Genomic DNA, 70534 nt, shown 5'->3' on the forward strand with positions numbered 1-70534 from the left:
GAACACTGCCACACTGGGGTGGCTGGAGAACCAGGCACGGGCCGGTGGCGAGCCGGGAGGGAGCCCCAGCCTGTGCCCGGTGGCCCAGGGACCTCATCCATAGCCAGGGGATGTGAGCAGGGAGTGGCAGCCGCTATGTGACCCGAGGTTCTGAGATCAGAGTCCCCACCCTGGGCCCCGTTTTGAGGCCTGAAACTTCCATGGTTGGATGGTGATGGGGAGCCCTCCTTCAGGGAAAAAGATAAGATTACAAATTTTAAAGTATGAAGATAAATCTAAATACAGAAACATTAAAAAACCACCACATCACAAAGTTTAAAAAGCTGAAAAACACAGTAACACAATATTCGGTGACAGTTTTATTGGTGAGCTGCCTGTGATTAATAAACAATTAACTCATGCCATTTTCCCCACTGCGTGTTCGCCTCTTCACGTGCCTTTGTAGAATACCAGCTTTCTCCCGGCAGGGCTGCCCGGGATTTGTTTTCTAACCTTGGCACCTGGAGGGCAGCCTCCCCATCACAGCTCGCTGCCATGAGAATGGTCATGGGCCCGGCTGCAGGACCGGCATTGCCTACCACATCCGGCCTCCCACTGCCAGCTCTGTTTCTCTTGCAGTCCCCACACCTCCCGGTTGGGAGTACATGTCCCCCTCACCAGGTGACCGCTGGCCCTGGCCATCCTGTCCCGACACTCCCTGCTGCTCCTACAGGTAGAGACGACATGACTGGGAACCCCGAAACGTCTCCCAGCAGATCGAGCCAAGTGCGTGTCCAGTTCAGCCTCCCCTCCGCGGGCCCCACACACCCACAGGGCCCTCAGTGCCCCTCAAGGCGAAAGGAGCGTAACGGATGAACCCTGAGTGGAAGGGGCCGATGGTCCCAAACACGGACGGCTGAGTTTTCTGCAAGTTTTACGAACTGATAAAACTTTGTGAACGCACTCGCAGGGCCGCAGAGCTCAGCCTTCCTGTGGTTGTGGCACATTTCCGCTGCCTGGGTAACCCAGAGTCCATGGGCCACAATGCCCAATCACATGGGCTGATGCTCGGCTTGGGAGCCCCCTCTCCTGTGAGATCCCAGACGCAGAGGCGGTTGCCGGCTGCCCCGGGCCTCCCAGACAGGCCCCTGAGGACCCCGGCCTCCTCCTGCTTGGGGTTCAGCCCAAGAGCAGAGCTTCTCAGGCTGTCGATTACCGCAGATGGAGCAGGCTTTCCTGGAGGAAGGATGAGCTCTGTCTGGAATTCTCCGTCTTTCATGAGGGAGTCTGGGCTGATGGCTGGGGGCCCAGAGGGGTCCATGTTTCAACACAGGCAAGAGGGAACCAGCCCCACCCTGCCCAGGGCCACCCTGTCACTGCTCCAGACCAACTGCCCCCAGGAGCAGGGTCTGCCACCTCCCACACCCCACCCAGCAGGCAGAGCTGCGCCCTCAGACCCAGACCCCCGTGGCAGCAATGCAGGTTCCAGGGCCCAGCGAGACCCACAGAAGCAGACGCAGTGGGGGGCCGAGAAATGCAGCCTGAACAAGCCCTCTGGGTGGTTCTTGCGAGTCTGGACCTGCCAGCTTGACTGCTGACCTGACCCCGGCCACAGCACCGGCCACCCCAGACGGGGTCATGCGAGGCTGTGATGCTGGAGGTCCTTGGCCTGCTCCTCGGGGGTCCACAGGGACTGGGACAGGTGGGTTTCTTTTCCTCTCCACTGACAGGGTAAGACAGGGATTGGGGACTTTACCCTGTGCCCCCCCCCCCCACCTGCCTGCCTCATGCCACCTGGAGGCTACAAGCCCCCCTGTACACAGAGGCCTTTGTCCATTTGCAGGTCACCCCCAGCCCTGCCCCCTACCCTCCTTCTTAGGAAACATCCCTGTGCCTACCAGTCGGTGTCCATTTTCCTGGAAAATAGCTGTGTTGCCTAAAAGACCTCTGATCTCAATCTGTGCAAAAGGAAAGGTTGGCTTTCCCGACTTCCCGCAGCCCCGCTCTCTGCTGCTTTCTGTCTGGGAAGGAGCCCCCTCCCAGGCTGGCCTTCTGCTTCCAGCTCCGCTCCTGCCCCTCCAGGTGTGGGTGACGTGGAAGGGGGCTGTGGGGAGGGGCGGTGAGCAAGGCTGAGGCTCAAGCCTCAGGGGAGTCTGCCCCAGCCCTGGCTGGGTGTGTCTGAGCTGGTAGCCCACATGGGCTTCATGTGGCCTGCCCGGCCGTCCCCTCTTGGGCAAGTCTCAGGGCAGCGGGCCTCTAATTGTCCTCTCCACGTACCCTGAACACCAGAGATTAGAGTCTTCAGAGCAGCCCTACCCGGTAGTTAACAGGCATCTGGCATAATTCTCCATGTCTGTCCACAAGGCCCAGAGGAAGGACAGAAATAGGAATCCCCAGTGGGGCCAGAGCGGTTTCTAGGGTCAGCCAGGGGCCATGGCTGCCTCGCCTCTGCCAGGACACAAGGCGCTGGGCCAGCTGCATTGTGACGTTTCCACAAGTTAGGGGTGGGCTGGCCCGGCCTTTGCTGTCCCTGGGGTCTATAGCGTGTGGCGAAGGTGACTGGCAGGGGAAGCCTGGACATGGGGAGTGTGCACGTGTGGATGTGTGCGTGTGTGCACATGTGGATGTGTGCGTGTGTGTGCATGTATGTGTGTGCATGCATGTGGATGTGTGCGTGTGTGTGCATGTGTGGATGTGTGCATGTGTGCATGTGTGTGTGTAGGTCTTGGCTCAGACCCTGCTTCATGGTGGACACCGCCTGCTGTATCTCCCCAACACTGGGGTGTGCCTTCCCTCACGGTCCACAGGACTGGGCTCTTGCTTTCAAGTTTCTTCAAAGGAAGAAGACAGTCATTGCCCCGGACCGGGACAAATCAATCATCTTGTACTAATGGGAATGGCTTTGGGAAGTGCCCACATGCTCACATCTGAGCCAGCACTAGGCGCCCCTCTCCTGTTTGACAGGAATTGTGGGCGGTCTTGTCCTCGGCAGCACTGGGGCTCGTGGCCATCTACAGAATGCAGCCTTCCGTGGCTGATGCCCCTGAGTGAGTTACAGCCGGCGTCTCACCAGCCCCCCAGGCAGGCTGGTCCTGGTTCAAGCAGGAGGCATCTGCTCGGGTTCTTTATTACACGTGCCTGGGGCACACACATGATTCCCTTTCACAGAAAGGAGAGGGTCCCCCTGGATGGACCCGTCAAAGAGGCGGCCTCAATGCACGCAGGCCTACACCAGGCCATGGGGCTCAAGCTCATGCTTGTCTCCAGTGAGCTGGAGGGTGGTGTGGCCTGGTCTTCACCACACACAGCCAGTGAAGGGGGCAGTGGTGTTCAGGGCATAGGGCTGAACCACTGTGGCCTATCAGTGCTCTGGGATGGGCCTAAGACTAGCAGGGATGCAGGGGCCGTTCCTCTAAACGCAGAGGACAGCAGGTTTGCACGTGTGCAGGGTGTTGTGCAGGGCGAGGAGCCCTGGGGAGACCCTACCCTGGTGGCCTTCCAGAGCCCACGGAACCAAGGTTGCATTACCCGTGGAGCCCACCGGATCAGAGCAGGTGCCACGCACAGCCAGTACCCCACTCTCCATCTGTCACCGAAGCCTCGCCCCTCTACCAGCTGGGCTGCACCAGCCCCACCCCAGCCAGGGCAATGGCTTAAGGAAGCCACCTGTGAGCAGAGCAGGTCCTGACACCTCATGGCTGAGATGGGAGCAGAGTTGGCTTCAGCTCCGGGGCAGTGGGGTCTTTGGAAGCCCTGGCTTGGAAGGGAAAGCACAGCCATTGACTGTGGATGGTGGAGGAGGGTCTCTGGCTGGATCTCAGGTGACAGAGCTGGGCTTGCACCGCAAGAGGGGCCTCTGTCTGGCAGGGCCAGTGCTTGCAAACAGGAGTTGCAGAGAGGGGTTCAGGTCTAGGAGGAGCCTGGGACCTGCACAGTGATGACGACCATGAACTCTGGCTCGGGAGCTCTGGCAGCCTGTGCCCATTGGGACAGTCTCTCGGGGAGCTGGCAGTGTGCGAAACTACAGAGCTCTCTCTCCAGGGTCTGGGCCCAGCTATGTCACCTTCTCTCCCAGATTAGGATGGGTGACAGGCTGCCTCAGGGGCCAACACCAAGGCTCTCTGGACACTCGACAGCCAGACCTTGAACCTGCTCCCTGGAGACCCTGAGGGAAGGAGCTCCCGGGTGCACCGCAGACAGGCATGAGGTGCAGGACCTGTTTGTCACCTCCCAGGTTGATGTCAGAGCCAGCTCCACACCTCTTACAGGTGAACCTGTGACGTGTGCTGGCTGCAGAGGTGCGGGCAGCATCTGGCGGGCAGGAAGGGCCGAGGACCACGTGGCAGTGGAGTGGACAGGGGCTGAGCCTGGCGGTGCAGACGGCACTGCTGGGTGGGTGGTGCCTACACCACAAACTCCTGTGGTGGGGCCTCTCCGAACAGGTCCAGGGCGAGGCAGTTGCTGGACCTCTTGCTGGGGAGAGTGGCCCTGGTCTCGCAGGGGCCCGCCAGCCTGCAGTCCAGGGCGCAGTGGAAGGTATGGCTGAGCGAGGCGGGTGCTGGGTGCAGGGCCAGCTGGTGCAGACGCATGTCGTCCAGGCTGCGGCTGTGCTGCTCCTCACTGACCCCGGCTTTCGTTTCCTGGATCTGCAGGGAGAGGCCATGGGGTGAGGCCTGCCGCCCCCTCTCGCTCCCGCCATCGCAGACGGCAGCCACGCTGCTTGTGGCCACAGAGCCGCACTCCCTGCCAGTGCCCACCCTGCGCCGCTGTGCACAGCCAGCCTGCCCCTGGATGGGCTCCCCCAGCACACACCTCTGCGAGAGAGGCTTCGCATCTTCTTTTGATGCATTTCGGGGGGCCCCCTCCTTGCCCAGCTTCTTTCCTGGGGCTGTTTTCTGCCTTTTAACTCAGTGGACCTGGACTCTTAGCGTTTGGTGTAATTTAGGATCAGGTCTGAGTGTGGGCCTTGAATACCAGCTCTGGAAGCACCTCAGACGTCAAGAATGGCCTCCTATTTTACAAGGTAGGAAACTGTCTGGGTTCAGAGCTGACTGTCCAAGGTCCCGTCCAGGTGGGCGTCCAGCGGGCAGAGTCATCGCCCTTAAGTGACGCCTCCAGCCCGAGCTTCTCGGGCTGCTGTGGCCCCTCAGATCTGCCTTGGACCACTGTGCTCCCAGGAGGCAGATGAGGCCCCTGGTGGCAGGCGGCAGGGGCAGGCGGCAGGCCACACCGAAGGTTGCCCAGTGCCAGGGTCTGACTTGCCCTTCTACGCGTGTTTCCTTGTTTTTAATCAATACGTCTTTCAAGAGTGACAGTCCCTGGCCCAGAGCTCAGGCGGCTTTGGGCAGCCATCTCCTCCACTGAGTGGGCTGACCTGGGTTTGGGATCGCCCCATTGGGATGGGCCCGTGCCTGCCAGGACTTGCAGCCTCCCCTCCCTCCTCCCGTACCCAGCCCTGTTCTCTCTCCATCCAGCCTCCCGTGCCCAGCCCTCTCTCTCCATCAGCCTCCTGTGCCCAGCCCACTTCTCTCTCTATCCAGCCTCCCATCCCCAGCCCTGTTCTTTCTCCATCCAGCATCACGATAACTAATCAGCCACAACCGATTTTCTCTGTCTTTCCAGGGGGATTCTGGACAGGGCTGACCAGAGGGGGCCTCACCCTCCTGTGGTGGAGCCGGGGGCGGGGGTTGGGGGGTGGGGAGGGCAACTTGGAGCCTGGCTGGGAACCCTGAGCCCACCTGTTCCCCACCTGGGCATCCAGGAACCACTGGCTCTGCCTCTACTCTAGCTCCTCTGGGGGATCCTAAGGCTCAGGGGCTCTACAGGAAGTAGGGGAAGCCCTGGAGCACCCCTGCACACACAGGACCAGGCCCTGGGGGGAGGAGGTGGACGAAGGGGATGGGGCAGCCAGTCTGCTGCACGGCAGGTCGCAGGGCCCAGGTGTCCGGGTTCTGCCTACAGTGGCCCGGTGACACTCAGGGCCCAGCCACCCCAGCCCCAGGCAGGACCCCTCCCTCCCCACAGCGAGCCGGCTCACTCGGCCCTGAGGCCGAGGCCTCCACACACGTTCACCTGCCCCAGTGCCCGAGAGCCTTGCTGCTCCCTGACTTGCCCACTGCGTCTCTGGGGGTGGCAGTCGAGGGATCCTCTGATAGGCCTAGGAAGGTCCCCAGGGCCCCTGACGGGGCCTAGGAGAAGGGGGCAGAGGAGCAGGGCCCAGGCTTCTGGCCCGTGGCGGGGACTCTACCTGGTGCATGGCCTCGGCACTCTGGCCTCTGGTCCTGACCTTGGCACAGGGCTCCTGGCGAGCGGCTGTGGGAGAAGGCAGCCGTGAGCACAGGTGTCTGGGTTCTGCCTGACATGGCTCCTCCCCAGGGCAGTTCCCTGCACTTCTGGGGCCCTGGTCTTGGGCCCAGCATCTCCTGAGGCTCACACCACCCCCTTGCTCTCAGTGCGGTGACTGCTTTTGCTCCATTCCCTGACCTCTGATAAAACGGCCCCTTGCTGTGCAGATGCGGGATTAGCACGGTGATTCCCGCTGGGTTACAAGCCACAGAGCTTGCATAAAACCTCAGAGACAGAGGCCAACCATCCCTTACTGGTGGACCAGACACTCCAAGGGCAACAGTGGACACAGTGGGTTAGTGACAGGAATGCCTGGCCCTGGGAGGCCCTGGGTGATGTTTTGTGACCCTGGATGGCCCTGGGTGACTGGAGGTGATGCTGGGCAGTCCTGGGTGACTGAGCCCTGGGGCTGGTCCCACCTGATCTCATCACATCCACCGTCAGGGCCGTGGGGACACTCAGAGACCAGCAGAGCTGAGGTCCCCTTTCTGGGGCAATGAGGAAGCTCTTCAGGGCCTCATACACAGGGACTGGGCAGGATGCATCCCTCAGGACAGGGTGCTGCGTCCTGGGCCAGGTGGACACATGGTCCTACACACAGGGACCGGGCAGGAAGCATCCCTCAGGACAGGGTGCTGCGTCCTGGGCCAGGTGGACACATGGTCCTAGAACACTCTGAATGGCTTTGTCTTCTCACTCCTACTCAACTGAGTGTAAAAAGACACGCGTCTAACCCAGGCTTTCTGATGGGAGGGAAGCTGGTAGGACAGGGCTTCCTAGGAGTAGGGGGGTTCCTAGGAGCGGGGGGCTTCCTAGGAGTCAGAAGGCTTCCAAAGAGTTGGGGGGGTTCCTAGGAGTCCATGGGGTTTCTTAGGGGTGGGGGGCTTCCTAAGAGTTGGGGGAGTCTCTAGGAGTCCAGGGGGCTTCCTAGGAGTGAGGGGACTTCTTAGGAATGGGGGGCTTCCTAGAAGTGGCGGGTCTTCCTAGGAATGGGGGGCTTCCTATGTGTGGAGATGGGGTACCTGGGAGGGGGAGGGGCTCCCTGGAAGGGGAGCTTCCTAGGAGTTTTGTGGGGGGGCTTCCTGGTAGGGGGAGCATTCCTTGGGAGGGGGGTCTTCCTAGGAGTTGGGGGGTGCTTCCTAGGGGCCGGGGGGGCTTCTTAGGAGTGGGAGGGGCTCCTGAGATGGGCTTCCAAGAAAGCTAAAGGACCTGGACTCATCTGCAACCCCAAGAGGACCCCACCTCTCCTGTCTCTGATCCCAGCCTGCGGCTGCCCATTGGCGAGAACAGGAGACTCGGGCACCGCAGGCTACAGGCAGCTCCTCCCCGCTATCTCTGTTCTTCCGGCATGTTCTGGCACATTTCCCGGGACTCAGGTCACAGGCAGCCCAGCCCCTCATGTCTGGCCACTGGAGGGCAGGCCAGGGCTTTGCTGCCTCGGTGTCCAGGGTCAGCCAAGCTGGGGCTGGCTGGACTGCACTCAGTCCCTGGGGCCTGGGCATCTCCCTCAGGCCCACCTTGGCTGTCACCATGTGTGCTGGGGTGGCTGCGGCTGGTCCTGGGGCTGGAGGACGGCTCCTTCTCATGGAGCCCGTGGACCTCCAAGGGCACGTCCACAGACATCTCTCTGGATTCCCTGAGCCAGGAGTCGGCCTTGATGCCTGACGTGTAGGAACTGCTGTGGCTGTCGGCGGAGTGGCGTGAGAGGCAGTGGGGGCAGTGCTGGCTGCTGACCCCACTGCCCGGGGAGCTCCTGCTGGCCAGGTCCAGCTCCAGCCCATCGCTGATATAGGACTCCCGGTAGCGCTGCTTCTCTGTGGGGAGTGGGGAGCACAGTGAGGGCGAGCTGGAGAGGGACCAGCCTTGCTGATGCAGGAGGAAGAGCCTGGGACACAGAAATGCACACCCACAGCCCAGATGAGGACGTGGAACAGAGAGGGAGACCAGGCCTGCGGGTAAACGCTGAGGCCAGGCCTTGTGCTCAGGTGAGGACGTGGAACAGAGAGGGAGACCAGGCCTGCGGGTAAACGCTGAGGCCAGGCCTTGTGCTCAGGTGAGGACGTGGAACAGGGAGGGAGACCAGGCCTGCGGGTAAACGCTGAGGCCTTGTCGGAACGTGCGTTTCTTGCTCTTAGTGGGCACATCATGGGAGGAGAAGTGGGAAACAGAGCAGGAAACTGAGAAGTGGAAACCTCAGGCGGCTTCTCAAGCTCCCAGCTTCCCCCAGCCCCATCTATAGAATTCCACTCCAGGTAGAGCTGGGGGGCCACCACCTCACCCTTCGACCTGAGTATCTGGGGGACACGGGAGTCAGGAGGCAACAACAATGAGAGACAGAAGGCACAGTCCAGCCACAGAGCCCAGTGTGCCCAGCCCAGCCCAGAAGGCGCAGTCCGGCTGCGGAGCCCAGCGTGCCCAGCCCAGCCCCACCTTCTGCCTCCTCCCGCTGCCGCAGCTGTTGCAGAGTGGGCCGCACACGGAGGTGGAGCTGGTGGCTGGCGCGCAGCAGGTGCAGCAGGTGCCTGGAGCGCCAGGTGCAGCCCGTGTAGTAAACCAGCTTCTGTGCTGCAGGCAGCCCGTCCAGCTGGATCTCCAGCTTCTTCCCCTGAACAAACAGGAGAGAAGTTGCCACTCCACAGGTGGAAAACCACGCTAGCAACAGGAAAGGATGATTTTAAATGTCAGCCATGGCCCCCAGGGGACGAGGCCCAGGTTTTCACTTTGCAGTGCAGATGGCTGTTCGCGGACACTGTGCCCAGGGCATGCTCTGCTCTGCCCTTGCTTGAGAGGACACAGCCCTCCTGGCTAGAAAGTGCCCGCAGCAGTGTGAGGGGAGCGGAGGTCTGGGGTGGGACAAGAAGACCTCAGTCTGGCTGTCCAGAGCAAGCCTGCTGCCCAGCAGCCCCCACAGTCACTGCCCTTCTATCCTTGGCACCCGGGCTGTGGGGTGACCTGGGTGACAGCTCTGGGGCCGGGACGAGAGGAACAGAGGCCACACAGGTGCGTTTCTATGACCTGCTCTTTTCTCCCTTGATTTTCTCAACTGGGAGCCAGAAGTTTTCAAGCAATAACAACTACTAGACCTCACCGGGCAGCTAAACACCCAGTGCCTGCAGGGCCGGGACCAGGCACAGCCAAACACCCAGCGCCTGCAGGGCCGGGACCAGGCACAGCTAAACACCCAGCGCCTGCAGGGTCGGGACCAGGCGCAGCTAAACACCCAGCGCCTGCAGGGCCGGGGCCAGGCGCAGCTAAACACCCAGCGCCTGCAGGGCCGGGGCCAGGTGCAGAGCCCATGAGGCCAGGACGGCCCTGATGTCCCTGACACCGGGCAGCTAAACACCCAATGTCTGCAGGGCCAGGGCCAGGCGCAGAGCCTGTGAGGCCAGGACGGCCCTGATACCCCCGAGAGGCCGGCAGGAAGGGACCTGCACCTCGTCGGGTGCAGAAATGCCCAGAAAATGCCCCGAGGATGAAGCTGCATCTGCCCAGGCTCTCCAGGGCACGGGGACCCCCCAGACACCCACCAGAAATGCCAGCTTCCCAACGTGGGGCCAGGGGAGGTCGTACAGCAGCTGCGGAGCACGGTCCACCTCCTGTGGGACAGCAGAGGCAGGGCGCGTCCAGACGGGGCCAGCCAGCACCCATGACTGCTGCAGGGATGCTACACAGCCCAGACCCCAGCGGGGAAGGGAGGAGGGGGTGGGGGCAGGATGAGGGGCTCTGTGAGGCTGGAGCCCCTTCGGTCACCTGGTAGATGTGCACTCCCCTGAGGGCCAGTCCCAGGATCACGGTGGGGCGACCTTCCTTCTTATCCTAGAGGACACAGGTCAGAGGTCAAGTTGCGGGCCTGGGGGTGCTGGGCCTCACTGATGGCAGAGTACGGTCAGTCTGGCTAGGGGCTGAGGCCTCCGTGGACCAGGCTGAGCTCTGGGGCCCATTTACAGACAGTCTCATTCACTCCAGCATCAGATCAAAGGCATAGTTGTCATAGCACAAGCATGCCTTTCATCATGCTAAATAAACATCAGCCACGACCTAAGAGAGCCCTGGCCATGCCGGCCCCAGGGTCCTGGTGACACTGCCAGCTTGGGGGGCTCTGGCGATGCCTGTCCTGGGGTCCTGGTCCCACTGTTAGCCATGGGGGCTCCGTGCATCCCTGGCCTGGAGTCAGTCCAGCCCGTCACTGGCCGCCCTGGGCTCGACCTTGTGCAGCCTGAAGAAGTGCACGGGTACGTCCTCCAGCCGGCAGGCCTCCTGGATGAAGCACAGCACGGCCTCCTTGGGGCTTAGGCCCTGGCGCTCACGGTGCAGGGCGGGCACGTGCCGGAGGATGTAGTCAATCCCCCTCTTGGTGATGATCTGAGGACAGAGCCGGGAGGTCAGCTCAGACCCCTGCTGGTCCCCTCTTCCTCCTTGCCGGCCCCCTGCTCCGAGAAGCCTCCCCAGACTCCCGCAGCTGGTGCCGACCTCGGTGGGCAGGGCCGGGGCCTGGCTGCTGAGCCCAGACCCAGAGATGAAATCTTGGTGACCGCTCTGGCCCAGGGCCCTGTCCGATTTCCTGTCTCCCTCGGGTCTTCCCGAAGGGGAATGGCAGCAGCCAGCCCTCCTCAGATGTCTGCAGGTGGGGACTCCACTCCCAACGAGCCCTGGCTCTTGGGAACCTGCCCAGTGAGGACCGGCTGGGGCCCCCACCAGGACTGGGGAAAGAACCGCAGGGACACGGAATCACTGAGGGTGGAAAAGTGCTCAGAGGCCAAGGGCACATGTGGCGTCCACAGCGCTGGGAGGAAGCCTGGCTGGGCCCCACCCTGACCTCAGCGACTGCCTCAGAGCAAAGGTGAGAAGGCCCCAAGGTGCACAGGATAGAGAGGTCCACAGGGATGAGCGGCCAAGGAGAGAAACCTAAAAGTTCACCTGGAACAGGGCCTGCATCCCCGGGGTGACAGCCATCAACCCGCGCGGCCATCAGGCCAGACAGAGCCTGGGACTGGGCACAGAGCGGCACAGCCCACACCTCTCCATGGCCCTCCTCCCAGGGGGACGGCACTTCTTCCCTTACAGGTGAGGAAGCTGAGGCTCAGAGGCTCCTACGGGTCCCAGGATACTTAGAGAGAAGTGGGAAGGTTCGCAGCCACAAGGCCCGTGTGGGTCACATTCCACAGCCAGGCAGCTGAGGGGCTCAGAGAGGTGAGGCCAGTGAGCAAGGCCACACAGCTGGCCAGGTGCGTCAGGAGCACAGGCACCCGGACCTGCCTGCTCAGGGCCACTCCTCCCACACCGCCTGCCTTTGGGGGTGGTAAGGACCCTTGGGCCTTCAGGAGAAAAGGACAGATGATTGCCCTGTTTCCATCCCTGACCCTTCCTCCAGCAGCCCCTGCCAGGGCCCCAGCCCCCTGCTCCCACGGACGGCACCCAGTGGAGGTGGACAGGCGCCAGGCTAGCGGTGCTGGGAGGAGGTGGGCCTCGACCTTACCCACTGTGGAAAGTAGGAGTGTGGCTCGAAGTACCTCCCGGCATGGGCTGGCTCCCGGTGCTCACCCAGGTCGGCCTGCAGCGCACAGGCGGCCAGCAGGAAGTAGGCCTCCTCCTGGTGGGCGCACTGTGACCTCAGCACGCGCTCCTTCAAATGGCAGTAGTACAGGTGCCGTGCTCTGTGGTCGCTGGAAGTTGGCACGGAGTGAGTTCCAGGACGACCGGCGTGGGGACTGCCGGCCCCTCTGGCCCTGTCTTGTCCCTCCCCACGCCAGCTCCCAGGGCTGTCCTGAGCCCCTGGTACCTAGTTCCTGTCTTGTTATACCCACAGCTGTGTCCCTGCAGGGCCGGCACCGCACAGGCCCGCACTCTTCCTGGAGCGGGACGCAGGTGACTTGCTGCTACCAAGGAGCCACTAGATGAGGCTCCACCTGCCGAGGTCCCACTCCTTCCCCAGTGAGCTTGGCCTTCACCAAACCAGGCCCCAGTGCAGGAGAGGTGCACAGAGCCTGGGCGACTCAAACCCCTGGAGGTGCACAGGGCCTGGGCGACTTGAATCCCTGGATGTGGACAGACCTGGCTCCCAGAGCTCACCGCCCAGCACGGGGCCTGGCCATGGCTGATATTCATTAATCACAGAGGTCGGCCGGAGGCTCGCCCAAGATGCAGGTGCAAGATCTTCTCATATAATTCCCCTGAACTGGCCCCACAGCACCAGGTAGCTCCATCCATCAACCCAACACCTTCCGGACCTTCCCTCCAAGGCTATCCAGAACCTTCCACATATTCACACACCCCTCACTCTCCAGAACCTGCCACACAACCACACACCAGTGTCTCCAGGACTCTCCACACAACCACACACCTTTCACTCTCCAGAACCCTCCCACACAACCACATGCCCCTCACTCCCTAGAACCTTCCACACAACTGCACACATCCCTTTTGGAACTGGCGAGGATTGTGCCTACTTAGGGAATTCCTGGGAAACCCCCTTAGGTTTTCCCCCAGGGAAAACCCTGTTCACGCACCCCTGAAGCTCTGTTCTGGAAGTAAGTCTCAGGATCCTCCTGAGGGACGTCTTGGTTACCCTAGAAGCTCTAAGGCAGCTCTGGAAGAAGCAGCCCCTGTTGGTTTAGAGTGCAGCCCACCAGATGTACAACTTACCCACTCCTGTCAGGGAAAGCTTCCCACTAGACACCTGCAGAGTGGGCAGTGAACAGTGAGAACCGCCATGCAGAAAGCGCAGCAGCCCTTAGCCCAGCAACCTCCAGAAGCCTCACCCACCCCTGGATGGTATACCCACCCTAGAGAGTACTAGTCCTGGCATTTGAGGAAGTACCACTTTAGGCCGGGCGCGGTGGCTCACACCTGTAATCCCAGCACTTTGGGAGGCCGAGGCGGGTGGATCACCTGAGGTCGGGAGTTTGAGACCAGCTTGACCAACACGGAGAAAGCCCGTCTCTACTGAAAATACAAAATTAGCTAGGTGTGGTGGCGCCCGCCTGTAATCCCAGCTACTCTGGAGACTAAGGCAGGAGAATCGCTTGAACCCAGGAGGTGGAGGTTGCAGTGAGCCGAGATTGTGCCATAGCACTCCAGCCTGGGTGATAAGAGTGAAACTCCATCTCAAAACAAAACAAAACAAAACAAAAAAGAAAAAGAAAAAGAAAAAGAAAAAGAAAAAGAAGAAGTACCAATTTATGGCACCGTCTGTATACCTTTGAATTAAATAGAATTCCTGTGTTAACCCCAAAGCAAACAGCTGATATAGTGGAGTTTTTTTGTTGTTTTTTTTGTTTTGTTTTGTTTTTAGAATAAACTCAAATGTAATGTGCGGCCTTCACAGGACTTCCATGTCATGTGGCAGATTTTCAATATTCCAGGAAACACCCCTTACAGTCAGCATCCGTTACCTTATGACCCTTCCGTTTTCCACGTAGTGCTGCACTCGGAGGAAGGCCACGAAGGGGGCTCTGGGTTTCTCATTTCCCTGGTAGGGAAAATGCAAGAAAGAGCAAATCAGCCGCAGGGAGGTGCCCCCGGCTGTCCTGTCTTCCCCGTGGGGGGGCCTGGATTGCTTCACACTCAGCTCAAAGTCGAAGCTCAGGTGTCTGCAGCCATAGCTGACAACTCGACTCATGGTATTTTCTACCGGGAAAACCCTGAGTGGGACGTGGTCTACAGTGTTCAAGAACATCTGCGAAGGCGGGCTTCAGGCGGGCGCACCTGCCTGCAGCCTCAGGGCTCATGGCAGTCCCCCCTGCGGACAGCCACTCTGGACGGAGCAGCTGCGTGGACAGAAGGCAGCACATTGGTCCGGCACAGTCCACTGCGGTGCCTGCCCTCTCCCACCTCATGCATCTCCGCGGCCCACCACAGTCCACCGCGGTGCCTGCCCTCTCCCACCCCACGCATCCCCGCGGCCCAGCACAGCCCACCGCGATGCCTGCCCTCTCCCACCCCACGCGTCCCCGCGGCCCAGCACAGCCCACCGCGATGCCTGCCCTCTCCCACCCCACGTGTCCCCGCGGCCCAGCATAGCCCACCGCGGTGCCTGCCCTCTCCCACCCCACGCGTCCCCGCGGCCCAGCACAGTCCACCGCGGTGCCCTGCTCTCTCCCACCCCACGCGTCCCCGCGGCCCAGCACAGCCCACCGCGATGCCTGCCCTCTCTCACCCCACGCGTCCCCGCGGCCCAGCACAGCCCACCGCGGTGCCTGCCCTCTCCCACCCCACGCGTCCCCGCGGCCCAGCACAGCCCACCGTGGTGCCTGCCCTCTCCCACGCCACGCGTCCCCGCGGCCCAGCACAGCCCACCGCGATGCCTGCCCTCTCCCACCCCACGTGTCCCCGCGGCCCAGCACAGCCCACCGTGGTGCCTGCCCTCTCCCACCCGACACTCTACACTTACTTCATTTATTTCTTTCTTCCAATCTTTTGAGAAGTACTTGCTGAGCTTTTGCTCCAAATCCATAAATATATACTCATTGTCTGAAAGCAAAACAAAAGGCTTCATCAGAGCAGTCACCATGCTTCTCAGGTGTCACTGTTTGTTCAAAACTGAGTGTGGCTTGGAGAGAAGAGATGGGCAGCTGAAAACTGTGCATCTCCAGCTGATGCTGCGTACGGGGCTTTCCTTGGCTGACAACGCAGAAAGCATCTTAACACACATGCAGGTGTCAAATGCTTGCTTACTAAAACAATGTTCCAACGTGTGAGAATATTACAAGCTGATATTCAAAACTGGCACATGCTCCGGGCACGCCCTTTGGGAAAGCAATTTAGCAACACGTATCCCTACCCTCTTCCTCTGCAACCCAGGAACCCCTCTCTCAGCTATGGAATGAGTCGTTTAAAAAATAGAGATGTCAGGGTTGGATGCGGTGGCTCAAGCTTGTAATCTCAGCAATTTTGGAGGCCAAGGCAGGAGGATTGCTTGAGGCCAGGAATTCAAGACAAGCCTGGACAACATAATGAGACCTTGTCACCACAGGAAAAAAAAAAAAATTAGCTCGGTGTGGCGGTGCATGCCTGTAGTCCTAGCTACTCAGGAGGCTAAGGCAGGAAGATTGCTTGATCCTGGGAGTTCAAGGCTACAGAAAGCTATGAACGCGCCACTGCACTCCAGTGTGGGTGATAAGAGTGAGACCCTGCCTCAAACAATCAAGCGATCAATCAATAAAAATAGAGATGTCTATAATCTAGTACCAAGTTGATCAACTTCAAGTCAATGATACCAGCTTTACCTGTTAACCTAGTTTCCCTGGAAACTACAAGAGATGCTTCTTTCTAAATTAGGTGTTTCTATATTTTAAAAATATTTACCAGCATGTGTTTTCTTTATGGCCTGGAAAAATTAAACAATTTTCCTAGAGAGGAAAATAAAGCCTAGAGAGACACCCTTCCTGCTGTGACTTAAAACAACGTACAATCCCTCTGTGTCTGCTGGGAACTGGTTCCAGGACTCTCCTCGGATATCAAAACCTGGGGATGGTGTAGAGTTTGCGTGTACCCTACGCACATCCTCGTGTACACTTTAAATCATCTCGAGATTCCTTATAATACCTGATGCAATGTAAATGCTGTGGAAGTCTTTGTTGTACTGTGTTGTTAAGCTCGTATTATTTTATTGTTGTACTATTTATTGTTATTATTTTGAGTATGTTCAACATGAGGTTAGTTAAATCCAAGGATGCAGAACCCGTGGATACAGAGCACCGTCTACTCTTATTTATATTAGAAAACCTGCAGTCCTGAGAATAAAAGCCACAGGGAAAAGTTACTCCCAGATAAGGCAGTACTCCCTTACAGCCACTTGCATTACATATGAGGATACTCCATCCCCAAGTGCTAGCACATCTGCAGATAAATGAAGACACCAGTGAGGAAGACAGCCACAGAGGCCTGCAGAAAGGGCATCACAGGGCCGGGTGCCAGGCTCAGCCCCTCTCCACCCTGTCTGTCTTTCTAATCTTTAGTACCCAGCTCTTCTAGATGGCATTAGACCCAGAAGGGAGGCTCCAGGGCCGGGTGCGTGGCTCAGCCCCTCTCCGCCCTGCCTGTCTTTCTAATCCTTAGTACCCGGCTCTTCTAGACGGCGTTAGACCCAGGGGGAGGCTCCAGGGTGTCACCAGCCCCAGTTTCCTTTTGTGTCAGGGAGGATCAAACACTTGGCTCATCGGTAACAACCACAGCAACTCACTGCTCGGACACTGGGTGCCATGCTCTGTGCTAAAGACTCTGAACCAATCCCTACATCTTTAACCTGATGGCACTGTTATCTATCCCCATCTCACAGACAGGGAGGCCCAGGCTTGCAGAGGCCATTCCTAGGGGAGTCCCCACCCCACCCCATAACAGGCCAAGGACCCTCAGAGCCAGGGGTTAGCAAACCAGGGCCCCAGGCCAAACCCCAGCACCCACTCGCTCTTGTTAATAAAATCTTGTTGGGACACAGCCACAATCGTTCTATTACATCATGTCCATAGCTGCTTTCATACTGCAAAGTCAAAATATTTACTATGTGGCCTTTTACAGAAAAAGTCTGCCAATGCCCGGTCTAAGCAAATGCCGAGTGAAAAGGTCTAGATCACCATTCTCTGGTCCTGACTCCCCCGAATTCACCATTTGGGTACTCGAGCTTGAACTCAGTGTTTGCAGCATGAGTGGCGGATGTTTAGCAATGTTTGCTAAAGGATCTGGGGTTACCTTTGCCTCGGTAAGGTCAGCAAAAGGCCTTTTATTTGTACATTCATTACCTAAATCACCCCACCATATCCTTCCAAACTCCATTTCAAATCATAATAAGGAGGACAGAAAATGAACTCCTTAAGCTTAGTACTTCCTAGTACTTAACCTCAAACACTACAAGAACAATTCTTGCGGCAACACCGATCTAGAAGACAAAGCCACTTGTTTCTCAAAATCATCACTGTCCCCCTAAACCCCTGCACCCCTAGAAGTGGGACAGTAGACATCATCACCTCTGGTGATGGGCGCACCCGTCTTAGCCCAGCCACAGTGCCCCGCTGTATGGTCAAAGCAGTCTAGATGTCACTGTGAAGACATTCTTAAGATGAGGGCGACACTCAGGCTTGGTGTGGTGGCTCATGCCTGTAATCCCAGCACTTTGGGAAGCAGAGGCAGGTGGATTGCATGGGCCCAGCAGTTTGAGACCAGCCTGGGCAACATAATGAGATCCGACTCCACAAAAAAATACAAAAGGTATCTGGCTGTGGTGGTATGCATCTGCAGTCCCAGCCACTCAGGAGGCTGAGGCCAGAGGATCCACCTGATCCCGTGAGGTTGAGGCTGCAGTGAACCATGATCATAGCACTGCATTCCAGCCTGGGTGGCAGAGTGAGATGAAGGAAGGAAGGAAGGAAAGAAAGAAGGAAGGAAGGAAGGAAGGAAGGAAGGAAGGGAGAGAGGGAGGGAAGGAGGGAGACATTTACATCAGTAGACTTTGAGTAAAGCAGATGACCTTCATACTGTGGGTGGGCCTCGTCCAGTCGGTTGAAGGACTAAGAGGGAAAGACTGAGGTCCCCTGTGGAGGAAGGAACTCTGCCTCCCGATGGCCCTCAGACCCGAGATGGCAACAGCGGCTCCCCCTGGGTCTCCAGCCTGCCCTGCAGATTTGAGACTTGCCAGCCTCCAACAATCATATGAGCCAGTTCTTTACAATAAATCAGCTTCTCTCTTTCTCCCTCTATGTATCTATACACATACACACTATCTGTAGAGAGAAATGGGATTGGGAGGATATGTGTATACAGACATACACATACGCATACATCTGTCAGGAGTGTGCGTGCATGTCCTACTGGTCCTGCTTCTCTGGAGTGTGCGTGCGTGTCCTACTGGTCCTGCTTCTCTGGAGTGTGCGTGCGTGTCCTACTGGTCCTGCTTCTCTGGAGTGTGCGTGCGTGTCCTACTGGTCCTGCTTCTCTGGAGTGTGCATGTGTGTCCTGCTGGTCCTGCTTCTCTGGAGGGCCTTGACCGGCACATGACTGTCTGCTGGAGGACGGGCATCTTGCTGCTGGAAGGGGAGATTCTGGCGTTGGCTACAGGCTCCCCTGAACCCAGCAGGGTGAGGATCACATGCACTCTCCAGAGCCTCCTCACTCTCTTCCCGGTGAGAGTCATCCTCTCAGCTCCCGGCAGGCAGATCGGGACACACCATGGAGTCCACAGGTGCCTGTTGATTGAACAAAAGGCCTGAGCTTCCCCCACTGTGCCCTGCTACCCTTGACACTGGCGTGACGGCATGAGACTCCTGCAGGGCTGGCCAAGGGGCTGGACGCCAGCACCCTCGCTCACTGCCACAGGAGCAAGCTCCAGGCAGCGAGGGCCAAGGCCAGGCCAGGTGGAGCCCACTCTCTCTCTTTTCCTGTCTCTGTCTTATTTTGCCTTGTCTCTATATCCAAGCCCCAAATCGCATCTCTTGTTTTTTGCTATAGGCCTCGAAAATGTACACAATTTACAAAATGTCTCAAAAATGTACACAATTTACAACTTACGAGATAATTAAAGTAAGAAATCCAAGCACTTCCCATTTAAAAAGTCCAAATCTCCAAAGCAAGGGCTCTGGCCAGAACCAAGAAGGGTGTCCTCGGGTCGAGAAGGCCCTGGGGCCACGGGGCTCTGCTGGGTGGAGGCGCCAAGCCGCAGCCCCAGAGAGGTTGAGGGGCTGGTTCTGAGTCTGTCCTCCTCCTGCAGAGGCGGATTCCTGGATCACCAGGAGAAAAGGTGACCCCAGATTCCTTTCTTGTCCCCGAGGCCAGTGAGCTCAGCCACAGGCTATCCCAAATGTCCAGTGTCAAGAGGACAGGGAGAAAGGGGACAGCGTCAAGAGGGACGTGAGAAAGGGTTGGTTGGCAGGAGTTGGAAAGCCCGCCCACCTGGGAACTCCCTCCGCAGGGTAAAGACAAGGCAAACACTGGCTGATGAGCCAGCAATCTCCCTTTGTGTGCGCCCGCCTGGCCGCCAGTGGGAGCTGTTCCAGGCCACCCTCCCAGCCCCTCCTGTTGCTCGAGGCTGTCCCAGCGCTGCAGGACCTCAACCTGCGCTGACCCTCAGGACTCAAGGACCCCTGCTTCCTGCCTCCTGGGCCTCCCCTCTGCTGGCCCTTGTGCTCAGACACATGGCAAATGCCCGTGAGCTCTCCCCTTAGCATCTGGGCAGCTGATGACACGGACACTGTGCCTCAGTCAAAAGGGAAACAGGGTTAGAAGCCAGCCGATGGTGTCCAAGCCGGGGCTGCCGGCTTCCTGACCTGTCTGCAATTCCCCAACACCGAGGATCATCAGCATATAAATCGGGAGAATCCTTGGCCACCAGGAACCTGCCCCACCTGGGTGATGGATTCCTGGGCAACAGGAGAGATGCCCTGCCCTGCACCCCCTGCTGGGAGGGGAGGTCCTTCCTCAAGGAGCTGCCACTGGACCTCGGGGGGACCCCCACACTCCACCCTCAGAACCCCCTAACACCACCTGCTGTCTCTAGGTTTCAGGGACATCAGGGGCTGTGCCTGAAATCCAGAAAGGGGTGAAGTCCCCGAGCCCTCACACCCGCAGTTGCCTTGCGAACCACGTCTCCCAGAGGCCGTCTCAACCACAGCGACCCACACTGTGCAGGGCCTCCCGTAGGGGAGGAGGATGCCCCGGGGCTTTTCTCGCCTTGGGAGAGCAGTGAAGCCTCAGTGCCGAGAACTTGGGCACAGACAAAGCAGAGTGGAGCGCGGACCAGAGCTCACCCCCCAAACACGGCAGCTCCAATGCGTCGGTGAACGTCCGGAGGTGACGGACATGACGCACAACCAAAGCGATGGGTCCTGGCCCGGGTTTTCCAGGCAGCCCCTGAATTCCCCCCAATCCCCACCCCACCCTCGATTTGTTTTTTGGCTGTCAAAGAGACTTTAAGCCTTTGAGAAATAAAAGATGCCAAGAACAGGGTTGGGACGCTTGAACTTTCTTCCTTCATTCCGTCCCGACTAATTTTCTTTTCATTTCTAAAATCACAGAGAGATGACACCAACCACAAAACCGAATGGCAAAACTGGACTCCCCAAAGTCAACATCCCGCCCTCCCTTGAGTGACTCTCACTGTGATTAAAAGTGGGGCCCGGAGACTTCTGTCCACAGCCCTCAGATGGCTCAGGTTCCCCTGGGGGCACGGGGTCTGGGAAGCTACGTGTTTTGACTGGGCTCTTGCACAGGGTGGCATGAATGGCAGCTGTGGACAAACATATTAATTGGGCCAGAACTTCCCTGCAAATTGGGAAAAGTCCACCAGTATTCAACGTTGACAGCAAGACTGACATCTGCTGCTCCCGGGTGTAAGCCCAGTGCTGGGTGTAGTTTCCCACCCCCCCACCCCCAGTCACCCCCCCGCAACACCGAGTGAAGCTGCTGGAGGCTGGACTTGGGTGGGGGTTGCCTGACAAACACAGCAACAAAGGGAGGCGCCCTCCAGCTCTCCCTGCTCCCCATCCTTCCTGGAGAGTCTGGCACAGGAAGCCCCAAATCCACACCTGCCCTCAGGGGCTCACGGTGCCCACTCAGGTCCCCTGGGGGACTCAGGACTGGGTCTAAATGCATGAGGTCACATCAGAAAGGCTGGCCTGCTGGACCCCATCTTATTCCCTCTGCCCCCCAGAGTCCTCCTTCCACACCGTCCAGGGGTCCCACAGCCCCCAGAGCAGCCCTGAGATGGAGCTAGGGTTCTGCTCCAGGCGGAGATTAGGGAAGGAGGAGACTGAGACAGGGGCACTCTCGCCTCTACTTTGAGGCACAGAAGGGGCCGGGGCCACCTGCACTGAGGGAAGGGCTGGCTCTTGTCCACACTCACGATGGTCGGAAGAGAAACTTGGGATGGAACCCCAGGGGACCACATGGGACGGTCGCAGCAAGACGGCTTCGTCCAGAAGGATCCTAAAATCTCACGCTCCCTTCACAGCCCCTGACAAGGCGCTGCAGACCCTGGGAGGATGGAGTATGGTTCCCGGTGTCCCGTGCAGGGTCCCCGGCTCACTCACTCCCCTAGACAGAGGCTGGCTTGATCTGGGGAGAGCCTGGGAGAGGTCAGCTCAGCCCTGTCCTCCCCAGGCAGCAAGACAGGGGGATATTCAGCCACCACTGGTCAGCACTGAGCTTCATCTCCTTCTGTCCATGCCCCATGTAGCCTCCCTTGGCTTGGCTGGGGAGAGGGGGCCAGGGCTTGTCTGTGCTGCCAACCTCAAGCCCCCACTATAGATGAGAAGCCACCAGTCCTTTGTAAGACTGGATATAGGCGCTGCCACTCACTTCCTGGGGCAGCAAAAAGTGCACATGAAGCACTTTGGGTTCTCATGGCTCTTCCACGCGACACAATCCAGCTGCAGGGTCTGTGCAGCCCAGGGGGCTGGCCCCACCTCCCCCTCCACCTGCTGTCTGCATGTACTAGAACTCCAGGTAAGAATTCACATAGATCCAGGGTCCTGCTACTGCACAGAGGTTTCCAGAAGCCTCTGGAGCCAACCGCCCCCAAGAACAGCACAGTCGGCATTGTGCATGTGTGGTGTGTGCATGTGTACATGTGAGTGGTGTGTAACTGTGTGCACTGTGCATGTGTGTGGTGCGTGCATGTGTACATGTGTGGTATGTAACTGCATGTGTGTGGTGCGTGCATGTGTACATGTGTGAGTGGTGTGTAACTGTGTGCATGTGTGTGGTGCATGCATGTGTACATGTGTGAGTGGTGTGTGTGTGCATGTGTGTGGTGTATTTGTACGTGTGAGTGGTGTGTAATTGTGCGCATGTGTGTGGTGTGTGCATGTGTACATGTGAGTGGTGTGTAACTGTGCATGTGTGTGGTGCATGCATGTGTACAAGTGTGAGTGGTGTGTAACTGTGCACATTTGTGTGGTGTGTGCATGTGTACACGTGAGAGTGGTGTGTAACTGTGTGCACTGTGCATGTGTGTGGTGTGTGCATGTGTACATGGTGCGAGTGGTGTGTACCTGCATGTGTGTGGTGTGTGCATGTGTACATGTGTGAGTGGTGTGTGTGTGCATGTGTGTGGTGTACGCATGTGTACAAGTGTGAGTGGTGTGTAACTGTGCATGTGTGTGGTGTGTGCATGTGTACACATGCGAGTGGTGTGTAACTGTGCATGTGTGTGGTGTATGCATGTGTACACGTGCGAGTGGTGTGTAACTGTGTGCATGTGTGTGGTGTACGCATGTGTACAAGTGTGAGTGGTGTGTAACTGTGTGCACGTGTGTGGTGTGTGCATGTGTACATGTGAGTGGTGTGTAACTGTGTGCACTGTGCATGGTGTGTGCATGTGTACATATGAGAGTGGTGTGTAACTATTTGTGTACATTATGGATGTGTGTGGTGTGCCCGCCCCCTCGACCTCCAGCAGATGCGGCCCCTGGATATTCCTGCAGGTGGGGCCTGAGCGATGCTTACTTCTGACCACACAGAGGCCAAATAACTGGGCGTCTCTGATGCTCACCACGTTGCACACTTGCTGGAAAAGCTCGCGGCCAGTGGCCTTCACCTGCAAAAGAGGTGGGGAGGGGTTCAGGGAGGGGCCAGCACCTGTCCCCAGGGAGGCCACCTGGGCAAACAAGGCCCAGTGGGGCACCAGGGGTACGACCTAGTCACGCACCCCCTGCAGGTAACAGGTCTGGGTCCCTCACTCTCTCCCAAAGCTAAACACCAGCCTCATGCCCATCAGAGCGCCTGTGAGTGCTGGGAAGTGAGGGTGGAGGGGATGGGGTGCTCTGGACAGGGGATCAGGGCTGCCCCCTCCATCCCTGTCTGTCCCTGGTGTGAGGATTTCCCGAGACCAGTCAGGGACACATGATGCAGCGTCACCTCCAGGGCCGCCCTCTGGGCTCTGTCCTCGCACGGCACAAATGAATGCTTGGTCCCCTATGAGCGCGAGCATCCGTGTCTCTCATCATCCATCGCCCAACTGATGCGAGTGATCCCAACAGTGTTCCTACAGCTGAGCCTCTCACAGCAGCCTCTAAACACCCAGCGTCTGGTGCGTGTCCCTGTTTCCAGCGTCCCGTGTCCACATTTCCGGTGCCCGGTGTCCACATTTCCGGTGTCCTGTGTCCACATTTCCAGCGTCCCGCACATGACACTACTTCACGCCTATTCGGCCCCAGCATGGATGGGATTGGCGGGCATCCCCCGCAGAGCTCTCCCTGAGTCCTGTCTGTTGCAGCGCTGGGGCCCATCCATGGTCACCGGGCCGCAGAGGCGGCGTTCTCGGGCAGAATCACAGCGCGCCAAGCCTGTGAGGGAGGGTGCAGGCCGGTAGCCGTGCGCTCTACTCTCAGACTCTCCCGAGGATCCTCACTTGGGGCTCCAAGAGGAAACCTCAGGGCAGGGCACAGCTGGGGCAGCTGGATCTGCAGGCCATTTTGCGATTCTTCATTTGCATGGTCTGCAGTCAAATGGCGTATCCAGCTTACTAATCCTGAGTTAATCCTGAGTTACTGTAAGACTGGCTTCCTTATTGATATGGTTTGGCTGTGTCCTCACCCAAATCTCATCTTGAATTGTAGTTCCTATAATCTCCCTGTGCTGTGGGAGTGACCCAGTGGGAGGTGACTGAATCATGGGGGTGGTTTCCCCCATCCAGTTCTCATGATAGTGAGTGAGTTCTCATGAGATCTGATGGTTTTATAAGGCACTTCCCCCTTCACTGGGCACTCATTCTCTCTCCTGCCACCCTGTGAAGAGGTGCCTTCTGCCATGACTGTAAGTTTCCTGAGGCCTCCCCAACCATGTGGAACTGTGGGTCAATTAAACCTCTTTCCTTTATAAATTACCGAGTCTTGGGTATGTCTTTATTAGCAGCGTGAGAATAGACTAATACGATTATTGTCTGCTTAACGTGGTGAGGGGCAGGCCCCACAATGACAATAACACAGATCTTCAGTGAGGGTCTTCCCAGCCCGTCCCTTTCTAATAACTGGGCTTGACACATATTTGGTTGAATACAGGGTTCCTGTCTAACTGTAGACATGGATGCATGCACACCCCAATAGAGGGTTCCTGTCCTATTGCAGACACACATGAGTGCACACTCGATAGAAGTTTCCTGTCCAACTGCAGACACAGATGCATGCACACCCCCACAGAGGGTTCCTGTCCTACTGCAGACACAGATGCATGCACACCCGATAGAGGGTTCCTCTCCTACTGCAGACATAGATGCACGCACACCCCAGTAGAGGGTTCCTGTCCTACTGCAGACACAGATGTGTGCACACCCCAGTAGAGGGTTCCTCTCCTACTGCAGACACAGATGCATGCACACCCCAGTAGAGGGTTCCTGTCCTACTGCAGACAGATGTGTGCACACCCCAACAGAGGGTTCCTCTCCTACTGCAGACACAGATGCACCCACACCCCATAGAGGTTTCCTCTCCTACTGCAGACACAGTTGCATGCACACCCCAACAGAGGGTTCCTGTCCTACTGCAGACACAGATGTGTGCACACCCCAGTAGAGGGTTCCTCTCCTACTGCAGACACAGATTCATGCACACCCCAGTAGAGGGTTCCTGTCCTACTGCAGACAGATGTGTGCACACCCCAACAGAGGGTTCCTCTCCTACTGCAGACACAGATGCACACACACCTCATAGAGGTTTCCTCTCCTACTGCAGACACAGTTGCACGCACACCCCAACAGAGGGTTCCTGTCCTACTGCAGACAGAGATGTGTGCACACCCCAACAGAGGGTTCCTCTCCTACTGCAGACATAGATGCATGCACACCTGATAGAGGGTTCCTCTCCTACTGCACACAGAGATGTGTGCACACCCCAATAGAGGGTTCTTCTCCTACTGCAAACACAGATGCATGCACACCTGATAGAGGGTTCCTCTCCTACTGCAGAGATGTGTGCACACCCCAATAGAGGGTTCCTCTCCTACTTCAGACACAGATGTGTGCACACCCCAATGGGGGTTTCTGTCCAACTGCAGACACAGATGTGCACACACCCCGTTGGGGGGTTCCTAACTGCAGACATAGATGACTGCACACCCCAATGAGGGGTTCCTGTCCAACTGCAGACACAGATGTGCACACACCCCAATAGGGGGGTTCCTGTCTAACTGCAGACATAGATGACTGCACACCCCAATGAGGGGTTCCTGTCCAACTGCAGACACAGATGTGCACACACCCCGATGAGGGGGGGTTCCTGTCTAACTGCAGAAATAGATGACTGCACACCTCAATGAGGGGTTCCTGTCCAACTGCAGACACAGATGTGCACACACCCCGATGGGGGGGTTCCTGGCTAACTGCAGACATAGATGACTGCACACCCCAGTGAGGGGTTCCTGTCCAACTGCAGACACAGATGTGCGCACACCCCAATGGGAAGTGGCTCTGTGGTTGCCAACTTGCCGGGCCCAGCAGGGGCCACAGGAGTTTCAGAGGCACTTCAGGGGGCTCCATCAAAAACAGATGAGCACAATTCACCCAAGGGGTTCACTATGTTTTGGCTGCACGATCCCTCAGTTAAAATCTTACCATGAAGTTCAGTGCAAGAAACCTTAAAGTGCCAGATCTTATGGTGCAGGGGGCCAAAGCCCCAGCATCTTCCCCTCAACAGGTCCTCTTATGACCCCTCCCCCAGCCCGAGGCACCGCTGGGGACCCCAGGAAACTACAGGACATCCCCCATTAGTTCAACTCCAGCTTCTTGTTGCCGGGTGGGGACACAGAGTCTTGGGGTAGATTTTGCCACAAACATAGAGGTGGGCCTTTACGTAAACACAGAACTCTATCCCGAAGCAGACAAGAGATTCCCAGATTCCCAGGGGACTTGAACCAGGATATTACTAGCAAGTCATACTCCATTCCAGGTAGCATTGATAAATTAGCTATGCAGAAAGTCATCGTTCTTCAACAAACCACTCTCATTTTAATTGCCACATTTTCATTATCCACATTAATCATTAAAATGAAAGTACTATCTCAACTCCTGTCCCCACAAACTCAACTAAAACAGGTAGACAAAATGGGGGAAAGGGAAAAGAAAAGGAAATAGAGAAGCACAGAGATGGTGACATCTGAACACAAGACAGGAGCTACTCCTTGGAAACCGGCTTCCTGGCACTCTTCCCTCAGCGCTCCCTCCCGGGAAGGATGTGCTGAACCATAAACTTATTTCTGGCAGCAACGTCTATCAGGGATGTTTCCTTCACAGGTCCAGTGAAAGGGCTGGCCCTCCGACACCTCACCTCACAGGTACCTGGCCTAAGCAGAGTGAGGCGGTCCAGGGACTTCCCATACACAGGCTGTGTCCTGAGGCTCTGCTCACCCCATACCCCTGCTCACCCCCACGGCTCTGCTCACCCTCACGGTCCTGCTCACCCCCACAGCCCTGCTCACCCCCACAGCCACCCAGGGCCCTGCTCACCCCCACGGCCAGCCGCAGTTGCTCCCGGCTGGGCAGCAGCACGAGGACATCCCTGTGTTCCGAGGTCATCGCGTCCATTCCCAGGGTCGGCTCTTGCCGACTGCATGCAGGCCTCTCAGGACTGGGCTCCATCCATCGCGCCCCTGAAGGAGGGAATGTGTCAGAGTTTGTCCGGGCAGGGTCTATGCCCCTCCCTTTCGGGGGCACCGCCATGCTGTCGTTACTTGGCCCTCCCCCGCCATGGGTCGCAGGTGGGTGCTCAGCACCTCCCAGATCACAGCTGTGCCTTCCGGGACCCGCCCTTGCTGAGCTTCTCACTGGGAAGGGAACTGAGAGGGAAGCCTGGGCTGGGAATCCAGCGTGGCCAAGCCAGGACAAGGGTCAGAGCTGCAAATAGCTGGGTGTGTGGAGGGCGCCTGGAATGCAAATAAACAACCTCAGGCTGGGCAATGACCATGCAGCGCTCCCATGCAGGGCAGCTCAGCAGCCAGCCTCGAGGTGTGGGCCCCGTGAGAACCAGGTTGGGGGAGACAGGACCCAACTCCCCCACCTGACAACCCCTAGCTCCTCTGAGTACCTGCTCCTTCTTCTATAATGTGGAGAGGGCCATGCAAACCCCATGGGCACAGATGCCAGAGCCAGGGCTGCTGGGGATGATGGAGCAGCGGGGGAGGAGGAGGAGGGCAGGAGGAAGGCAGCCTGGGTGGGCACCCTGCCCCACACACCTCCTGTGGCATCTGCTATCGACCTCAGGAAGCAGCACAGCTGCCGTTCATGGACAGGTTCTGCCAGGAGGGACCCTGGCTCCCTTTAGGGGCTGGAAACTGAGGACATTTCCTTCCTTGCCTAGGGCCAGCAAATCCCTTCCTGCCTGTAGCGGCTGGAAGGCCAGGAAGAGGGTCCTGGCTCGGGTAGACAGCAGCCGGGGGCATCAGCACGAGGGGTGGGGACACCTCCTGCAGGGCCTGGAGCCCCTGAGGCCACTCAGCAGAGATGAGCAATGCCTTCGAGCTCTTTGGCACAGCGTTAGACAGGAAAGGGACCCCAGGATCCTGCCTGGCCCTGGGACCACCCAGACCTTTGGGCGCTGCAGGTCAGGAGACGCAGTTCCCACCGGCCTGGGCTGTGGAACTCTGTCCTCAGCCGTGGGCTCCTTCGGTTTCCTGCCATGGAGTCTGGGATGCTCTGGGACCTTCCTCTAGTAAGGGGTCTGGACCTCCGAACGGGCCGTTGTTCATCTTAGGAAATTCGCACTCCAGCTGCCCTAAGGCCTGGCCCAGTGGGTTTAGAAGATTTAGGAGGCTCAGGCCTCACCTTCCCTGGCCCCTGGACTGACACTGGCTCCCCTCCCTCCCTCCACTCAGATCCAGGCCCTTCCCAGACCTTCGAGGCCACACATGTGCGCCCAAGACAGCAGCGGTGGTCTCTTTTCTCTCCACAGCAAATGTAGAGCTGTTCACTATGGAAGATGTGGGGATCCCTTTAGCCGAGAGCACAGAAAGTTTTAAAAATGGCAAAAAAAAAAACAGCCCCAGAAAGCAGAGGCTGGATTCTCACGGCCCTGTGGCACTGGCGCCTGAGCAGCTTGTCCCCGTGCCGGGTGCCCTCAGCCGCTGCCTGAAGTCACAGTGCCGAGCAGCTTGTCCCCGTGCCGGGTGCCCTCAGCCGCTGCCTGAAGTCACAGTGCCGAGCAGCTTGTCCCCGTGCCGGGTGCCCTCAGCCGCTGCCTGAAGTCACAGTGCCGAGCAGCTTGTCCCCGTGCCGGGTGCCCTCAGCCGCTGCCTGAAGTCACAGTGCCGAGCAGCTTGTCCCCGTGCCGGGTGCCCTCAGCCGCTGCCTGAAGTCACAGTGCCGAGCAGCTTGTCCCCGTGCCGGGTGCCCTCAGCCGCTGCCTGAAGTCACAGTGCCGAGCAGCTTGTCCCCGTGCCGGGTGCCCTCAGCCGCTGCCTGAAGTCACAGTGCCGAGCAGCTTGTCCCCGTGCCGGGTGCCCTCAGCCGCTGCCTGAAGTCACAGTGCCGAGCAGCTTGTCCCCGTGCCGGGTGCCCTCAGCCGCTGCCTGAAGTCACAGTGCCGAGCAGCTTGTCCCCGTGCCGGGTGCCCTCAGCCGCTGCCTGAAGTCACAGTGCCGAGCAGCTTGTCCCCGTGCCGGGTGCCCTCAGCCGCTGCCTGAAGTCACAGTGCCGAGCAGCTTGTCCCCGTGCCGGGTGCCCTCAGCCGCTGCCTGAAGTCACAGTGCCGAGCAGCTTGTCCCCGTGCCGGGTGCCCTCAGCCGCTGCCTGAAGTCACAGTGCCGAGCAGCTTGTCCCCGTGCCGGGTGCCCTCAGCCGCTGCCTGAAGTCACAGTGCCGAGCAGCTTGTCCCCGTGCCGGGTGCCCTCAGCCGCTGCCTGAAGTCACAGTGCCGAGCAGCTTGTCCCCGTGCCGGGTGCCCTCAGCCGCTGCCTGAAGTCACAGTGCCGAGCAGCTTGTCCCCGTGCCGGGTGCCCTCAGCCGCTGCCTGAAGTCACAGTGCCGAGCAGCTTGTCCCCGTGCCGGGTGCCCTCAGCCGCTGCCTGAAGTCACAGTGCCGAGCAGCTTGTCCCCGTGCCGGGTGCCCTCAGCCGCTGCCTGAAGTCACAGTGCCGAGCAGCTTGTCCCCGTGCCGGGTGCCCTCAGCCGCTGCCTGAAGTCACAGTGCCGAGCAGCTTGTCCCCGTGCCGGGTGCCCTCAGCCGCTGCCTGAAGTCACAGTGCCGAGCAGCTTGTCCCCGTGCCGGGTGCCCTCAGCCGCTGCCTGAAGTCACAGTGCCGAGCAGCTTGTCCCCGTGCCGGGTGCCCTCAGCCGCTGCCTGAAGTCACAGTGCCGAGCAGCTTGTCCCCGTGCCGGGTGCCCTCAGCCGCTGCCTGAAGTCACAGTGCCGAGCAGCTTGTCCCCGTGCCGGGTGCCCTCAGCCGCTGCCTGAAGTCACAGTGCCGAGCAGCTTGTCCCCGTGCCGGGTGCCCTCAGCCGCTGCCTGAAGTCACAGTGCCGAGCAGCTTGTCCCCGTGCCGGGTGCCCTCAGCCGCTGCCTGAAGTCACAGTGCCGAGCAGCTTGTCCCCGTGCCGGGTGCCCTCAGCCGCTGCCTGAAGTCACAGTGCCGAGCAGCTTGTCCCCGTGCCGGGTGCCCTCAGCCGCTGCCTGAAGTCACAGTGCCGAGCAGCTTGTCCCCGTGCCGGGTGCCCTCAGCCGCTGCCTGAAGTCACAGTGCCGAGCAGCTTGTCCCCGTGCCGGGTGCCCTCAGCCGCTGCCTGAAGTCACAGTGCCGAGCAGCTTGTCCCCGTGCCGGGTGCCCTCAGCCGCTGCCTGAAGTCACAGTGCCGAGCAGCTTGTCCCCGTGCCGGGTGCCCTCAGCCGCTGCCTGAAGTCACAGTGCCGAGCAGCTTGTCCCCGTGCCGGGTGCCCTCAGCCGCTGCCTGAAGTCACAGTGCCGAGCAGCTTGTCCCCGTGCCGGGTGCCCTCAGCCGCTGCCTGAAGTCACAGTGCCGAGCAGCTTGTCCCCGTGCCGGGTGCCCTCAGCCGCTGCCTGAAGTCACAGTGCCGAGCAGCTTGTCCCCGTGCCGGGTGCCCTCAGCCGCTGCCTGAAGTCACAGTGCCGAGCAGCTTGTCCCCGTGCCGGGTGCCCTCAGCCGCTGCCTGAAGTCACAGTGCCGAGCAGCTTGTCCCCGTGCCGGGTGCCCTCAGCCGCTGCCTGAAGTCACAGTGCCGAGCAGCTTGTCCCCGTGCCGGGTGCCCTCAGCCGCTGCCTGAAGTCACAGTGCCGAGCAGCTTGTCCCCGTGCCGGGTGCCCTCAGCCGCTGCCTGAAGTCACAGTGCCGAGCAGCTTGTCCCCGTGCCGGGTGCCCTCAGCCGCTGCCTGAAGTCACAGTGCCGAGCAGCTTGTCCCCGTGCCGGGTGCCCTCAGCCGCTGCCTGAAGTCACAGTGCCGAGCAGCTTGTCCCCGTGCCGGGTGCCCTCAGCCGCTGCCTGAAGTCACAGTGCCGAGCAGCTTGTCCCCGTGCCGGGTGCCCTCAGCCGCTGCCTGAAGTCACAGTGCCGAGCAGCTTGTCCCCGTGCCGGGTGCCCTCAGCCGCTGCCTGAAGTCACAGTGCCGAGCAGCTTGTCCCCGTGCCGGGTGCCCTCAGCCGCTGCCTGAAGTCACAGTGCCGAGCAGCTTGTCCCCGTGCCGGGTGCCCTCAGCCGCTGCCTGAAGTCACAGTGCCGAGCAGCTTGTCCCCGTGCCGGGTGCCCTCAGCCGCTGCCTGAAGTCACAGTGCCGAGCAGCTTGTCCCCGTGCCGGGTGCCCTCAGCCGCTGCCTGAAGTCACAGTGCCGAGCAGCTTGTCCCCGTGCCGGGTGCCCTCAGCCGCTGCCTGAAGTCACAGTGCCGAGCAGCTTGTCCCCGTGCCGGGTGCCCTCAGCTGCTGCCTGAAGTCACAGTGCCGAGCAGCTTGTCCCCGTGCCGGGTGCCCTCAGCCGCTGCCTGAAGTCACAGTGCCGAGCAGCTTGTCCCCGTGCCGGGTGCCCTCAGCCGCTGCCTGAAGTCACAGTGCCGAGCAGCTTGTCCCCGTGCTGGGTGCCCTCAGCCGCTGCCTGAAGTCACAGTGCCGAGCAGCTTGTCCCCGTGCCGGGTGCCCTCAGCCGCTGCCTGAAGTCACAGTGCCGAGCAGCTTGTCCCCGTGCCGGGTGCCCTCAGCCGCTGCCTGAAGTCACAGTGCCGAGCAGCTTGTCCCCGTGCCGGGTGCCCTCAGCCGCTGCCTGAAGTCACAGTGCCGAGCAGCTTGTCCCCGTGCCGGGTGCCCTCAGCCGCTGCCTGAAGTCACAGTGCCGAGCAGCTTGTCCCCGTGCCGGGTGCCCTCAGCCGCTGCCTGAAGTCACAGTGCCGAGCAGCTTGTCCCCGTGCCGGGTGCCCTCAGCCGCTGCCTGAAGTCACAGTGCCGAGCAGCTTGTCCCCGTGCCGGGTGCCCTCAGCCGCTGCCTGAAGTCACAGTGCCGAGCAGCTTGTCCCCGTGCCGGGTGCCCTCAGCCGCTGCCTGAAGTCACAGTGCCGAGCAGCTTGTCCCCGTGCCGGGTGCCCTCAGCCGCTGCCTGAAGTCACAGTGCCGAGCAGCTTGTCCCCGTGCTGGGTGCCCTCAGCCGCTGCCTGAAGTCACAGTGCCGAGCAGCTTGTCCCCGTGCTGGGTGCCCTCAGCCGCTGCCTGAAGTCACAGTGCCGAGCAGCTTGTCCCCGTGCTGGGTGCCCTCAGCCGCTGCCTGAAGTCACAGTGCCGAGCAGCTTGTCCCCGTGCTGGGTGCCCTCAGCTGCTGCCTGAAGTCACAGTGCCGAGCAGCTTGTCCCCGTGCCGGGTGCCCTCAGCCGCTGCCTGAAGTCACAGTGCCGAGCAGCTTGTCCCCGTGCTGGGTGCCCTCAGCTGCTGCCTGAAGTCACAGTGCCGGCGTATCAGGAAGGGCGGCAGCAGCTGCACCTCTCAGGATGCCTGGGCGCAGGACAGTGGCAGAGGGCAGGCAGGGGCCAGGGTGGGGGTTGGCAGAACACCACTGGCACACACAGCACAGAGGGGACAACAGGCACCAGGACCCCTCGGTGGGGAGAGCCAGGGACACGGTGGGGAGTTGTGCTGGGCACACTAATGATCAAAGCGATAGTGCTCCACGTGTATGCAGGTGCTGGTGTGTGTGGGCGCTGGTGTGTGCAGGTGCTGGTGTGTGCAGGTGCTGGTATGTGTGGGCGCTGGTGTGTGCAGGTGCTGGTGTGTGTGGGCGCTGGTGTGTGCAGGTGCTGGTGTGTGTGGGTGCTGGTGTGTGCAGGTGCTGGTGTCTGTGGGCACTGGTGTGTGTGGGCGCTGGTGTGTGCAGGTGCTGGTGTGTGTGGGTGCTGGTGTGTTACAGGTGACCTTGGGCCAATGAGCTCCAAACATCATTAGTGAGAAGAAAAGGAAAAGGAATGGAAACTCCACATTTGTATTGATAAACACAATAAATGGATTCTCGTCAAAGCAGGACGTCCCTGGCCCCAGCTCCTTCCTTCCCACCCGGAGTCTCAGGGCCACACCATTGAGGCTCAGTCCTCCAGTGAAGGCCGCCGTCCATCCGAGTTCCAGGGAGAGCTGGGCTTAGGAAGCCCCCGTCGTATTCCTGGGAGAGCGCGACTTCTTCCTGAAAACGTGCTGAGGCTCCAAGGCAAGGGTGGTCGCCGTGAGTACCTCCTGCTAGGGCACTGAGGGGACACCAGAACCTCTGTCCTCAGCTCATCAAGAAGACAACTTTGCACCCTGAGAAGGCAGAAGCGTGACCAGGCCCCAACACAGACCCCGCCTCTGAATGTCTTGTCTTCTCAACTGGCCTGTTTGTGACGGAAGAGGCTGGCCTGCCATGTTCGTGATGTCAGCACCAGGCAGTGGACAGGCAGAGGCCACGAGGAAGACGAGGCCACCGCCCGGGTCTCTTCATGGCTGAGCCCTGGAGTCCTCCTTGGCCCAACTCTCCCTTCTTCTGGATAGCTGGTTTCCATCCTCTATCATGAGATAGGCCTGCTGAGAACATTCTAGAACTCAAGCTTCGGAGATCTAAGTCCACAAAGCACAGGTTTTAGAAAACAATGTGGGAATGCTGTTCCGTGGTGAAAAGGAAGGCAGAACTGACACAGGGACGGGTCTAAAAAATCCCACTGCGAGGGAGAAGCTGGACGCAAAAGGCCTGGCCCCATTCTGAGACGTCCAGCAAAGGCAGCATCTTCGGGGCCAGGGAGCTGGCGGCAGGGACTGCAGAGGGGCGAGGTTTCCTCTGGGGGCGGTCGGATGGCAGTGATGGTTGCACAGTTCCTAAATGCTCTGAAGTTTATGAAATGTTTTGCTTTAGAGGAATATATTTTACGTATGCAAACTATACCTCAATAAAGCTGTTAAAGTACACCACAAGTTATAAAACGGTCATGCAAAAAGCCTTCAAGATACGGCAGGAAGTGCACCCGTGCACCATAGCTCAACCCATTCCACCATGTGGGCGTGAGTGTGAGACAGGCGGGTGCTGTGTAAGGGTGTGCCTCTGTAGATGTGAATGGGCACACGCCTGCGCACGTATGTTCGCATGCAGCATTAATGTCCGGGAATGCTAGGGCTGCCCCCCGCTCCTCCACGTTCTCCTCTGCACCATCAGCAACACGGACTGATCCTTTTCTGCACGTCACAGAACCAGGCGAGGCCCTTTACCGACTTGGCTGCGATGGCTGCAACACCCAGTCTGTGGATGAGGAGTCTGGGCTCAGAGGCCAAGCTGCTCAGTGAGTGGCTGGCCGGGGTCTCGCTCCATGCTCAGCCTCCACCCCCACCATCCAGCCTGTACTCTGTTCTCTCCCTTCGGCCACCCGACCCCGCCAGGCTGAAATCCAAAAAGAAACCAGGTGTCTGCTGGAAGGAGCCCAAGGCTGCCCGCTGGGTCTCCGGGAGGTCCCTGCTGTCCGTCAGCACCGTGAGGGCTTCTCGCCATGCTCAGTAACACACTTCCTCTCCTCACATGTTTTCCCAGAAAAGAATGTTGGCCAGATGCAGCACATTTTGCTCCTTTGGTAAGTAGGGAAACTGAGGCACACAGCAGCTAAGTGACTTGTTCAGGGCCCCAGGCTCCAGGATTCCTGAGACCCGCCGCAAAGCTCCTCCCTGAATCTACTGACCCTCTCTTCGGAAATCATCTCAGAAGAGAGAGTTCATTCTTATGAACGAACGACGCAAGCCTCGTCTTCTGGGATGACTGAGGCTGGTATCTGGGAGATGCACCATCTGACTTTTGCTGCACTGCCCAAGCGGATGGTACAGGGCCTGGGTTGGGGTGCGCAGCTGGGTGCAGGGCCTGGGTTGGGGTGTGCAGCAGGGTACAGGGCCTGGGGCAAGGTAGGCAGGGTGCTCCCCACCCCAGTTCTTCCCGAGGCACTGCAGGGTCCAGGTAGGGTGGCTGGCGAGTGTCCCAGGCAGCCACGGGAGCCGAGGAATCCAAGCCTGGCCCAGGGCAGATGCTCTGAGGAGCCCCTTACCCGTGGCGAGTTTACATGTGGAGCGCAGGAGGTGCTTGCCAGAAAAGGAAAAGGGCAGCTGGAGACAGCTCTGCGGACGCCGCGGGGCCGTATTTATTCACCACCTGCTCAGACATCGTAAGGTCCACGAACACCCTCAGTCCAGTAAACAGGGTGGGAGGGTACAGGGCCCAAGCCCATCACCCGTCTCTGTGGTGCCAGCTTCTTGGTCTTCCAAACTGACCTTTGGCTGTTGAGAAAGGTCAGTGACGCACTGCAGGGTGTCTCTGCTGTCTCAGACAGGATGGGCGCTGGAAAGGCCGTGACCTGCCTGCCTTATTTATCTGAGCAGCAGGGAGGGTAACGCATTCCTGCAGGGGAGGCAGCGGTGCCGGCGGGAATCGCCCTGACCGAACTTCAAAAAGTGATTCGGAGAAAGGAGCCGCTGTGAACTAAGTGCCTTGAAACCAGAACAATCTCCCATCGACTTGCATGAGAGGTTAAACCAAGAAATTAACCCCAATGGGAAAGATGACCGAGAAGTCCGCCTGTTAGGACACTCCATGGGAGGAGGGCGTGAAGGGCAGCTGTGCAGTCCCCATCAGGTGGCCGGGCACAGAGCAGACTCGAAAGGCCCCTCTGCCCCTCAGGAGACAGGGTGGCCTGTCCCAGGGAATGGGGCCGGCAGGGCAGGGGCCCCAGCCTTCAGGTGTGGACAGCCTCCCTGGCAAACACACACCTATCTGGGGTCTGGAAGGTGCGACTTTCATCCTGTCCCTGGCCAGGGAAGACAGCAGAGCTAGGAGGGCAGGAAGATGGCTTATTGATGGCTTCTTTCCTTCTCTTTTTGTTGTGAGGGGGAGGAGATCTCTCCCTTTCCAGGCTTTAATGTAAATCAATTAACTTGTTACGAAGTCTCATCTTATTTAAGGCTTCCTAAATGAGGGTCTCCCACACCTGGCCCCTCTTCTGAAGCCTCACTGCAGGCCTGGGGACAGAGGGTACCCCGAGTCCTGCGGGTCCAAACTGAGGAAGAATGGCCTGCAGCTTCTAGCAACCCCCACAGCCTCCCAAGGTGCAAGTTGTGAGGTGTCTTCTTGGGAGAAGACTAGAGACAGCAGGTGGGGTGAAGAAGAACTCCGTTTTCAGGGGTCTGCCTCTTCCCATTGGAAACAGCTCGCCCCTGGGAGCTCCCCAGCTTCTAGGGATTAGACGGAAGCCTGGGGCATCATGAGGGCATAAAACCCACGCTTTGGTTAGAAAGGAAAAAGGATTAGAAGCCACCGGGGCCACTGCAGGTGTGAAAGGTAAGTTATTTCTTAGCGCTGCACATGTCGGATTATGATGGACAGTGTATTTGTGTGTCTTGAGTTAAACACATTAACTACTGAGTTAAAAAAGCCGTAGACAGCCAACAATTACAGAATGCCCCTGACATGCTGCTCCTGCCATCTGTTAGAGGAGAACAAATCCCACAAAGAAGGGGGCTGGACGGCAGGGTTTTGGGGTGCCCCTGGAACAAGAAGAAAACCCCAGAGACGCAGTCCCGTGGGGTAGGTGCATCGAGCTTGGTCCCCAGACTGCCTCTTCCCTGTGCTGCTCCCAAACAAAGGCAAGCATGCAGGACCTGGCTCCCTCCGTGAGAGCGCCTTCAGCACCGCTGGCTCAAACTCACCTGCCCTTTGGAATGACAACAGTGCGGAATTTCGTAGGGAAAAAGCCCTCTTGTCCCTTCTGTGTTATCCTCCCAAGACCAAGACCGACTCTGAGACCAGGACATAGTAGGCATCCCATGGGGGAGAGGTCCCGCCTCCCACCTCATTCCTCCCTGTCACAGGGACAGAGCAGGGCCTGCCCCAAATGAGGGTGGCAACCAAACAGCCAGAGCAGGGGGCTGGCAGCAGAAAAGGTTGAGGGGCTGCAGCAGCGGAGTGGGCTGTTGGGGGAGGGTGGGACCCACTGCAGGCCCCGTGGACATGGGTGTCACTCCCTCCCATGCTCCTGGTCTGTGCCAAGCAGGCATATTCCCACAAAGGGCTGGCAGGTCCCTCCACCACCATTGAGCTCCACAGTCCCCAGCTTCCAGTTATAAGGAATATTTGGGGCAGTCAGGTGGCCCTGAATAGAGTCTCCGAGCCAGGCAGTCATTAACTGCAAACCAGGATGCAGGGGTGACCTGGATCCTAGAGAACTAGAAAGGCCCCAACCTGAGGACCTGTGGGGAGCTGGGCCATTCTCACCTGACGCACAGTGTGGAAGCTGCAGGAACTGACTCCACCAGGCTTTCCAGAAAGCAGCAGCTGCCTGGCTCGGGATGGCCAACACTCCAGCCTCCCTCCACATGGCCATAGTGAGGCCGCCTGGAGGGAGGGAGACCTTGTGGCGGGGACATCGGAGGAGCCCTCTCAAAGGCTTGGGACAGCCTTGGGGGGCCTCTGGGCACTCCAGCCCCTGGGAATGTGCCCCTCTTGCCATTTCTACGAATGGCCACCCACAGCCACACACCCGGCCATGGCTCCCCAGGACGGGCCACTGGGCTCCAGGGGGTGTGCAGAGGGGGTCGGTCAGTTTCAATGAAGCCACAACCTCTGTGAGAACAAAGGGACCAAGGAGGCCTGGACGGAAGGGCGTGGCCACCAGCATGGCCACCGTGAGAACTGCAGGGGGATCCTCAACTGCCTCCCAGGTGTCCCTGCTCCAAAGCCTTCTATGGCTCCCTATCGCCCAGCCACAGCATCCAAAGCCCGTGTGGTCCCCCGGCACGCCACAGAGCCGCAGGACTAGGGCAGACCTTCTGGAATGTTGTGCTGGGTGCTAATGGCGAATCACTTCAAAATTCAAAGTTTGGCAAAAAAGTACAAAGAGTAGAACATAGAATTCACACACATTAAACAGAGTGGCCCCACACCTCCCCGTCATGAGGGCTCCGTGGGATGCTGCCTGCCTTCTGGCCCTGGAGCCACCTCATCCCCAGCAGGGACACCAGCCATGTCCCTAGCATGGACACCTATACCCCAGCATGGACACCACCAATGTCCCAGCATGGACGCCCACATCCCCAGCATGGACACTGCCCATGTGCCAGCATGAACATCCACATCTTCAGTGTGGACACCCACGTCCCCAGTGTGGACACTGCCCATGTGCCAGCATGATGCCAACATCTTCAGCGTGGACACCAACAACCCCAGCATGGATGCCCATGTCCCAGCATGGATGCTGCCCACGTTCCAGCATAGATGCTGCCCACGTTCCAGCATGAACGCCCACATCTTCAGTGTGGACACCCATGTCCCCAGCATGGATGCCGCACATGTTCCCACTGTGGACATGGGCCACCGGCTGTGCCTGATCATGCATCCCTTGGGCCCTCGTCTGTCACCCCCCTCGGCATCCCCACACTGCTGTCCTGTGGAACAAGCTGGGCTTCTCCCTGTCTCCCCACACTGGATGGCACGATGTTCCATGGAAACTGTGGGGGCCGGGGGAAGCCCATGTGACCCCGTTCTGCCCTGGCTGTGCCCTTGGGCACCTGTTAGCCAGGACCTTTGCTCTTTGCCCGGAGCGAGCCACCCTCCTCCTCCTTGAGGCCTGATGGAGTGACCCAGCCGCCTCGGAGAGCAGTCCCCGATCCTGTGGCCCCCTCAGCCCCGCACTCACCAGCCACTCACCTCTCCCCGCCCATGCTTCCTTGGGCCTGGTTTCTAACCGCTGATTTCAGTCTTATTTCACTTTTTTTTTCTTCATGTGGTGTCTTGCTCTGTTGCCCAGGCTGGAGTGCAGTGGTGCGGGCTTGGTTCACTGTAACCTCTGCCTCCTGGCTCAAGCGATTCTCCCATCCCAGACCCCTGAGCAGCTGGGACCACAGGCGCGAGCCACCACGCCCAGCTAATGTTTTGTATTTTTTGGTAGACACAGGGTTTCTCCATGTTGCCCAGACTGCTCTCTACCTCCTGACCTCAAGTGATCTGCCTACCTCGCCTCCCAAAGTGCTGGGATTACAGGTATGAGCCACTGTGCCCGAACTTATTTCACCTTTTTATGTGAGAAATTTTGCAGACAGTGCAAGTGATTCCTCCTACAGAGTGGGGTACATGTTGGTCAGCAGAGCCTCCCACTCCCATAACAATGTCAGTCAACCCAGGTGCACTGAGAGGTTAAAGGGCCCTGTCAGCCACACATCATGAGACGGCTCTGTGGGGAGAACGCAGGCTGCTGTCCAGGTGAGGGTGCAGTGGCCCTCCTCCCACCACCGAGAGCTCTGACCTGCGTGGACTGGCGTGTGCAATGCATGGGCTGGCATGTGAGATGCACGGGCTGGCGTGTGGAGCATGTGTGATGCGAGGACATCCCACTCCCAGGCTCTCAGGCTACTCTCTGGGGAGATCGGGCTCCTGGGTCACGTCCCTTAAAGAGGGGCTGAAGCAGGACACGCCCCTTAAAGAGGGGCTGAAGCAGGACCCATTCCTAGGTCCATCCTCTTCTACTTCTGTTCACAGCGTCCCCAAGGACGCTGACCTTGCCACCTCTCTGGGCACAGAGACCCCCGGACCCTCACACTTCCACCCGTCTCACGGTGCTTCCAACCCTGGCCCCAGATCACAGATTGAGAACCCCAGGACCTGGGAGGGGCGGCATGAGCCAGCAGCTCAGACACAGGGTGTCAGTGAGGGGGGGGCTCTGTGTGTGCTCCCAGCAGGGCCCTTCAGCCCCCGGGACCCTGCCCCAAAGAGGCTCTTTCCCTCTGGTTCCGAGTCTCCCCCGCAGGCCCTCACCCCACAACAAGCTGGGGGTTAGGGCGCTTTTCATTCCCATCTTAGAGATAAGAAAGACGGGGCTGAGAGAAGCTGGTGGGGGACGTCAGGGCTCACGCTGCCTCTGGGATGCTCCAGCTGGCGTCTCAGGGTGGGGACCATGTGAGCCCGAAGCCTGCAGCCACCACCCTCCCACGGTCACCTGCCCCTGCTGGGAGGCAGAGGGCCCCTGGGTGCAGGGGTTCAGTGCTTGCTCCCCAGAGTCATTGGCTTTTGTTCTTAGAAAGAAACTACGGGCGGGGGAGTGGCCGGGAGGGAAGGCAAGCACAAAGGCCTCTCAGCTGCTACTGCTGCCTCAGCTCTGGACTTTTCCCCCTCCACTCAAAGGGCAGATGCTTGGAATTCTCCCTGCTGCCTCCCCCGGCATCTGATCTTCCCGGGCATAAACACTCGCCTTGTGGAACCTCAGCTGCTGCCGCCGTCAGCTCAGCACTTAAAAGTGCTCTAACCTTCTGGAAGGAAGACAGGAGCTGTGAAGCCATCAGGACCAGAGGGCCAGAGGCTCAGGCGGGCTCAGCCGCAGCCAGGCAGGTGGCAGGGCTGTGTAGACAGAACCCCCAGGCTACCCTCTTACTCCTGTCCCGTGCACACAGCACCAGCTAGCACAAGCCTTCCACTGCAAGGCAAATGTTAATTCTCATAAGCACGTGCGCTACTAACCAGGTATCCGTGTGACCCACAGGCCTGCCTCTCAACCTCCCCACTCCTTATGTCCGTGTGACCCACGGGCCTGCCTCTCAACCTGCCCACTCCTTGGGCCTGCTCTCAGACACTGATCACACGTGCCCTGCTGAGAGCCCAAGTCCTCCCCGCCAGTTTGGCTCCTGGGGAACAGGAGGTGTGGCTTAGGGGAAGGGGACAATTTGGAAAGTAAAATAACTTCATCCCAGGGCTGGCCCCACACCAGGGCCATACACAGGGGCCAGCAGCCTGCCTGGGGGGCTGCACTGGGTGGTGAGGGTGGGCCCTGACATCAGGCACAGGTTCAAACCCGATCAGCCTCTGCCAGTGGGTCCCTGGGGGTCCCTGGATTTCTGTTGCCTTTGCTCCCTCAGCTGTATAGGGAGATCCTTCTGCTGCCAGTGGGTGAAGGGACCCAGGGTGTGTCACAGCCCCTGGGACAGAGTCACTGTCAGCCTCACTGTTGTTTTTAGAGAACGTTTTTGTGGAGCAACACCAGCTCCTCCTCGAAGGCCCGTGGCCCTGGAGGGACTCTCAGGAGGCTGTGGCCGCTTCCTCTTCCGTTCAGGGACCAGCCTCGAGAAGGCAGCTGGGTTCTGGTCGGCTGTCCTCTCCCATGGGGAGCAGACCTCCAGGACACAGGTGGAGGAGGACCGAGGCAGGAATGGCCGCCTCCAGACAGCTGTGTTTATCACTCACACTGTTTACCATCACTGTGCACAGATAATCAACAGCAGACAGACCATCAGCAGCTTCACTACTGCTTCTGAATTCTCTATGAGGGTGCACCCCTTCCAGCAGCACTGGGGCAGGCCCCATCTGTCCTCAGGTCCCTGGGAAGTTCCTGAGGGCCGCCCAGCGGGGAGTGGAAAATCGAAGGCAGACGGGCACAGCGACTCTGTTTTAGACAGAGACACTGCTCAGGTTTCACTAGAAAATGGAATTCTGCTCCTAAAATAAGTGGGAAGCTGGGGCAGGTGAGGGAAAGCACATGAGCCCCGCAGTGAGAACAGACGCTCCCATGGAGGGGCACGAATCCCGCCAGAGCTGGTGGTACCCCGTCATCCATTTATTTAAGGGATGTGCTGCCCTCCTCGCTGGCAGGAAAAGCAGCTGCTCAGCAATCGCAGCCCATCCTCCACCTGCTCAGGCTGCAGGACACGGGACTCAGTCTCTCAGTCTCAGCTTGGCTCTCCACCCCGCGTCCAGACAGTGAGCAAATCCCGGCGGTATTACCCCCAAAACCCACCCAGCCTCTGTCTGACCCCATTCCCACCTCCACGTCCACCACTGGGACCCACCCCTGGCTGGCTTGTCTCCCTCCTGGATGGTGGCAACGGGCTCCAGAGTCTCCTCTGCCATTCTTGTCCCTCTGCCCCCCACGCTCTCAGCCCCACGATCATGCTAAACAGAGACCACAGCAGAGAACTCCCGCTCAAAGCCCACAAACGGCTCCCACTTCCCTCCTGAGCAGCCAGAGGCCTGAGAACCACCAAAGCCTCAAGTCCCTTGTGGGCTGGACTTGTTCGCTCTCTGGCCTCATCGTCTGCTCCCACTAAGGGGTCCCTGGGCTGCAGCCACCCTGGCCCCTCGCCTCCCTGCCCCTGGGCCTTTGCATATGCTGTCTGAGGGGCTCTTTCCCAGTGTGGCTGCCCAGCCCATCTCCTCCCTGTTCTCACTGCCCACTCTGATGCTGCATTTATGGGGAGGCCCGTCGCAAGCCTGCATGTTCATGGCTGCATACGGCATTTAGAGTAATTTGACCCGTGCCTGTTTGCCTGTTTGTTGTCTGTTTCTCCCTGGAAGGAAAGTTCTGCAAGGTCTTACTTGCTGCTGTTTTGTTCCCTTCCGTCTCCCCACTGCTGAGAACAGTTCTTGGCCATGGCGCGTGCTCAGCAATGTGTGCTGCGCTGAAGTTTGGAGGAAACAGATGACACCCAGGGCACACCTCCACCATGCATGGTGCTTCCACGTGATTCTCAGCTGCTCTCTTGGGGGCTACTCTGTCCATTTTACTGATCTGCCATTCGGGGCTCACGAAGCCAACTCCAAAATCCAGGTCTCCTGGTTTCCATTCAAGGCTTGCCCACCGATCCTGGCCACTTGCTGGAGACCTCGGGTCAGCAGGAAGCCCTCACTGGCCGCCCGAGCGGACTCCCGGCTCCGCTCCCTGCCCTGGGCTCCGTGGGGAGAAGGTGCCTGTAAACTATGGGGGGTTATGAATGTGAACCGCAAAAATGATCATGAACGTGAACTGCAAACTTTTCAGAGCTTAGTGCAAAAAGACAAAAGATAGCCCACACCTTCTTCCTGGTTCCAGACAACTTCCTGGTAACTAAAGTGGTTACTGCCAGCCGATAATAAAAGGCCGAGGAGCCGCAGGGCTGGAGACCCCACAGTGTGCGCCTTCCCGACAGAGGGCCAGCCTGCAGGTGGAGAGGCCCCTTCTCTGAATCCTCTTCCACGGACTCTGCTCTCTGTGCCCCAAAACTGCTCCGGCTGGTTTTTCTGCCTGAAACGTCCTTTCCACCTGTGTCCCTGCCCAGAGCCTTCTCTGTCCCCCCAGGCCCCCAGCAGAGTCCTCCTCAGGTCCTCGTCCCTCCTCTTGTCTCAGGGTCAGGCTCCTGGGGATTCCGTGGCCTCGGTCAGGTGGCAGCAGGATGGCTCAGGTCGGATCTCCACTGTGCGTCCTCGCCCTACAGAGCAGTGTCTCTGGAGCCGGTGGGCGGATCTTGATGCAGAAACTCTGGGAGAGGCCGGCAACTGCATTTGGCGGGGCCCCAGCATCTTGTACCTAGAAAGTACTGGTGCTGCCGGCCCAGGGACCCTGAGAACACGGCCTCCGAGTGACACATGGGCCCAGTAGAGGCCCACGGGCTGGAACTGAATCATAGCTCCTCAGACAGACAGGCTGGGAGGCTACTCCGCGGAAGCGAAACGCAGTCACCCAGAAACAAAACGGCCTCTGTTCTGTGCCCTCAGGTCCCAGACTAATAGACTCACTGCCACGGGCCCAGCCCTGCCTTCATTCCACGCACTCTGGAGCAGGCGTGTCGCTAGGAAGAAATGGTCAAGAGTGGCCAGTGACCACTAGCCCCATGTTCAGGTGTCCAGATCGGGCCAGTCGGCTTCCCTGTGAGGTCCTTGAATGAGCCAGGCTGTGTCCGGCCTTCACAGCACTGCACTTCCTGGCCCTCTGCTGGGCTGCTGCTGGCTCATCTGTCGGCTCAAATGCCATCTCTGAGGACAGAGCGCTGCCGACCACCCAGCCAGGGGCCTCGCCAAGGATGCACCCATGTGCCACCGTGCCTTGTCTGCTCCGAGGCTTGATGGGACCAGGATGGTCTTCCTTATTTGTCTATCATGTGTCCTGCTCAGTGTCACAGCAGCTCCTCCACCCCATAGTCCTTGTGCATCTCCAGGACTTTGCAAAATGTTCTTGATAAAGATTCACTGAACAAATGCACACCAGGCTGCTCTGGACTGAAGGTCTGTGTCCCCCAAATTCACCACGTGGAAATTCTCACCTGAGGGGGACGGTGTTAGGAGGCAGGGCCTTTGGGAGGTGATGCAGTCATGGGGGTGGGGCCTCAGGAATGGGATTAGTGCCCTGTATAAGAGAGACCCTCTGCCCCTTCATCATGTGAGGTTTGGGAGGTGATGCAGTCATGGGGGTGGGACCTCAGGAATGGGATTAGTGCCCTTTATAAGAGAGACCCTCTGCCCCTTCATCATGTGAGGTTTGGGAGGTGATGCAGTCATGGGGGTGGGGCCTCAGGAATGAGATTAGTGCCCTTTATCAGAAAGACCAGAGAGACCCTCCGCCCCTTCATCATGTGAGGACACTGCAAGAAGGTGCCATCTGCAAGGAAGCGGCCCTCACCACACACCAAATTGTCCAGTGCCTTGACCTCAGGCTTCAAGCCTCCAGACTGCGAGGACTGAGTGTCCGTTGTTTAAGCTCCTGGTCTGTGGGATTTTGCTACAGCATCCTGAAAGGACTAAGACACTGTCCCAATCCAGTCACCACCAGGGTGACCTCTGCAGCAGCCACCCTGTGAGCAGGCCTGGCTAAGGACGAGAGGACAGAGGCAGCCTTGACCCTGGACATGCACACAACGTCGGTGTATCAGTCAGTTCTCACGCTGCTCATAAAGACATGCCCGGGAATGGGTACTTTACAAAGGAAAGAGGTTTAGAGGACTCACAGTTCCACATGACTGGGGAAGCCTCACAATCATGGTGAAAGGTGAAGGAGGAGCAAAGGGATGTCTTCCATGGCAGTAGGCAAGAGGGCGTGTGCAGGGGAACTCCCCTTTATAAAACCGTCAGATCTTGTGAGGCTTATTCACTATCACGAGAACAGCACAGGGAAAACCCGCCCCCGTGATTCAGTGACCTCCCACCAGGTCCCTCCCACCACACATGGGGATGATTACAGTTCAAGGTAATAACCTTGGGTGGGGACACAGCTCAGCCATATCAGTTAGGTGACTGAAAACAGGTCCTGGGATCCAGAGCTCTCAGAACTCAAGGTCACGGTCATCATTCATCAAACATTCACAGCCCGGCCTGTCAGCAAGCACCACCGATGGCTGTGAGCTGACCGGCCCCACCTCACACTCAGCCACGCCAGCCCTGCGGAAATGTTGCCACGGACCTGACAAGCAGCCTGCACTGTAGACATTGGCTGAACTTTCACAGGGGACTCAGGCTTCCTGGACCTAGTCTGGGGCTGGCCACTTGCCCGAGGCCCGGCAGCATCCTAGGAATTTAAATCAAGGCAAACTTAATCTTTGTAAGGAAACTCTAATGAGGTTCTCAGATTTTTGCGTAGGCAGACCATGGGGATTAGAGGCCAGAAAGCCTCTGGAACTATTCGGAGACTGTCCACTGAGCACATGTCCAGAGCAGGATAAACATGACCTTTATGATTAGACCCTCTGAGCAGCTGAGGGACAGCGGCTTCTCAGAAGTGATCAGCGCTTTCTGCCTCTTCCTTAGGAAGCAAGGTGGGTTCTGGCACAGGTGGACTCCAGCAGGGAGCAACTTCTTTTGTTCGAGGGAAAATGAGGCCTAGGTTTTGTTTTTTTGCTCTGTGGTTGGTTTGGTGTGGTGATTCTAAACAGCAGCCCTCAGGGCTTGATGTTCCGTGTGGGATGCTTGTAAGGGACCCTCGCCCTCGGCTGACCCCTGTGCTTCTCCAGACTCTCCCTAGCAGATGACCCAGGAGCCACCCCTCTCTCTAGGTTGGCCGGCTCGGGAAACCCTCCCTGCTCAGCAAGGCCTGGCCCACTCTGTTCTGTCCACCTGCCCCTCTTCCCTGGCAAGCTGTGTTTTTAAAAATAGATTTTATTTTTTAGAATAGTTTTAGGTTCATAGCAAGATTGAGAGGAAGGTGCAGGGAGCTCCCATGTGTTCCCTGCCTCCACCCACACACGGTCTCCCCCACCCACATATGGCCTCCCCCACCCACACATAGTCTCCCCCCACCCACGCATGATCTCCCCCCCAACCACGCATGACCTCCCTCCACCCACGCACGGCCTCCCCCACCCACACATAGTCTCCCCCCACCCACGCATGACCTCCCCCCACCCACGCATGATCTCCCCCCCAACCACGCATGACCTCCCTCCACCCACGCACGGCCTCCCCCACCCACACATAGTCTCCCCCCACCCACGCATGACCTCCCCCCACCCACGCATGATCTCCCCCCAACCACGCATGACCCCCCTCCACCCACGCACAGCCTCCCTCCACCCACGCACGGCCTCCCTCCACCCACGCATGGCCTCCCCCACCCACACATAGTCTCCCCCACCCACGCATGACCTCCCCCACCCACGCATGACCTCCCTCCACCCACGCACGGCCTCCCTCCACCCACGCACTGCCTCCCTCCACCCACGCACGCCTCCCCCACCCACAGTCTCCTCCACCCACGCATGATCTCCCCCCCAACCACGCATGACCTCCCTCCACCCACGCACGGCCTCCCCCACCCACACACGACCTCCCTCCACCCACGCACGGCCTCCCCCACCCACGCACGACCTCCCTCCACCCACGCACGACCTCCCCCCACCCACGCATGACCTCCCTCCACCCACGCACGGCCTCCCCCACCCACACATAGTCTCCCCCCACCCACGCATGACCTCCCCCGCCCACTCATGACCTCCCTTCACCCACGCACGGCCTCCCCCACCCACACATAGTCTCCCCCCACCCACGCACGACCTCCCTCCACCCACGCACGACCTCCCTCCACCCACGCACGGCCTCCCTCCACCCACGCACGGCCTCCCCCACCCACGCACAGCCTCCCCCCACCCACGCACGGTCTCCCCCACCCACGCATGACATCCCCCGCCCACTCATGACCTCCGCCACCCACGCACGGTCTCCCCCACCCACGCACGGTCTCCCCCACCCACACACGGTCTCCCCCACCCACTCATGACCTCCCTCCACCCACGCACGGCCTCCCCCACCCACACATGTTCTCCCCCCACCCACACATGTTCTCCCCCCACCCACACATGTTCTCCCCCCACCCACACATGTTCTCCCCCACTTAGTGGTGCATGGGTTACAATCAATGAGCCTGTGCTGACTCACCACCGTCACCCAGAGTCCATGGTGACACCAGGGCTTACTCTCAGTGCCAGCCATTCAGAGCAGTTCCACTGTCCCCAACTCTCAGCCAAGGCAGAACAGCTGGGGAACAGGGTGAAGGTGCTTACACCTTTTCCAGATGTGTTCACACATACAGTCACATCGAGCAAAGGGTTTACATTACCCCCATTTCACAGTTGGAGGAAACCGAGGCCCAAGAGGAATAAAAACATTGCCCAAGATGGGTGCCTGTAATCCCAGCTACTCTGAAGGCTGAGGCAGGAGAATCGCTTGAACCCAGGAGGAGGAGGTTGTGGTGAGCCGAGATAGAGTCATTGCACTCCAGCCTGGGCAGCAAGAGTAAAACTCTGTCTCAAAAAACAAAACAAAACAAAACAAAAATTGCCCAAGAAACAATTACAGAAACGAGAACCAAAGTACCCGGCCAGGTGTTACTTCTACGGCCCCTCCCTCGCCGCAACCCCTTCTGTAACTCACCAGGGACTGGAGCCCCAGGGCAGGTCCAGTGTCCCCAGGGGCCACAGCAAGTTCTGGGCCCAAGGACGCCCTGGTGCCTGCACAAGGGGTGCGAGGGGTCAGAAGCGTCCTGGACCCTCAACAGAGAGTGGAGTTACCCCTGCGTGTTTAGAGAGACTTGACAAAGCCTCATCTAACAGAAGGGAGAGTGACTGTTTTTTCTGTGCTTCACATCATGAATTGAAAAATCAGGGATCAAACTGTAACTGTAGAAGCGGCACCAAGTGACCACAGCAATGTGGTGCCTGAGTCGCCAGGGACAGAGTACGGGGCCCACCTGGCAGGATGTTGGGGACAGCACTTGCCCGTCCCGGTTCTGTGGCAGTTTCCCATGCCCAAAAGAGGCATCTTCCCCCAACAGGCACAACAGACCATAGTGCTCCCTCCCTCCCAGGCAGCGGGAGCACGGAGCTGACCTGTTAGCTGCTCACAGAGTCAGTGAGATGCAAGCCTGACCTGGGCCTTCCTGTCCTCGTGGACAAAGCAAGTCTCCTCTCAGCCTCTACACCCACCACAGGGCGAATGCAGCCACCCAGCCCCTGCCAGACCCCTGGCAGCCCCCGGCTTTGGACCGGAGTCTTCTGACTGTCCTTCCGTCCGTGAGCTCAGCCAGAACCCCAGAGGGGCCTTTGTCACAGCCCTGAACTGCTCCCTACCAGGCCTCCCGGGACCCGGCCCCTGTTGCTGGGGAGCAGGCCCAGGGCCCAGGGTTCAGACACAAATGCTCAGCGACATCGATGGAGTAAGGGGCCTCGTGCCTGGTCTCCCTCTGCAAACCCAGAAGAACAGCTGGGAAGGTGCCCTGTACGTTTCCAGAGTCTTGAAGGAAACCATTGACCCAAATTGTGTTATTCATGAAAAGGCACCAAAACAATTTAAAATATGTGAACCTCCAATCAGCGCTACCCGGTTAAGTTTTAAAACCCCACACGACGCCATCCATTTAATTTTGCTACATTTAAGGACAACACAGCTGTTCGGGGTTGGGGGCCGGCGCCTTCCCTTTATCTGAAGTCCACAGGTCTGGTCCACTTTCCAGGCACAGATGTGGTTTCTCCAGGCCCTTGAAGTTTACCGAGGACTGTGCATCTGGCAGCACACGGAACACCGTGAGGATGGCCCAGCCCCAAGAGCTCCCATCTCCGGCGCCAGCATTGGGAAGCAGGCACCCTCTTTCCACAAAAGCCCAAATGGAAGAGTTCTAAGACAGAGTAACTTCAACACGTGCACCTGGATGAAGGGGAAGCCATCAGCTTGGAGCTGGCAACGCTGGTAATTCTAGACCTAAGACAAGGACAGTGGAAGAGGAGGACCCCTGGCTGGTTTCAGGTGGGGAAAGGCCAGCTCCTCACTCCCACCTCCCACTCGGGAAGGCTGGGCTGCCTGCACCTCTTAGCAGGACCTGTTGATCAGATGGACAAGCCAGTCCCCCAGCAAGACCTCGGGCATGCAGCAGCCACTGGGCAGACAGAGAAGAGCCCAGGCTGACCCTGACGGGGGCCCGGGACAGTGTGCTGCCCACATTCAGATGCCCTGACCCTGACGGGGGCCCAGGACAGTGTGCTGCCCACATTCAGATGGCTGGGTCATCGGGTCATCGCTGGGCGCCCTGCAGATGGGAGCCGACGTGACTCTAGGGGATGTCCAGGCCACACAGGGCTGGCCCACCAGGAACTGGGGTGGGTGCCCTGAGCCCGGCTCCCAGGAAGGGGAGAGGTGGCGGCTGTTGCCTTCAGGGCTCCTCGGCCTTATCAGGAATGCCGGCCGGATGCACTGAAGCCTCCTGTCAGGATATGTTTCCCTTCCTAGGTGGCATCAGAGCAGTGGGCTGGCGGCTCTGGCCATGGAGGCTGGTCCAGGGATGGAGGGGGCGCGGCTTTTGAGTGTGTGCTGCCAGGCGGAGGGCAGGACCTAGCCGATCTCTGACTCGTTCACTCACAAAACAAAATTGTGCACTGACTCTGGGACACAGAAGTCTCCAGGCCTAGGGGCACAAAGGCAGCAAGAAGAAGATTCATCCTGTGAGTTCAGTGCCAGTGACAATCGCCTTGGCCCCAGTGGGGGGGATGGGGAAGCTCCCTGGAGAGTGGGGGATGGGGGGGTCCCACACAGGTAAGACCCCAGAAGAGGCTCCATTTCCATGTATTTTGCATCTCCTATGTGGGGCAGAGCTGGGACAGGTGCTTTACTGTCACCTCTTCCTAATTCCTGCTGTAACCTGCAAGGTTCTTCACACTGCCCAGCGTCCCAACACCACTGTGAGCCGAGACCGGAGCCCAGCTCAGCCTGCTGAGCCCAGAGCACCTGGCCACACTCCACCGGCTGTTCCGTGTGTTTGATCACCACCATTAGAACACAGTTCACACTGTGACTGGGACACCATGCCCCAGTGTGTCCGTGGTAGGAAGTGTGAGGCCGCCAGGCCACCTTCCCTGCACAACACCATGCACGGTGCTGGCTTGGGATGTGACATTTTGGCAGCCAGTGCTGACCAGTGCACAGCTCCATGATACACCAATGGCCGTGGGTCACTGGTGGGGCACACAGCCCTGCACCAGGCAGCCCCAGCCCCGCTGACGGGACAGGTGGGGCCAGGTGGGCTCCTGAGGCTTGGTTGGGGGCACCCAGTGGAGAACATGGGGGAGGTGCCTACGCCTCTGCCCTCTCCAGAACATGGAGCCCAATGGGAGAAAGACCGCCCTCCCTTCCAGCAACGCCCTCCCTGGCCAGTTCCGCTGTCCACCCTGGGTCTCTGCTGACCCCGGCTCTCCTGCTGGGCTGCAGACACAGCAGCCTCCCCCTCTTTTGACTGTGCCCTCCAGCCTAACTGGCTGCCCCAGGGGTCTTGAACACATCGTGACAGGCAATGGCCTATTTGGAAGTCTTCGACTGGGCCCAGGCCCCTCCCGCTGTCCACCCCCAGTCCGTCTGCCACTGTGTGCTGTGCTCACCGTCCCGGGCCCAGGACAGCCCAGCAGGCAGCCGCCACTCCATAAACACAGATGGACTCTGACTAATTGTTCCACTTAGGAAATTTGGACTTGACAATGGGTTTATCAGGGAATCAAATGCGTTTATGCACTTACAATATGTTTGGCTTAGGAGGGGTTTATCAGCAGGCCCCATTGTCATTTGAATGTCTGACCTTGAAAGGCAAATGGTTCCACATGGCTCCCAGAGCAGCTGGCACTGTGCCGTGTCACTCATGCCCGCAATAATCTGCTGCAGGCTGCTTGCCCACCGGGCAGCGGGTGGCAGGAGACGCAAGCAGAGATGGCGCGCTCCTGCTCACTGCCCGCCCTGGCTCTATAAATATTTGTTCAAAGAAACAAGTGACCTTCCAGCTTCAGTGGTGCCTTCCAAGTGGCACTCTCCACACTGAGCCTACGCCTGCTCTCCCTCCCCAGGTGGGGTTGGGATGGAAGAGAGACAGGGTCTGGGTGAGCCACCAGCTCTCGTCATGGCTAGGAGGAGCAGGGATGCCTGCCTGGGGCGGGGGCTGCACGCTGTAGGCCACGTGGACTGAAGGAGCCCACCTGGCCCGGCCCTCAGCCTTGTGGGCCCTCAGCTTCTGGCACCCTGGGTAATGAGTGTGGGGCCGCAACACCTCTCCCGTGGACAATGACCCCCAACCAGCCCTGGTGACCGGGGCCCACGCAGATCCTGTGCTGAACTCATGGGTGCTCCTGGCCTGGGCGACACCGAAAGGACTCCTGATGTTTGATGGAACCCCCAGCACCACTCCACCCGGGCCCATGGCCATTGTCACCTGGTGCTCCTCCAAATGTTCCCGGAGGGACCCTAGGAGAGGTGAGGTCTCACTGACCCCACCAGCAGCAACAGCAAGAGCCCCCGCTGCCCCTGGCCTGGTGCCTCGCCCACATGCTCAAGGGGACGGGAGAGCAGCCCAGGCAGGGTGACCATGGCTGCGGTGATGTCTGCACTGGGACAGGCACCACCTGAGATTGTCCTGGGCAAGACAGGCCTGGGGTCCACCTATGAGGAGGGGAGACCTGAGCCTGTTCAGAATACAGCCGTTTTCAAAACTGAAGGTAAAATTCCCATCAAATCCAAAGCCCTGGTCTGCATTTCAGTGAAGATGCTTCGGCCAAAGCTCAAGGCAGTGACTCTGGGTGGGGAAGTTTGTGTCCTTGGGAAGCCACTGTACTTTTAGAATACTGAGCCTTCCAAACAGACACCTTGTACATGTCAAGAAAATGACCCTACTGCTTCTAAAACAACAAACAAAATTGTGAAACAGCAGACAAAATCTGTGTTGTAAACAGCCTTGCCCTGCCACCGCTCCCAGCACTGATTTTAAAAGCTTAGAAGCCGCGAGTGACAGCGTGGACAAGCGGACCAGCTCTCGTGCCTCCTTAGCTATGCGAGGCAGTGGCTGTGCTTGCAGGAAGTCAGTGAACCCTGGCAAGGCCGAAGCCCCTCCCTTAGCAGGGGCCGAACAGATCTCCTCGGAGGGAAAGCAGTGATCTGTGAGGCTGAGTCTGGGAGTCCCCCTCTCCAGAAGAAATGAGATGCAGCCCCTCTCCAGGCGCTTAGGAGGAGCTGTGGGGTCTCAGTGGAGGAACTTCACCAAAGACAGTCAATGCAGAGCCGATACGTCCTGGCTAAACTGGATCTCGGTGACAGGCGGCCCCGCCCGGCCTGGCTTTTGGGGAGACATTTCCTGCTGCGTCCTGCAGAGAACACCCTGCGGTCCTCAGGTTCCCAACTTCCTTAGTCTTCTCGGGGCCTAAGGTTTCCTGAGTTCAAGTTCAAGTTCATATCTGAAGGGGTCTGACAGGGGCCAGGCCAGAATCCTGGAGAATTGGCACCCCAATGACCACTCGGCTGTCTCTGGAAACTTCTCCATGGGTCTGGACCCCCTGCTTACCTCCGGTGTATGTGTTCCCAACTGTGCAGCTCATACAAGCCCACCAGGCCATTCTAGCCATGCTCAGAGACTGGAAGGGGCCCTGTAATGCACCCTGAGTCTCAAGAGGCCTCCCCATTGTGTGACCAATCCCGGGGTGCCTGGTGACCTCTTGAGCTGCAATCCTGGGCACCAGAGAAACCTTCTAAAAGCCCACGGGGGATAAAGGAGACACAAATGATGCTGAGTGGGGGAAGACTAACAGAGCCCCCTGTGCCCCCGGCCAACCAGGCTGCACTCCCCGCCCCACCTAGAGTGCCTGGTGCTGGGGACGGCTCCTCCCCAGCTCCTGTTCTGTCTGCCTCTTTCTGCAGAAAGACAGACTGCACCTGCCCCGGCCTGCGGGAGCACACAGGGTAGGTGAAGGCGCAGCCCACTTTGGTTTTCAGTCGTCTTTTCCTTAATACTTAATGCGGCAGGGGGTGGGGAGGTCCCACAGAGAAGGGCTGAAGTTCTGAAGAGGCATGGGTGGGGAGAGGCGGCATGGGTGGGGGGAGACGAGATTTAGGGCCACCCAGCGACAGCTCCCCTTCCCCACCACCCCTGCTCAGTCTACTCAGGAAACGTCACCACCTAGGCCCTTCCAGACCCTTCCGGACCCTTCCAGACCCTTCTGGAGGTCCTGCTCCCACGTTCGCTCACCTCCTACTCCAGCCTTACTTTCAAAGACGGGAGAAAGGGGGAGCTTTGGACGACCTCATGGAACAAAGGCGAGGATGTCTTCACTTTGGTAATTAAATGCTTAGATGTCATTTTGTGACCTGATGTCTGTTCCTGCCCCTACAGCACACAAATCACTCAAACCTGCACCCTGGCCAGGGTCCGCACCTCCTGCTCCCAGCACTGGCGGTACCTCATCTCAGGTGCCGGCCTTTTGGCTCTGGAAGCAGCCACAGCTAGGACGGCTGCTGGGAGAGGAGAAAACTTGGTTTGTAGAAGGCAGGACAGAGCCTGACTCCAGGATCCTCCAGGCCTGTATGGGCACCTTTCAGGGTCCAACGCCCTCTAGAAACACGCTCCAAAAACCAAATTCCAGCTCACGCCAGGGTGAGGGTGGGGTGGGGAAGGGGGCAAAGGCAGGCAGAGCTTCCGATTCCCTTGGCCAGCACCTGCTTCTGAGCGCAGAGCCGCAGCGAGGGCAGACAGGAGGCTAGGGGAGGGGACGGGGAAGGGGAGGGTGTTGGACTGGAGGGGAGGTGGGGAGAGATGGGGGAAATAGTGGGAGGTAGGGAGGAGGTGGGAGGAGGTGGGGATGAAGTGGGGGCAGGGGCGGAGGGCCAGGGCTCCTTCCAGAAGGCAGGCAGGGTGCACTTAGCGCGGGGCAGGGACCCCCGTGGGCCGGCGGGTCCTCCCAGACCCGGCCTCGGTCCTGGAAACCCCGAGGGGACGACAGCGGAAGCCGCTTGGCCCCTGCGCTCCGGGCCCTGGGGCGCAATCCCTGAAACTCGACAGTTTGCGCCACTCCCCGCCTCCGGGGTCCCCTCGTCTGGGGGCGGCGGCTGGAAAAGGGCGCACCCCGCCCGCGGAGACCCACGCGCTCACCTTCCGGGGGCCGAGGTCCGGCTCCTCGTCCGGCTCCTGGCTCCGGGCCGTGGTCCCGCCGGCGGTGTAGAAGCGACCGCCGCTCTTGTACCCTCCGGGTGGGACCACGTGGGGAGGCAGCGGAGATCCCGGAGGGTGACGCGGCCCGGGCTCCGGATTGGCCGGCGCCGCCCGCCCCCTCCCCGCCCAGCAGACCCTCCCCGGCAGGACCGCGGGCCGTGCAGTGCCTCGGGGGTCCAACCGTCCTGGAGGTCACACGGCCCCAGAGTTGCCTGTCCCAGGGGTCGCCCAGTCCGGAGGGTCGCTCCATCCCCGGGTCACACGTCCCCCGATTGCCCGGCCCGGGGCTGCAGCATCCCAGCCTTGCAGAGGCGATCGCGCCACCCACCCCAGACGGGCCGCCCCCTGCGCGGACGCACCGGGTTCTGCGCCTTGCAGGCTGCTGGCGACCCCGCTGCCGGGTTTCTCCCCGGACCTCACGGCCCGGACAGCCCACTCGGAAAGGCGGCGTGCATTTGAACCCATCGCTGCCTGCGTTGTCTGTGGATGCGGTGGACCCTGGGCGGGTAGTGCGGAGCACGGAGGGGAGACCTGCCCTGGGGAACAGTGGCGGGGAGGGGATGGTCCTGGGGTTTGCATGGGTGATGGGACAGTTCCAGCCCCGGGAGCGGGAAGACGACTCGGCGGTGGAGCTCTAGGAAGGGGTGGCTGTTATCACCGTGCAAAACCAGACCACCGCCCAGGAGGGCAGTTGAAGCTTCACTGGCCCAGGGGGATTTGCCCCGTCTGAGGGTGACATTTGGGCAGACACCTTTAGGAGCGAGGGAGGAGGCCTCTTGGATATTTGGGGGAAGTCAGGGGTCCCAAATTGACCACCAGCAAGTGCAGAGGCCCCACGCATGCTGGGGGTTGAGAGAGAGCAAAGAGGGAGAGAGGGCGTCATTCCTGACCCCTGAGGCTGAGCGCCCAGAACCCAGCCTTGGCTGTGTTCTGAGGCTCTGGGGAACCAGGTTCCAAGCCGCCGGGCATCAGGGCTCAGGGCGCTTCTCTACCGTCCTGGTTCGGACTTCTCCTTCCCCTTCCTCCCCCGCGGCCCCAGGCTTCATATGTTCGCAGTTTTCCTTCAATGCTGATCTTCCAGCATATGATACTATTTAGCAGTTCATTTTGACAGCCTCCCCCGGTTAGAATTTAAGTGCCAGCAGGGCAGATTTTTTTTATCTATTTTGTTTACTGCTGAAACCCAAGCACCTCCAAGAGCTGCTGGCACTGGAGAGTTCTTGGCGGAATGAATAATTCATGTATCAGGGCCCAGACCAAATACAGCAGCTCAGGTAGAGTCCTCCCACTCCATTCAGTCATGTCAGCACACCTGGCACCTTGCCTTAGGGGTAGTAGCTCCTACGTGGATTTAATTCCCTTCTCCTCCTCTTCCTTCTGCACTCCAGCAGGAACAGAGCAATGCACCATTTAAATGAAGGTGGTTCATGCCACCCACACACTTGCACAATAAGGACGACTGGGTGGCAAAGAGCTCGAGGGTTGAATCAAGAGGTCACAGACCAGCAGGAGCCAGAAACTAAGACGGGCTTGATGTTGTGGTGCCTGAGTGTTGTGTATCTGCCCTGGGTGATTTTTGCTTTTTGTGTTTATTTATAAGCTGGTAGCAGACAGGTGACGACTTCTGTATTCACCTGCCCTGATAGTCTGGAAGCAGCCTCTTCGTCACACCTTTCACCCAGGCAGTGAGCCCACTCTTGGTCCACTCTGATCTCCATGGGGCCCTTGCTCAGTCGTTGCGTCTGGTCCTGTCCTCTGTGGAGATGGGGCCGAGTGGACTCAGTCCTCCGCATAGCCCCGGATGACAGCTTGCCTGCTGTTTGGAGCTGGCTGTGATCTCATCTTTGAATCACATCTCAGCGTTGCCTCTTTCCCGTGTAGATCTCTTTATTCTCTGCATTGCCACAAAATCACCTGCATGTGAGATTATGAGGTTACTTTGTGGAAAGGGTGGTGAAATGCCAGGTATTGCTGATGTCCAGTACATAAGTGTGTCAGTGTACGCAGAGTTATCACACGTGGCAGCAGCGACTTGATGGAGAGAGTGAATTGGGATTTAACTCAGGAGCCTCTTCAGTGTTACAACGACTCGGCAGCAGTGGCCCTGCCTGGCCTAACTTACAGGACACACAACTCGTCAATCCTCATATGTCCAGAAGGTGCTAGAATAACAGTTGCTGGTGCTGTCGTGATGCCACCCACCTGGAGACGTGGTTCCCTGGCGTGAGGGGACGTCTTATGTGACATTTATATAACAAAACAGCAAATGACTCTTGACTGTTCGGATTGAGAGTTTAATGCTTCTTTCTCCCTAGAAAAAGATAAAAATTTTGTGTCTGGGGAAGAGGAAGAGGAGGAGGACAAAGATATCACTTCAAATTTTAATGGAGAAGACAAGGAAGACAATTTGTAAAAATCATGTTTTAATATTTACAGAGAAAAATGTCTGGAGGGAAATATATCAAATACATCAAAAGGAGTAAGATGTCCAGGCTTTTTTTTTTTCTTTTGGCTTGTTGATTTTTAAAAACAGATAGTTATTTGTATAATAAGAATTAACAAAAAAAATGAAAACAACCTTGCTGAAAAGTAAATGCTTTAATTCTAGGAAACAAGGCAGTTTCCCTGTGTTTGATTTCTGGCTGCAAACGGAGCAGAGCTTTAGGACCAGGAGCCAGCAGCCTGGCTCTTCACACCTGCTGCGGCCAGGAGAGGTGCAGCCTCTCACTGTCAGTCATCTGGTCTCTAGCAGCTTCTTGAGTAACTCACCCCAAAGCACCTGTGTCAGTTCCTCCTCGGGGAGAGCTTCTGCAGTAAAATTTGGCCCCAGGTGTGTTATATTTTGTGGCTTTAAAAAGCTCCCGTTGCCCTTCTCTGAACGTCAGCTTTGTCTTTGGATCACACCTGCCTGAAATCCATGTTCCTGACACTGGCCTTGGCTGCCACGCCTCACCATGAGAGTTTTCTCTTAAATGGAACAGTTGTGAAGAGATTTTTTTCTTTGTTTTTGGTGTCTTGCTTTTTAAAGGGCAGCTACAGGAACTCTCACTCATTGCTGGTGGGAAGGCAAAATGGCACAGCCACTTTGGAAGACAGTTTGGCAGCATCTCACGAGACTAAACGTACTCTGACCATGGGATCCAGCAATCACACTCCTTGGTATTTACCCCAAGGAAATGAACACTTAGATCCAGAAAAACCTTCATGTGGCTGTTTATAGCAGCTTTACGCATTATTGCCAAACTTGCAAGCAACCCTGATGCCCTTCAGGAGGTGAATGGATAAACCGTGGGACCCCCAAAAAATGGGGTGCTGTGCAGCAGTGGAAGGGGTGGACCCACGGAGCACGGGAAGGTGTAGAGGAGACTTCCAGGCAGGGCTCATTCAGTGAAGGAAGCCAGCCTGAAAATGCTTCCAACAGCGTGATTCCAAGGACGTGACATTCTAGAAAAAGCAAAAAGATGGAAATGGGGAAAAGATCAGTGGTTGCCAGGGACTTGGGGAGAGGAAAGGATATGTAGGTGGAGGAGAGAGGATTTTTAGGGCAGTGGAACCCTTGCCTATGACATGGTGATGGTACAGATGTGCCATCGCATGTTTGTTGGAACCCAGGGATGCGCACACGGAGACTGAGCCCCGGTGTGTACTGAGGACTTCAGTCAGCAACCGCGTCCCAATGTCAGCTCACCAGTGAGGACAGCTGTGCTATAGCCACACAGGATGTCAAGAATAAGGGAAATTGGGGTGTGGAGAGGGGTACATGGGAACTCTGTACTTTCTGCACAATTTTTTCTGTGAACCTAAAACTGCTAAAAAAAATAAAGCCTATTAGAAAAACGGGAGTAGGATGTTGTACTTTTAGCTACCAAGGGTGTGTGTCCCTGTGAATAAGTGTTACGGGGGGAGGAACTGGCTGGGTGCGGAGGCTCATGCCTGTAATCTCAGCACTTGGGAGTCTGAGGCGGGTAGATTGCTTGAGCCCAGGAGTTTGAGACGAGCCTGGGAAACATGATGAGACCCCGTCTCTACAAAAAACAATACAAAAATTAGCAGGGTGTGGTGGCTCACGCCTGTAGTCCCAGCTACTCGGGAGGCTGAGGCGTCACTGCATTCCAGGTTGGGCGACAGAGCTGCCAGGAGAGGTGCCAGAGCCCCAGCATCAGAAAAACAGTCAGCTCGCGGGTGGTAGGCAGTAAGAAGAATTTACGGACAACGGCATAGGTTTGAAAAAGGAAAGTTTTAGGAGAAAGAAAGAACGCTGCAGAGGAGTGCAGTGAGCATCTCAGTGAGGGGACGGAGCGTGCAATGGTCGATTTTTCTTAGGGGCATTTATGGACCTTAAAGCAGGAGCTGAGGGTAATTTGGGCCACACTAGCCACGGGGGTCGTGATAAATGACTACATCTGTAGACGTTCTGTTGCCCTGACGTCAGCAAGGGTTGCCCAGTGAGTTTCAACATGCGTGCATTCCAGAGATGTATAGAAATCCTAGTTACTGATGAATTGTTGGAAAGAGGCTTGGAACCAGATGCTGGCTTTAGATAACAGGGAAGCCTAACGGCTTCTGAATTTCTCAGATAAGGAGTGCTGTCTCTGGATGGCCTGCTTGATGCTCACCAGGCGATCTTTGCTCTCCTCAAGAGCCAGACTTTGTTTCAAAAAAAAAAAAAAAAAAGGGTGGGGTGGGGGAGGAGTAGAGAGGGGGCATTTTGAAGACTTGAAGACGAGTTAATAGACAGTGATGGGGCTGTCAGAGGCTTTTGCCTGATGGTTGCTCCCTGGGCCATAGGCAGGTTCCAGCCAGGTGGAGGGAGCCCGGGCGGGCGGCACCCTTGCTCCAGGGGTGGAAGGAGGTGTGAATGGCAGAGGCTGCCATGCTTCAGCTGGGGCTGATCTCTGTGTGAGGAGGACATGTGAAGGAAGGAGGGGAAGAATGGAGGACGGAGGAGGGACGAGGGTGGGACTGTGCCAGACACTCCATGTGGGTGCTGCGTCAGGTCTGGTGGCTCCTGGGAGAAAATTTCCGCCTTTCATTTTCAAAAGACGACATCAAAACTACTTAAAGTCTTTCCAAACACAGTTCCCTGCACCCACCACTGAAGGCCACGTTACAAGGAGAAACATATGAAGGAAACATGTTCCTCTCACGCATCCCTAACAAGCAGGCTGTAGGAGCTCGTCTGTTGTGAGATGGAGCTCATTCCTGATGGGTGGAATTTTCACAAAAGTTTCTCACCGCATAGCACTAACAATCCAGTAATTTGAAAAATGATGAGTTATTTCCTCAACAATTTGCAAAGGTCAGAATTATTATTTCTTTGCCATTCCTTTGGTAACAAAAGTTTTCTTCTTTGTCATTTGTGGGATGTTTGTGCTGGGTGACGGGCGAGTAACATGACACCACCCTGTGAGCTGTGTTTAAGCAGAATTTAAAAACAAGGGGCTGGGTGTGGTGGCTCACACCTGTAATCCCAGCACCCTGGGAGGCCGAGGCAGGGAGATCACTAGAGGTCAGGAGTTCGAGACCAGCCTGGCCAACATGGTGAAACCCCGTCTCTACTACAAATATAAAAATTAGCCGGGTGTGGTGGTGGGTGCCTGTAATCCCAGCTACTCGGGAGGCTGAGGCAGGGGAATCGCTTGAACCCGGGAGGCGGAGGTTGCAGTGAGCTGAGATTGCACCACTGCACTCCAGCCTGGGCGATAGAGCAAGACTCAGTCTAAAAAAACAAAAACAAAAAACAAGGTAGTTGGGGAGCGGGGGAGGACCATGAGAAGTGGGAATCTGCAGCCCCCTGAGGCCTGGCCGGGCCGGACCCCGTGTTTCCCATGCGGCCCTGCACCCAAATAGCAGCTGGCAGGATGCCCAAGGCGCCCACTCTGATCTGAGCATCCCCTCAGGGGACATTTGCAAACTGAGTCCAACAAGAACCCACTTGCCATCGATTCTGAATTTTTGTGTTGTGAGTCAGGTATCCTATCACCCCAACGCAATAAGGCTTGTGTATGACAAAAATCCAATTATTTGCCTAATAATCTCTGAGAACATTTCATGCTGACCTTTCTTAAAAATAAATGTGGAAGCTGGTGGGGGTTTGAGAGAACTCTCTTCCCAGCGTTGGGTCAGGTTTACACAGTCGGGATGTGGAGTGTCCTGGTGATATCCACCTGCTTACATTTATATCACCCACCTGCAGCTTGTCCCAAATGCTGTCAGCATAGGCCAGTTCCCTTCCTGACTGAGAGAGGCTTTGAATATTTGGAAAACATCCAGCCATGTATTTCTGTTCCCAGGAAATATGTAACTGTTTTCACCATTTCTTCATTGCACTAGATCTGGAAGATTTAAAATTTTGTGTGAGTTTAACATTTAGTAACAGAATGTGAGCAGTGTTTTCTTTCTAATTACTAATTTGTTAATCTCACCTCAAAATTTAACTGTTTAGCAGACATTTAAACAAATCAAAATTAACATTTAAGCAAATCAAACTTAAGATTAAGATTTTAAATCTTAAATGAAGCAAGATTTTGCAAACTCAATTTTGATTAGTAAAGTAAAAAATATTTTTATTAACTACAGCAACCTTCCGAGTCTTTGCAAATATTGTCTTGAAAGGTAGAGGCATGCCTCTAGAACATTTCATGAAGATAATTTTCATAGTGTTCCAGCTTTGAAAAGGCTTTGGCATTGGCCCCGTGTTCTTGAGGAAGCGAGAGGGGGAGGGAGGGAAAGAGGAACACGGGAGCTCTGGGACCCTTGGGGCCGGTTCACTCTGTGGGACATGGGCCAGGTTCAGTGACGGTCCCCTTTGTCTGGAGCCACGAGCTTCAGGAGGCTGTGCCCTCCTCATGTGTCCAAGGCCCCTGGAGGGGAGTTGCTCAGGGTGGCAGTAGGTGCCTTGGCCAGCCTCCAGTAGACAGCTAGGGTGTGTCTTAAACTGGAGAGAGAGGGGGTTACACTTCTAATTCCAAAAAGTCAGTAAACAACGCCCCATCCTTGAGCGTTCCAGGGGACACCTGGCCTCGTGCGGAGGGCTTGTCTTTTTGCCTCACAGACATAAGCCGCAGCGAGTTGCCCATGACATTAGTTTCTTAAGGGCTGCGGTGACAAAGAGTCACAAACCTGGCAGCTTAAAACAGTGGAACTCTACTGTCCCACAGCTCTGGAGGCTGGAGCCCAAAGCCACGGTGTGGGCAGGGCTGCACTCCCCGAAGTCTCTGGAGAGGATCCTTCTTGCCTCTTCCTGGTTCCTGGTGTTGCTGGCGATGCTTGCTCCTCTCTGGCTGGCAGACACGCTGGTCCAAGCTCCGCCTTCCCATCACGGGTGGTCCTCTCTGTGAGTCTCTGTCTCGTTTCCTCTCTAATGAGGACACCATCATATTGAATTCAGGACACACCCTATTCCAGGTGGCCTTGTCTTAACTAATTACATCTCTGAAATGACCCCATTTGCAAGCAAGGACATATCCTGAAGTTCTGGAGGTTAGGACATCAGCTCTTTTGGGAAAGGACAGAGTTCAACCCGTATGATACATCCCTAGGGCAGGTGATTCTTTATTTCGAGATTGGGGCTGCTGTCACCAGGACCAGGGTCAAAGGGAGGAAAAGCAGAGCAGAGGGAGAGAGAAACGGCCGTTTTCCAGGCTAACGTGATGCGTACTGCTTGTTTCTAGGGTAAATGCGGGAGTTCGCAGCACTGATCCATGGGTGGAGGGCCCTGGTTTCTCCCAGAGCAGATTGACTTTCTGGCCATATTTTCTAGGAACACACCTGCCTTCTGACCCACCTGAGCTAAGATATTCACTGAAAGAAGACCCCGCTGCCAGCCGATGGCACTCAGGCCTAACAGGCAGCTGGCCCTGCATCGGTGACAAGGGACGCCTCACTTTACCTTTTCTATGGGCCCCACAAGCTGTGTAGGGTGACAGTTCCAGCTCAGCAGCAAAGTGACATTATCAACGCCATCAAATACTGGTAAGTGCTCTTGTTCCAATGGAAAAAGCTCAAAGTGAAATTTAAGCACTGCATTAGGGAGATGAAGCCAAGCTTTCCACATGCCCAAGGTGGAGTGACTGGGAAGGACGGAGACCCCACTGAATTGTCTTTTTATCAAATAAAGAATAGCAGGAAGTGGGAACCAGAGTCTGAGGTTTTGCTGAGCTCAGAATCAAGCCAGAGGGAATTCATCTCTATGCTGAGATCTAGAGTGGGGAGATTTCAGTAACGCAGCCTTGGGAAGTCAGCAAATGCCCAGGTAACAGATATGCGGTCACTCAACTGCAAAGCTTTAAGAACACTGTCCGTGATAGATGGGCACCTCGGTAGTATATGCACTGTGCCTTTCTGGCTACCTCTAGTATAATGACTATATTTTATTTTTTTAATTGATGGAGCTAAGTTTTTAAGATGTGCTACGTTGCACAGCGATGCCTTCAGGATGAATAAGGTGCCTGTCGCTGAATGCTCCCACCCTAAGGCCTCCAGATGCTGTGACATGAACAAAAATTCCCGTTATCTTTCATTTTAACTTTCTTCTCCATTCATTATCAGCCCATCAGTTATCACTTCTTGACATGATCAATATTTCTTCTCTTGCCCCCTTAATTTCCTTTTTCCAGTCTGCCATGGCAAACCAGCTCAAGAAAGGCTGTAAGAATGGAACCTTAGGTAATGGTCAATTGGCTCTGTGTAAATGGCCAGCCATTGCTAGCTGAGTAAAATGAATGACCCTTGTACATGAGTTTTGGGGCCTTTAGAAAAATTATTCAGGGAGATCTTTTCAGCCCACTTCTTAATTCTTTGTTGTGTTATGGACAGCTGAGCTTCTCCAAGAAAGAACTTTCAGATAGGATGCATGTCACCTACAGTGTCTCAAAAAACACTCAAATCCAACCTGTTATGAAATGCAGGATTGAAGCAAGTGAGCAATAAAATGAATTTAAAGAATGTTGTCTCAGTAAAAGCCAGACATTTTTATAACAGACTATTATATCTTAGTGACTTAGAGTTCCCAATTACTGTGGTTAAAAATTAAAATTTTAAATTGTTTTCTATTTAATAACTCTGTAAACTTCATACAGCATGACTAAGTGTCATACTCAGATGTCATCATACTTAGGAAGGCGTGTTTGGTACCAGCAGAAAGGGAAAAGAGAATGCAATTTTGGGTGAGGTTAAGCATTTTCCCACCCAAATCCTACATCAAATTGAAGATTCATTCAATTCAATCAACAATTATTTATTGAATCCTCACTGTTTGCCACCGTGTCCCGAGCAAGGGGGGCAATGTCTGGACCCCAGACCATACCCATTTGAATGACAGAAGATTGGCATAGGTGAACTAATGAATGTATTATTGATAAACTGTGATGTTGGGAGGAAAATTGGTAGAAAGTTACGATGGAAAGTAACTGGTGGAACTTACTTAGATTTGTTGTAGAAAATGGTGTTTGACTCTGGCTGTGAATGAGTTCACCAGTCCAACCAACATGAAATCCTGTAGACTGCTCTCTAGAGGACCACAGACCCCAGACCTAATCAATATGAAATCCTGTAGACTGCTCTCTAGAGGACCACAGACCCCGGATCTAATCAATATGAAATCCTGTAGACCTCTCTCATAGAGGACCACAGACCCCGGACCTAATCAATATGAAATCCTGTAGACTGCTCTCTAGAGGACCACAGACCCCGGATCTAATCAATATGAAATCCTGTAGATCTCTTTCATAGAGGACCACAGACCCTGGATCTAATCAATATGAAATCCTGTAGACCGCTCTCTAGAGGACCACAGACTCTGGACCTAATCAATATGAAATCCTGTAGACTGCTCTCATAGAGGACCACAGACCCTGGACCTAATCAATATGAAATCCTGCAGACCACTCTCATAGAGGACCACAGATCCCGGATCTAATCAATATGAAATCCTGTAGACCACTCTCATAGAGGACCACAGACCCTGGATCTAATCAACATGAAATCCTGTAGACTGCTCTCTAGAGGACCACAGACCCCGGATCTAATCAACATGAAATCCTGTAGACTGCTCTCTAGAGGACCACAGACCCCGGATCTAATCGACATGAAATCCTGTAGACTGCTCTCATAGAGGACCACAGACCCCAGATCTAATCAATATGAAATTGAGTAGAATACTCTCGTACAAGACCACAGACCCTATAGTCTAATAATATGAAATTGTGTAGACCACTCTCTACAGGCCACAGACTCCAGATCTAATCAATATGAAATCATGTAGACTGCTCTCATAGAGGACCACAGATCCCGGATCTAATCAATATGAAATTGCGTAGACTACTCTCATACAAGACCACAGACCCCCGGAGTGTAATCATTGTGAAATTGTGTAGACCATTCTCTAGAGTACCACAGACTCCAGATCTAATCAATATGAAATCATGTTGACTGCTCTCATAGAGGACCACAGACTCTGGATCTAATCAATAAGAAACCATGTAGACCACTCTCGTAGAGGACCACAGATCCCGGATCTAATCAATATGAAACTGTGTAGACTGCTCTCTAGAGGACCACAGACCCCTGATCTAATCAATATGAAATCGTACAGACCACTCTCATAGAGGACCACAGACCCCGGATCTAATCAATATGAAACTGTGTAGACCACTCTCTAGAGGACCACAGACCCCTGATCTAATCAATATGAAATCGTATAGACCACTCTCATAGAGGACCACAGACCCCAGATCTAATCAATATGAAACTGTGTAGACTGCTCTCTAGAGGACCACAGGCCGTGGATCTAATCAATACGAAACTGTGTAGACCACTCACGCAGAGGACCACAGACCCCGGATCTAATCAATATGAAACTGTGTAGACCGCTCTCTAGAGGACCACAGATCCCTGATCTAATCAATATGAAATCGTATAGACCACTCTCATAGAGGACCACAGACCCCGGATCTAATCAATATGAAACTGTGTAGACCACTCTCTAGAGGACCACAGGCCGTGGATCTAATCAATATGAAATCGTGTAGACCACTCTCTAGAGGACTACAAACCTTGGATCTAATCAATATGAAACCATGTAGACCACTCTCATAGAGGACCACAGACCCCGGATTGAATCAATATGAAACTGTGTAGACCACTCTCGCAGAGGACCACAGACCCTGGATCTAATCAATATGAAATCATATAGACCGCTCTCTAGAGGACCACAGACCCGAGAGTCCAGTTGCTTTCCTGTGGGCCTCCAGCAGACATCAGTCCAGCCCCAGGAAAGGCTGGTCACCAGGACCCACCGAGGGGCTCAATCCATGGGGTCAACAGGAAAGAAGCCAGGATGAGTCAGTTTTCTAAATTCAGTGACGGGGTGACCAGTAGAAACATTTGCTGATGTGAGGAACACATAAGGAAGACCAAGTGGATGAGCATTCCAAGATTGGAGTTCACTTTGGTTTATGTTACTTATAAGACATTTATGAGATATCCAATAACTCAAGTAGAGGCAGCGTGCAGTGTTCTGGGTGGACCCCCGGAGCACATACATTTTGATGGGAGAGGTTTGGTAGTAAGGGCCTGGCTGGAGAGGCCTCATCACTCCACGACTGTTCCCTCCATGTGGCCATCATGGCAGTGGAGGTGGCTGCTACCCCTCAGATGTTCCCTGAGGAGCCATCAAAGGGGGCAGAAGAGGCAGGGAAGCTTCTGGAAGGAGAGGACTTAGGCTCTTAGGGTGAGCGGGAATTGCCGGGCCTCGGGGGAGTGAGAGGGAAAGTGGTTCACAGACATGGGAGTCCCGTGGCTGGTGTCTCGAGGGGAGGCCTATGCAGTCAGAGGGGGAGGGGTCTGTTCAGTTCCTGGGCTTTGTGGACCTTTCCCTAAACCCTGGCTTCAAAATGAAGGGGGTTTGACTGGATGTGATGGAAAGAGAAAAGCTCTGGTTTAAACCTCCGGTTGTGACAGATGATAAAGAGGCATGTGAGATGGTGGAGGGAGCAGTCAGAGCTGTCCCTCTGTGGCTGAACTGTCCTAACCCCTGAGACCTCAGGATGCGGCCTTGTTTGGAAATAGGGCCTTTAAAGAGGTGACTAAGGGGAAATGAGGTCCTTCAGATGGGTCCTAATCCAATGACTATTATAAATTATAAAACACTATATAATTTATAATGAATAATCCTATACAATTATAAAAGAGGAGGTTTGGACCACACACACATAAGTGCACACACACGTACATGCATATGAGCACATAAGCACACCCATGTGTACACACGACAACCGTGTGCGTGTACATACACACACACAGAGACACCTGCTACAGACTGTCCTCCCGCGAGACTGAGATGCAACCGCCCTCAATGAAGTGTCTGTAAGAACCCTGCAGTACATGAAAAGAATTACTAACTATGCCCATTCTAGGATTATCTATGTGGCTTAATATTGGGAAATCCCTTAATCGAATACAGTTTCTCAACAGAGCAAAGGATTAAAGTTATAGGGTGTTTTGACAGTTGCTCTAAAATTACTTGTAAGAGCTCCTGATATTTTCATGATAGAAATATTTGATAGAGTTGGAATAGAATGATGCTTTCCTAAACAGAAGATTCTTTCAACCAATGAACATCATTCTTGACAGCAAGACACTGGCCATAGACCCATTAAAGTCAAAACAGGGTGCTCCTGACTCTTATTGGTATATTACATTGTTCTGGAACTTCTAGAAACACCATAAAATATGAAAAAGAAGTTATTGGCACCACTGTTAATAAGGAAGACACAAAAATATAACTGATTGCAGGTGATATAATCATTTATTTAAATAAAAACCTAAATATGGTAAGGAGTTCAATTCTTAAAAAAAATAATTTGTAGGTGTACTGAATTTCTAACTAAAATATCCAATTAAAACATTTAACGATAAACACATAGATGAAAATAGCCAAGGAAATGCCGGAGGAGGTGGACAGGGCAAAACATCAGCAGAGGACAGACAGACGGGGTGGCGGCTGACGGGCAGAAGGTGCAGGTCCTGAGGTCAACGAATCCACTGTGTGGAAGGTCACGACGGGCGAAGCGGCCAGAAGAGGGTCGTGCAACAGACAGTGCCAGGAGGCCCACTAAGCATAAGAAAAACTTAGATTCTTTCTCCATGCTATACACTAAAATAATTCCCATCGTAGTCAAAGAGTTAAAGATGTAAAAAGTAAGCCACAAAACAATAAGAGGTAGTTAGGAGCACTAGACACTGTTCAAGGCCTTAACACGCATTCACCTGGATATTTCCATGGAATGCTTCTTGCGTTGCTGTTTCTATGATCACAGAAGTGGAGAAAATATTGACAACCAACAATGGAGAATTAGTTTTAAAGTGCTACTTTGCATCGAGATGATAGAATATTTCTGTAGATTGTAAAAACTGCATTTTATAACATTGTTTTCACATGGGAAATTTTTATTTTATGAAAGTACAGGATATAAAAGTATCATACAACCCAAATTTTATGTTTAATAAGTGGAAAGAAATACATTAAAGTGTTAGCAGTCATGATCAGAACATAGAATTTTGTTTTCTGTGTTACTTTTATAACAAAGGAAAGTCCTGAAGTCAAATCAGCCTCCTTCCCTTTAAGGTGTTGAGGCAAAGTTTCCTTTGGGCTTAAATGGATGACTGATGGCCTTGGATCTAGACTTCTCTATGTGTGTGTGGTCCAAACAACTGCTGTCAAATGGAAACGTGGATATTGACTTAGAGACCTTTCTATGTGATTTCTGCCGAACCATGTATACAGCAAAACTGTGACAACTGTGTGCGCATCGCTGTGCCAAGACTCGGCTCAGAAAATTGGGCAGCGCCTAATCCCGACAACCAGGGCACCTGCCATGGCCCTGCCACGGCTCTGGATATGTGCTCTGCCAGCTTTTGCCTGTAAGTAACCAACAGAGGGTTGCCCAAGCTTATGAGAAGTGCAGTGTTTAACCTCATCAGCAGGAACACCGGTGAGTGATTCTTATTTACCAATAGAGATTTTCCATCTCTCAAAATTTTGTATTTATGCAGATTTATTTACAGTTTTGCATAAGCCACAAGATCTGCTTGGATCCCAGAATGACTTCTGTTCATTGTGGCAGGAAAAGAAGCCTGCAGACCCACGATGTGGGGTGTGTCGGAGGAATGCAGAGACACACACATCATTCTCAACCTTCGCTGAGGCCTTTTACGTTTTACCTTTTTTCACCCTGAACAAAAGTGAGTTTGATAGAAGATACAGAGAAGATCTGTTAAGGATGAAACAGAGCAAAACAACAAGAACCAACCCTCATAACATCGGTGCAAAAACCAGATGAGAGAAACATACAGCGCGTGGTCACAATGCCCCAGCAGCAAGTGTCCCGGTGCCATTTGGACAATTTCATGTCAATTTCATATCATCTGAAAATGGGAAGAATTGCCCTCGGTATGAGAGAGGCCACGTCTCCAGTGAAGGAAGATGGCTGGCGGGCACTGCATTCTGGGGAAGGACAGGTACTGCTGCGCTCCCAGAGAATGGGATGGGGAATCATTTCAAGACGTCTAACCTGGTGATGATACCGGGAATAACTGTTCTCTGGAAGTGTTGTGTTTGTCTTCCTCTTTGCCACCTTGTGATCCAGGAGACCAGGTCAGGAAAAGACAGCGAGAGACAAAGACTAATGAGCAGCCTGCAGGGCCCATCCACCCATCTACCCACCCATCTATCCACCCATCCACCCACCTACCATCCATCCACCCATCCATCCATCCATCCATCCAACCACCCACCCACCCACCTATTCACTCATCTACCCATCTAGGCACCCATCTATCCACCCACCCATTCATCCACCCATCTATCTACCCACCCACTGACCCATCCACCTATTCACCCATCCATCCATCTATCCATCCACCCACCCACCCACCCATCCATGCATCCACCCATCCATCTATCCACCCATCCACCTATTCATCCATCCATCCATCTATCCATCCACCCACCCACCCACCCATCCATGCATCCACCCATCCATCTATCCACCCATCCACCTATTCACCCATCCATCCATCTATCCATCCACCCACCCACCCACCCATCCATGCATCCACCCATCCATCTATCCACCCATCCACCTATTCACCCATCCATCCATCTATCCATCCACCCACCCACCCATCCATCCATCCATCCACCCATCCATTATATGTCATCTATCTATCATATATAATCTATGCATCAATCTGTCATATGCCCTCTATTATCTCACCTATCTATTCATCTATCATATATCACCTATTCATCAAGTCACCTATCCATCTATCATATGTCATGTATTTATGCAATTATGTATCCTATGCCATTTTTCATCTATATCATGTCATTTATCGTCTATCTCTTATATGTCATCTGTCTAACCATCTATAATATGCCATTTATCTATCAATCATATGCCACCTGTTTATCATATACCATTTTTAAAATCTATCTCTCTATCATATGCCATCTGTCTATCATACACCATCTGTCTATCATACACCATGTGTCTATCATATGCCACCTGTCTATCATATACCATTTTAAAAATCTATCATATACCATCTGTCTATCATATGCCATCTGTCTATCATACACCATCTGTCTATCATATACCATGTGTCTATCATCTGTTTCTTTGTCTGGGAATTCATGTAGGATCTATCCCTTTGGATCTAACATAATCCACAGGATTCTGGAGTTCATGTGGGTCTCCAGATGTCTCTGAGGCTGAAGGGAAGGACAGGCGTGATTACCCCCACTGTTCAGGAAGTGTCGGAGCCAGAGGACCTGTGCTGCTAGCCTGGGTCATGGACACCCCCACTCTTGTGAGGGAGAAAGGCGGGGTCTTCTGTCCAGTGTCCTCTTCCCTGTGGTCATGGGACATTTGCTCAAGCAGGCAGGGGCAGCACCTCCCTCCTAAGCCAGATGCGTCTCTCTCAGGGAAGCCCAGACTTCGCTCTTGCTACAAATGACCAAGTCCCTCTTGACCCAGACAGGGCTTCCATTGGAGCGATATCAGCCTCTCTCTTCTGGTGGGAGACCCACCGGGTCCTGACACTGGTCCTATTTTCAAGGGGGATACTGGTGGTGTCCCCAAGCACTGTGCTCCCTGGCAAGGCCAAGCCCATGGCTTCAACGTCTGCCTGCTGGAGTCCAGGCCACTCGAGGAAGGCACTGTCTCGGACATTCGTCACCCACTGTGGGCAACCCAGGAGAAACCTTGGAGAGTGTCCCCCAGCTTGGACCGGCAGCCCACATTGCTGAGAAGACGAGGCGTTGTTCATGGTCTCTGTCCACGCTGGGCCCGGCAGCCCACAGAGCTGAGAAGAGGAGGCGTTGTTCATGGTCTGTGTCCACTAAGATGGTGGGACAGAGGTGGAGCAGGTGACTTTGCTGCCATTCCATGATGCTCAGAGCTCATGAATAGCCAGTCACACTTACTCCAAGCACGAATTCTGGTGGTGGTTCTGCAGTTTTCACTTTGTGGATGACAGAGCCAAGATCTGGGGCTGGAGCTCATGGTGGCCAGAGATGCACAGCGGGATTTTCCCGC

The 70534-nt window shown here is 56.4% G+C and overlaps 1 protein-coding gene across 1 annotated transcript; it reads right to left on the bottom strand.

Annotated features, from left to right (window-relative positions):
* Positions 1-346: 346 nt before the first annotated feature.
* On the bottom strand, positions 347-26959 carry FRMD1 (FERM domain containing 1). Its single transcript, XM_054492963.2, has 11 exons — positions 26747-26959; positions 22756-22846; positions 14714-14793; positions 13716-13792; positions 11801-11987; positions 10531-10686; positions 10075-10140; positions 8755-8929; positions 7842-8138; positions 6227-6291; positions 347-4625 (listed from the first exon to the last, which is right to left on the bottom strand). The coding sequence occupies exons 1-11, from the start codon at positions 26957-26959 to the stop codon at positions 4383-4385; spliced, it is 1650 nt and encodes a 549-aa protein (XP_054348938.2). The 3' UTR covers positions 347-4382.
* Between the last annotated feature and the right edge of the window lie 43575 nt (positions 26960-70534).

This window comes from Pongo pygmaeus, chromosome 5 (assembly GCF_028885625.2).
Source record: "Pongo pygmaeus isolate AG05252 chromosome 5, NHGRI_mPonPyg2-v2.0_pri, whole genome shotgun sequence".
In the NCBI taxonomy this organism is placed as follows: Eukaryota; Metazoa; Chordata; class Mammalia; order Primates; family Hominidae; genus Pongo; species Pongo pygmaeus.

Excerpts from the sequence above, each read along its gene's own strand:
- FRMD1 (XM_054492963.2), bottom strand. The coding sequence starts at position 26,959 with ATGGCGGTGCCCCCGAAAGGGAGGGGCATAGACCCTGCCCGGACAAAC. Across the intron at positions 14,794-22,755 it reads TGGCCTCTGTGTGGTCAGAA|ACAATGAGTATATATTTATG; the intron begins GTAAGCATCGCT and ends TTTTGCTTTCAG. Across the intron at positions 8,139-8,754 it reads GCAGCGGGAGGAGGCAGAAG|AGAAGCAGCGCTACCGGGAG; the intron begins GTGGGGCTGGGC and ends CACTCCCCACAG.